This window comes from Podarcis pityusensis, assembly GCF_964106645.2.
Source record: "Podarcis pityusensis genome assembly, chromosome: 7".
NCBI classification, from domain to species: Eukaryota; Metazoa; Chordata; class Lepidosauria; order Squamata; family Lacertidae; genus Podarcis; species Podarcis pityusensis.
The window spans coordinates 72,005,327-72,077,415 of NC_138031.1; the positions used below are offsets into that span (position 1 = coordinate 72,005,327).

The 72,089-nt window shown below is 43.2% G+C and overlaps 1 long non-coding RNA gene and 1 pseudogene across 2 annotated transcripts; both read right to left on the bottom strand.

Annotated features, from left to right (window-relative positions):
- Nucleotides 1-3,000: 3,000 nt before the first annotated feature.
- Nucleotides 3,001-10,328, bottom strand: LOC308481734. Its single transcript, XR_013988846.1, has 3 exons — nt 10,269-10,328; nt 7,768-7,920; nt 3,001-3,465 (listed from the first exon to the last, which is right to left on the bottom strand). It is a non-coding gene; the product is annotated as an uncharacterized lncRNA (long non-coding RNA).
- A 40,029-nt stretch (nt 10,329-50,357) lies between these two features.
- On the bottom strand, nt 50,358-51,181 carry LOC308481735 (COP9 signalosome complex subunit 8 pseudogene; annotated as a pseudogene). The gene has a single exon. The product of its transcript is annotated as a COP9 signalosome complex subunit 8 pseudogene (transcript).
- Between the last annotated feature and the right edge of the window lie 20,908 nt (nt 51,182-72,089).

The window sequence follows — 72,089 nt, forward strand, 5'->3', positions numbered from 1 at the left end:
GAAAAGAACATGCAGAAATGCACTATCCTGAGAAAAGTGCTCTGCAAAAAAATATGTACCGAGGACAAAATTGCTGACAAAAATGTGTTTATTGGGATATATTTGCACTAAAATGCTGGTGAATTCTCACACCTTTTTTTATTAGAAAAAAATAGCACCACATCTCATTTGGTGGGGGTCTCTGAGGAGAAGCCACTAAAGATGTCCTCAGGGTTTTTGGTGGGTATATATAGAGGCCACACCTATATAGGATACACACACACACACACACACACACACACACACATTTCCGAGCACAATTCAAAGTGTTGGTGCTGACCTTTAAAGCTCTAAATGGCCTCAGCCCAGTATACCTGAAAGGGTATCTCCACTCCCATTGTTCTGCCCGGACACTGAGATCCAGCGCCAAGGGCCTTCTGAAGGTTCCCTCATTGCAAGAAGTGAAGCTACAGGGAACCAGACAGAGGGCCTTCTCGGTAGTGGTGCCCACCCTATGGAATTCCCTCCTATCAGATGTCAAGGTGATAAACAACTATCTGACTTTTAGAAGACATCTGAAGGCAGCCCTGTTCAGGGAAGTTTTTAATGTTTGATGTTTCACTGTGTCTTCAATATTCTGTTAGGAGCTACCCAGAGTGGCTGGGGAAACCCAGCCAGATGGGCATGGTATATTAAATTATATTATTATTATTATTATTATTATTATTATTATTATACCTTCCTTGCCATGGGATTGTGATCAATGAAGTTTTCCATGGGGGCAGGAGTGACTTTTTTAGATTTTGCATCATAGCTCATACTTTGCATTCATTAAGGTTCAATTTTCAATGATTAACATCTCAATTTAAAGGTTCTTGGCTAACAAGGCTTTCCTGGAAAAGACCTTTGCATTTGACCATCCTCCACAATCCCAAACCCTAGATGGACTCATGGTCTGTCTCAGTTTAAGGCAGTTTTGTGTGTTTTCTATCCAAACCTCCCATTTATTTATTAATTATTTTTTTAAAAGCATGCTTTTTCTTTGTGAGGTAGCGAAAACACTCACAGTGACTGAACAGCATTTAATTCTTTTTTTTAAAAAAGTGTCTGCTGGCACTTAATGCTGTTATATTTTCACACTCTTATCGCAAGCTGCTATGGCTTATGGAGACAATATTCACATCCCATGGGAGGCCATGCAAAATTCTACATGATATCTAAAGATTTCTTTAGAGTTGCTCATTTCTCTGCAGTAGTAAATTCACCAGCCAAGATATCCAACAGGAAAGAAGATGACATCAAGAGCAAAACAGCTCCGCGAGAGAATTTAATGTCACAATAATTACATGGTACATAGTGGAGGCCACACGACGATTAGGAATCCTAGCACAGCTAATTAAGCAAGTCAAAATTGCTGCTTAAAGTAGTTTAATGTGCAAGATCACATGGCTTCTGGATTGCTAAGTACCATGAGGAATGCCCACTTGCAACAGAATTGGAAAACAAAAAGTGATCTCAGGCACGGTATGCCATTGGGTGGCACATACAGAGCACCTCCTGACACATGCACATCAAAACCTCCCAGCTCTTTGACAACAGTGCTGCCAACATCTGACCTGTAATACCATTAGAAGCCGGTTTTCTGTGCTCTGACCCTGGAAAGGCTTTCTCCGAACTCGCTGCCATTTGGTAAAGAAGAAGCAGCAGCAAAACACTCCTTTAAAATCCCCTGCGCTGCTTCATTTGTTGTGTATAGGCTTCACACAATAAATATCACGAGGCCTGGGGGTAATGTTATTTGGAGACCAAAGAAAAAGAGCTGAATGAACAAATACAACAGGACAGCCCTACAGGTAGTAGCGGCTGACACACATATATTGGCTTGCATCAGAGGCTAAACCACCAGAAAGTTGTCTTGGAAGGATATAGCAACCTCTTGGCTTTAACAAAAGGGCTTCATATATTTGTTGTTCAATTCACCAATTGTTACTATTCTTTATTTACTGAACTTATACACTGTCTTTCTGCCAGGGCACCCAAGGCATTTTGGGTGGCTTACAGTAAGTACCACCCACTCTTCTGTTTTTGGATTATGTAGACCTGGAGCCCGAATTTCATGGCCCATTCTTAGAGAACCCAATATTGGGGGGGGGGGTACTGAATGTGGCCACAGTGGCATACTTGGGAACTACAAGACTCTGTGCAAGGCCAAGATTTGGTGCGCACAAATCCACCCACCATTGTACTGCCTTTGCAGTACATCTACTGCCACGGGGGGAGGAAGCCGATTTCCCGAAGCCTGACACTAAGACACCTAAGCAAGGACCCCAAGAAGCTGTGACTATACCAGGAGATGTCTACACAAGCACAAAAAACATCTCCTTTCATCCAAGCAACAGACATTATCATGGTTCAAGAATATGTTTCAGCTAGGCAAAAGCACTTGAAGAGCACTGGGGCAGGGCGAGTGAGGTGTGCAGCCTGAGAAGGGGGTGTTGCCAAATGAGAAATTTTGGGGGGAGGGGAGGAGAGATAAAGACACTTGGAGGGCTGAGCTTCTTTGATTATTATTTTTAAGGCAAGCCAACCTTCAACCCAAACCTGAAAATTTCTAAGAAATTCACACCCACAATGTTCCTCCACTCACAACAAATCCAGACAAATTTGTGCACAGCACTAGTTCTGCGTGAGATTATAGGAAGCCATTCGTCCATCTCACTTGGTATTGTCTACACAAAGTAACCTCGTTTTCCTGGGCTCTTAGGAAGGAAGTCCTTGCCCCACCCAACCTGGAGACGACAGGGATCAAACCTGGACCTTCTGCAGGCAGAGCAGGTGCTCTGTCACTGAGCTGCGGTCTTCTCCTTTTGCCATTCTCAGATTTCTGCTTCTTGATCTTTGTGTGATCAAACTGCTCGCACATTGGCAAAGCTAAGTAGGGTCTAGTATGGCTTTATATTGGAAGGGGAACTATATGCTGAGATTCCTGCATTGCAGGAGGTTGGATTAGATGACCCTTGGTGTCCCAACTCTACAATTCTATGACGCCAGGACACGTGCTGCCTTTCAGATCCTTGCTCTAATCATTTACTCCACTTCCTATTGACCCACTTCCTACAAACTCCATTCTGGGCTCATGCTTGCCAAGATTCCATGAATACTTTAAAAGTAAATAATGTGTGTGTGTGTGTGTGTGTGTGTGTGTGTGTATTAATGGGGCTTCATGTACCTTCTTTCATATATTGACTTGTGATGGGTGAAAATACATCCAGCAGAGGAGAGCTTTCTGTGTGTGCTTGCATTTGCGAATTCAGATGTGGCCTATAGGCATCTCTCTTCTCTAAATTAGCCGGTGCACTGTATGCCTGTTACTTTCAGGACTGCCAAAACACAGTAAGCCTTCCACCACCAGAAAACTCATTACACTGTATCAGAGAACAATGTAGTCATCCTCAAGCAAGGAGCATTACAATGAGAAGCAAAGAGCTGAAGAGGCAAAAGATAAACACAGAAAAGAAGAATGTAGCAATTTTAATTAACGGAACAGCATGGCTTAGACAACTTGGTAACGATGAGCGAATTAGACTGCTTTGCGCACACAAACACACACACACACACACACACACACACACGGGTTGGTTTAAAATCGAATGCAAAGACGATTTTTGAACCAAAGGGAGCCAAAGGCTGGGAATGAGTCTGAGCAAACTGTAGGAAAGGAAGACAGGGGACATTGACATAAAAATTGCAAGCACATTTTAGCCATTCCTGCTAATTATTGGAAAAGATTACAGCCACTGGGCTACATGAGGGAAGGAATCTGACATAATGTATCACTGTTTGACAGCACTGGCTTAATTGAAATACCCCACTCAGAAAGCCTATGTTTGCATTGGAACAGCTATGGGGAAATGAAGATCAGTAGGGAAAACACCCCATGCAACAGAAAATTGAATTGATTTTTTATTTTATTTTTTGCTTCAAAAGAGATTATGCTTAAATCTATTTAGATAAGTTTAGACATAAGGGAAAACACTCTTAAAGGGGTCTTAAAGTATGCCAGTGGTAAACTCAGGAGCACTTCTTTGGTTCTTCAGCTTTGTTGTTGTTGTTTAGTTGTTTAGTCATGCCTGACTCTTTGTGACCCCATGGACCAAAGCACGCCAGGCACTCCTGTCTTCCACTGCCTCCCACAGTTTGGTCAAACTCATGCTGGTAGCTTCGAGAACACTGTCCAACCATCTCGTCCTCTGTCGTCCCCTTCTTCTTGTGCCCTCCATCTTTCCCAACATCAAGGTCTTTTCCAGGGAGTCTTCTCTTCTCATGAGGTGGCCAAAGTATTGGAGCCTCAGCTTCAGGATCTGTCCTTCCAGTGAGCACTCAGGGCTGATTTTCTTCGGAATGGATAGGTTTGATCTTCTTGCAGTCCATGGGACTCTCAAGAGTCTCCTCCAGCACCATAATTCAAAAGCATCAATTCTTCGGCGATCAGCCTTCTTTATGGTCCAGCTTTCACTTCCATACATCACTACTGGGAAAACCATAGCTTTTACTATACAGACCTTTGTTGGCAAGGTGATGTCTCTACCTTTTAAGATGCTGTCTAGGTTTGTCATTGCTTTTCTCCCAAGAAGCAGGCGTCTTTTAATTCTGTGGCTGCTGTCACCATCCGCAGTGATCATGGAGCCCAAGAATGTAAAATCTCTCACTGCCTCCATTTCTTCCCCTTCTATTTGCCAGGAGGTGATGGGACCAGTGGCCATGATCTTCGTTTTTTTGATGTTCAGTTTCAGACCATATTTTGCACTCTCCTCTTTCACCCTCAATAAAATGTTATTTAATTCTTCCTCACTTTCTGCCATCAAGGTGGTGTCATCTGCATATCTGAGGTTGTTATTTCTTCCAGCAATCTTAATTCCGGCTAGGGATTCAAATTAATTTGCACAAATTTGTGTATTGGTGACACAGTTGTACACATGACTGCTTAAAAGCAAGCCTCATGTGTTCAATGGGACTGACTCTCAAGCCAGTGGGTACAGGCACGAAGCCTGAGAATGTCTACTGAGTCGGGGGAGAGTTTGGTAAAGTGGTCATTGATGCTAACCATGCAATTAGCATAACAGAGCTTGTTGTGATGAAAAACAGCCTCATGTTAAGTTATTTAAGTGATAAATAATAATTAATTTGCTTTTCTTATAGCAATTTGAGAATTTTGGTGGCAATAATGATGGCTAACCTGTTGTTCTTACAATAGTTTTAGAATCCTGGTAGTGGGGTGACAGGAGCCAGTAAAGTTACCAAACAGATTCTCTTTGCTTAGAATACTCTTTACAAACACCTTCGCTTTTACAGTCTTCTTCAGTAGACACTGGCTCAATATTGTGTTCAGCCTCTCCAGATCCAAGTCTTTTCCTTTCTTTTTCTTTGTCTACATAGTTTCTGTCTCTATGACAACCTATAGTTGTTGCCATCTCTTTGTACCTTTTTCTGCAGATTGTCTGATAGAAGACAAAACAGCTGCCCCATCAATTAGCTCCAGGAACGTTTGTTCATTGGCCTAATTGCATACAGAAGGGCCGTTTCTCAGTGGCAGAACACCTGATTTGGCAGGAATAAGGTCTAGGTTCAATCTCTGATCTCTCCAGGTAGGTCCAGGAGAGACCCCTGCTGAAAACCCTTAGAGCTGCTGCCAGCCATCACCTAATTTGGAGTAAGACAGCATCCCACACTTATGTGTTTAAATTGACAGTATTTTTATTTTTTTAAGTCACTCTTGGTTGGTAAATTTATAGCACATCAACAACACGCATAGCTTGAAGTAGCAATTTCTTGGACAAATGGAATCAATCGCCCCACTACCAAGAGCATACAAGGAGTACACAAGGTTTTGCTTCTGCCCCTCACTAAAAACCTCCCAAAATGAGGTGTCAGGCCATAATCAAAAGTGACTTCATGAAATGTGCTGGAGGTAGGGATGGAGGGGTAAGATTATTTTAGTTCGGCATTCTTTTATTATTTTTATTTTTTGGCATTTAGATACATACTCAGATAAAGTTGATCAAAAATACATGTTTAAATATGCATTTTATCTCAGTGGATACATTTTTTAAAAAACATTTCATCCTAAAACATACACTTATATGCGTTTTGATATTATTTTTGAAGCAGGAAAGGTATTATAAAATTTGGAGAAGTGTGAAGTGTGAAAAGTGTGATCACCTCTCCTACTGGGCCGACATCTTTCCACAAGGGCCGACATCAATGCCGAAATCCAGCATCGCCTGAGCTCTGCAAGTACAGCTTTCTCCCAGCTGAAGCGCAGAGTGTTTGAGGACCAGGACATTCACAGGGAAACCAAAATGCTTTTTACAAAGCTATTGTGCTGTCAACTTTACTGTACACTTTCTGCAGATTGGTGCTTGCTCCAAAAACACAGGTTTTCCTGGGGAAAGCACCAGGACAAAAACAAACAAACAAAAACTACCAGACTCTGAGCTTTAAAGTGTGGACCTGTGTCTGAAAAGTGCGGTCTGGATGAGCCCGTAACTCTATCTTGAGGGGAAATGTAGATGTTTCATTTGTGAGTGTTATGAAAAGATTTTGACTATGGGAACCATATTGCCTCTGGATATATATTTAACAATTTGCACTCTGATATTCCCTGATGTCTACAGGGTAGATGAAGATGGTACACTTTTGTGAGACAGTCCGTAAATACACAGGGAAAGGAAATCCTTTCTTCAAAGAAGATGCACTCTGAATTGGAATCACGTAGAAAGGATGGGTTGGGGAACAGAAGGCAGAGTGGCTCAGTTCACAGCAGATCTGAGAATACGTCAAAGCTCAAAGAGAATAGAATGAGTCCCTTGATTATTTCATATGGAGTCCTTGGGTATCAAAGGGAAGGCTCCTGCTTGCTCAACGGTGTGTATTCCATTCATTTAATGATAGGGGCATTTTCAATACAGAGGTCTCATATCTGACTGATGAAGGGGGAGCTCTATCACAAAATCTCTCTCTCTCTCTCTCTTTGTGTGTATGCAAGGGGAAGAAAACAATGTAATTTGAATATTGGCACAGTAATCCTAAAAATATGGGCACACTGAATGATAGATGGCAGCCTTTACATAATGACAGATTGCTTATTGGTACTAATACTAACCTAGCAGCTTTCTGTTTTAACTCCAGCTTACTGGAATTGACATTTCTTATTTTATGTAGGGAAATTATTTCCTCCCTCATCTCTGTAATGCCTCCAATCTTCCTGTTTATCTGTTCAGCCTAATAAGAACTGCCTTAGTGGAACAGGAGAACAATTCATGGATTGCTGATCGAGTCTAAAAGCTATTTCAGACATGCATGTTGTGCATCGCTTGAGTTTTTGACACTGTTATCCTGCAGTTTACAACTTCCAGCTAAGTGTGTGAATGGACTCCCATGGAAAAAAGGAGATGGATCCAGACTAAAACTATGCATCTGCACTATACATTGAAAGCAGTATAATGCTCATTGAAACACTAATGCTCTCCTTGGTTCCCCCTTCTAAAAACGGTCCATTTTAGAGCCAGTTACCTGTTGAATCTCTGGCCAGCCTCACTAAGATTCACTTTTACTGAGCTGCGTTTTCAAGCTATACCATCCACCGTCCTGGATGGACGATGCCATACAAAGGTACAGGGTACCATACAAAGACAGATTCTGTATATGTGGGCAACCACAGTTGGAAGACATATTGCACTATTTACTATTTTGCCCACTATACATTGGACCTAGGAGGCAATTTCTCACCTTACCATCCGTAGAGGAAAGATGTCTACCCCTGACATAGAAGGTCCTATGGCTTCTTAGCAATGTAAACACTTCAATGACTCACAAAGTCACCCTTTTTGCTGTGGTGGCCAAAAAGATCAGAAAGAAGACCCTGGACAATACAACAGTGAACTGTAAGGGAGACATAGAGATGTAAATAGAGACTGTTATTTGTGGTGTGGCACCCCTTTTGCTTGTATTTATTTTTTATTCAGATTTGTCACAGCCAATGGCTAGTACAATAAAGTTATTTGGATGTGCTTAGGGGGAAATCTGTGGTGCTGTGTAGGTGGAACACTATATGGCTGTAGTGTGGCACACTACAAGCAATCTGAGGCATATTTCATCTACGGATGCTTTCCGTATCCACCATCATCCCTTTCGTCCTCACTGTGATGAGCCGTTTTCCTGGTGTTTTGAAAGCAAGCTTAGAAGATTTCACTTTACATTCCCTCCCATATCGATCAATTTGTAAATTTATGAACAATTTCATGCTCCATTATTACAGAACCTTGGGTGGATTAGGAGCACTTTAAAGACCTTAAAAAACCCAAGATGGAATCGTGACAAATGCAACAGCTCATGACCAAAGAGCCTAGAAATGGGCAGGAGAATAATGGAGACCCGCTAGACAGTAGAGATTTAGCAGGGTTGGGGAGCACAGAGGGAGATTAGAAAAGCTTATTTTCAAGCATCCTCATTTCTGGAAAATATTATGTTAGAGCTCTTCTCTTAGTCTGACCCAGCTGTCAGAGAAGATGGGCTTCTGAATTAAAATATTTCTAAATACAAACAAGTATTGGGTGTATTGAGTAGCTTGGAAATGCTTGCTAATTTATTAATCCCCTCCTATTTTTCATAGTCCTCAAGCTTGCTGTTTTCCTATAAAAATACTGAAAATCCTCTCAAATCGTAAACTTGGTCTGTCACAACCACAGTCTCTATGTGAAATAATATACAAATGACTTGATGTTTCTTATTTTTAAAAAAAACACAGACACACACATAAAATGAATAAATTTTCCCCATATGTATTTTATCTGTCACTGCGAAATGAAGGAACCTGTTCCATATGCAAAGTCTAGGATGACAGGAATAACCAATCAGATTTAGACTGCACTTTTCCATTTCTCAACAATGGTCACAGTTAAGGCCTCAGTGAATAGCTTTGATTAATAACATTCTCTATATTGTATCATTTCCTGCACAGTACTTCATCAAAATGAATAACTTCAGAAGGCAGGTCAGAAAGAATTTCAGGTTTTGAAAGAGAGAGAGAGAGAGAGAGAGAGAGAGAGAGAGAGAGAGAGAGAAATCTATCACCAAAGATCAACTTTGATTTATTTTCTTAATGATAGTCATTCAACATGATGCTGACCAAGAGCTGGCAACTATGGACAAAACTAGCAGTCATGTGTCTTCAAAAGGTTAAAAGCAGCTGAGGAGATGCTATCCATTTTGGGGCTGCAGCAGGCGGCCCCTGCAACTATTTCTTGAAAATGTGTTCCTCCCCAAGCAAAAAGAAGATTTGATTGGGAACATGGCGGGTTCAAAGGGTGAAATGGCTCCTTCCTGCTACCCCAGTCCAGCTGCTGTTTGTTACAATTAAACAACCGCTCATTGTGTGGTCATCCTCACATTTAGTTTGGCCCTATAAATAAACCCTTAAAAACTGAAACTATACAGATATACAGATACTGCAAGGCAGGCCAGACACGATCTTGCAACACTTCCAGAAAGATTTAATGATTGCCTGTGATGAGTCTCAGAGGGAAGAGTGTCCCATCAGAGGTGGACTTAGATGTCAGGGACTGGTCAGAAGAGAAATGGTGGAGACCACCTCCCCATCCTGACTCTTCCAGGGAGAAGGAAGAGGAAGACAGTATAGATTTACAACAGAGGTTTGAGGGAGGTAGCAGATCAGAGGCAGATGAGGGGGAAAGTTGGGAAATCATGGGAGAGCATTCCAGACCCACCATCTCCCAGAACCCAGCAAGCCTTAAAAGTAGGAGAGCAAAGAGCTCGAAGACAGAGGGCATTTAGTGACACGCATAGAGGAAGTGATGAGGTTGACGAATGAGGAAGTGGGAGAGACAGGTGGTGGAGATTCACTCAGGACAATGCCATTATCCAAGAGGCTGAGTTCTATAGCTTCTCCCTGTAAAGTTTGAAATAAAAAAGGACTGTATGAAACTTTTCCTTGTCTTTATACTATTCTGGGGAACCAGCCAGGAGCCACTAACAGCACCCTGACAGCAGGGAGCAGAGAGCAATAGCCATTCAAATTACCTCCCTTCCAACCTTTCTTGAGAAAGGAAATGTGGTCGTATGACACATAAAGTTGATTATTTGATGGGTACGGAGTTTGCTAATGTATATCTATTGGTCTCAACTTGGTGGGTTACAAACTGGCAAACCAATCTAAAACTTTTTCCCAATACTAAAAGTTAATATATCCCCCAAATAAAACTATTCATCACCTATTATGAAGATCCATCTTGACAGGGCTGAGATGCAGTCTGACTGTTAACTGTTTCTGGCTTTACCAAGACTTAAAGCAGATCCTCTTTATGACATCGCACATGACATCAGAATGGCATGTTTGCATTCAACCTAGACTATCTCCATGCCAACAGCAATGGCCAGTAAACTTCTGCAACCAAGTAAGCATCAGCCTGACTACCTAGTTGTTTCTGTCTAGACGTTTATTTTTTGCTCTCATAATCAAAACCTGAAGAAGTGCTGTGTATAATCTGAAAACCTGCTTCCACTGTTAAAGAAAACTAATTGTCAGGGACTGGGCAGCCGGAAGCTGCTGACAGCATCCTGACATTAAGGGAGCGTGACCAGTTCACTCACATGGGGCATGGAGCCTCAGGGATGGTGCAGGAGATGCCACAACTATGATTTAAAATGGAGCAGAAGGTGTGTGGGGGGGGGGGAATTTTGGCGTCACACAGGGCACTGATGAAATTTGAGCCCCAAAGTCAGCCACTGGCTCCGTAACTGGCTCAATAACAGCCATGAAGAAAGAATCTCTGCATGCCCTTGTTTCAGGCATGGGTATAATAATCACATGGACTTCAGGTCTGATTCATACCATATAAATGGAAAGGTGCAGCTGCTTCTACAGTTTTCCCATTACAGGGTGAATCAGTGATGCGGTTATCCCACACCAGGGCGCCAACTACTAGGTGACTGCAGACCCTGAAAAATATATTTGATGGGGCAGAGTTACCCCCCACACCCCAGTAGATGAGCAGCTACTGCTGCCACTGCTGTGAGGTATTTCGGGGCTGCTGGTGCCAGCACAAGGCCTACTAGAATGTCAACGGTGCCACAAAGATTGGCAGGCTGCTGGCAGGCCTGCTAGGCTGCTGTCACCATCTGGAAGCCAGTGTGCTGGAGCTGTGCTTCTGGAAGTAGAAGAAGAGTTTGGATTTGATATCCCGCTTTATCACTACTCGAAGGAGTATTAAAGAGGCTAACATTCTCCTTTCCCTTCCTCTCCCACAACAAACACTCTGTGAGGTGAGTGGGGCTGAGAGACTTCAAAGAAGTGTGACTAGCCCAAGGTCACCCAGCAGCTGCATGTGGAGGAGCGGAGACGTGAATCCGGTTCACCAGATTACGAGTCTACCGCTCTTAACCACTTATACCACACTGGCTCTCCAGTCAGCGGCTTCTGGAAGTCTGGCCACAGTGGCTCACAGTGGTCATGCAAGCCAGGAATGCAGCGGCTCCTCCTCCTGCCATGGAGGGGAAGCAGCCCCTAGCCCATGGTGGTGGCAGGAGGAAGTAGAGGAGCTGCCAGCCATGGAAGCTGAATTACTGTTTGACACCTTTATGTCACACGCGACAGTGTCACATGCAGGCCTCGTGTCCGATGTCTGGGCTTTGGGTCCAACGTCCAAGCATGATGTTGTGATGTCACACACAACGTCAGACACCCCCCTCCCCATCTCTTTCTGGAGAGTCCTGGAGTTCCACCATGGATCAAACGAATGAACCAATCCTCAACTATCATAACAGAATACATGTACAGCAATATAACAAGCTCTAAACGTAGGAAGGGCCAATGTAATTTAGTCTTCTAGAGATTATTTTATTTAGGCCATATGGCATTATAAGCTGCTCAGAAATACATTAAAAAATAATAATGACAGAAGCTTAAAAATCTAATCTGATATATATCAGAAGTTCATTTCTTTCTAAGTTCTTATCTTTCTTGGAATAATGGCATTTCAGTGTTTGCACTTTTCTTTCAAGGTGCAAGTGCACAATATTTATTACTTATCAGATCCATAGTTTTAATGTAGGTGCAGCACAACTGGACAACAACAACAACAACAAAAACCAGTTGATAAATATTCAGATGCCTGCACAAAACGACTCAGTGCTACGGATGTCTTCCAAGTAAGCAGGTGTTCTGATAATCAGGTAACAAACAAACATAAACAAACACCTATTGGCACAAACAAAGCTCTTGCCAGCAATTTTAGTAAGGAAAACTAAATTGTCTTGGGCACAGAGACTGAAATATTCCATTTGAGACCCTAGAAGAGGCAGAGCATGGCATCTGTGTGTGAGAGCACACACAATGGGAGATGCACATAAGTGGCAGTTGCTGCAACTGCCATCCATTATTTTGCTTTAAGGCATGCCTTCATATCCATTATTTCACTCAATACACTTCATGGATAACAAAGCAAGCATCATGGAGGATAGGCCAAATGTCCAGAACGCAAGGCAGTCAATATTATATATATATATAGAGAGAGAGAGAGAGAGAGAGAGAGAGAGAGAGAGAGAGTGTTTTCTTATTCAGGTGCAAATGAGAAGGCTAGAATAAAACTCAACCTTATTTATAGCAGGGGTTATTAATGCCATATGACATATTTACAGTTGCCAGTAAATCTCATTTACATCACTTCAAAGCCTGGGCATCGCTGCAGCTTGGTTCCTTCAGTTGTCAGTTAATAGGAGTAGGAACACACAAGGCAAGGCAAGGAATCATAAACCAGCCCAAAGAGTAGGCTATTCGGATTACCTGGCTGGTGTAGCACATAAGAATCTGCCTTACCCGGAGCTAGACGGTTGGCCCATATTCCCTACAATGACCAGCCCCAGTTCTGCAGCGTTTCAGACAGGAGTCTTTCATAGATCTTACATGGAAATGCTGAGGATTGAAGCTGGGACCTTTTGCATGCAAAGCTTATGCCCTTGACTGGAGCATATTTGGCTCCCTCAGCGGAGCTCCAACTCCTGGCTTCTGCTTCCCAACCCAACATCCTATGCAGTGTGCTCCTGCAAACCTTCTCACATCACTGAGGTATAAGCAGAAACAGAAAATCTGGGGGGACTTGGAGGACCAAATCCAAGTTATACTTCTGTTGGAATTGTGATCAATTGGCCATCTAGTCCAACCCCTGGCAATGCAGGAATCTTTTGCCCAACATGGGGCTCAAACCAACAACCCTGAGATTAAGAGTCTCGTGCTTTACTGACTGAGCTATCCGGCACCATTTGCCAACTTGTGTTGGTCAGTTTCGCTTTAAATATAATGTGGCACATATTTTTGATGTCAGGCCATCAATCAATCAATAAGCTTTTTGTTTCGTTTTGGGGTTTTGCTGGATTTTGAGGGGGGAATCTTTGGATGAAACCTTTTAAGTTTTTAAGGATCAGGCCTTTCTCTCTCTCATATATATATATATATATATATATATATATATATATATTGTAAGTAACTCTGACAGTAACTCTGACATGCCTTTCAGAGGAAATGTTTGCTCATCGAAAGAGTAATTTTAAAACTGGTAGTGCATGAGACTGGATGCAGGCTCTGTTTCTATTTGTAGCTTCTTCATAAGAATAATTAGCATGAGAAAGGAAGAAGAACTGTACAGCTATCAAGCTGTTCCTCATAAATGTTTTCATTACTAGGAATAACAGTTCCCTTCTGAATAGGGGTCTTCAATGAGTCTTCATTTAAGCTGAATGCTGCAACTAAGAAAAAGTTTCATTTTCATACAAGAAGGCTGGATTGCAATTTAAACTCCTTCGATATTGATTATTATGTGTTATCAAGGCAGTTGTTCTTAAGAACAGACCAGTATTAAATCCTGCCCACTTGTTTCAATTGTCAGCACTCATATCATTACGCTTTAAATAATGGTTGCTATGCCTTCCTGTACTCCCCCACCCCCATCACTTGGAATGTGCTTATTCTGGATTTATCAGACCATTAAAATAGAAATACACAAACAGGTCCTGCAACGAAATGCTGCAGTATATTCCCAGGGTTGGGTGGGTATTTGCTGAACTTGTGGCTGAGAAGGCTTTTAAAAATAAAAATAAAAACCCAAATATTAGCATCATAGACAGAAGTTCTCCTCTAGCATGTGTTTTACACTTTCTCGATGGTGTGCACAATTTGTATAAACTTCTATCTTGCCATCTAATACTCACCTTTTCTCTAAACCAAGAAGTCCCAAAAGTTGCAACCATCATTCCTTATTGGGTAGTTGTTCCATTCGCTTGATCATCTTGGTTGCCCTTTTCTGAACCTTTTCCAACTCTACCCTCTCATGGCTGGCACAGCCTATGTGAGGGTGGAGAAGGAAAGCTCTGAACCTAACCCTCCACTGCCTTGAAGGATATCTTCAGGAGAAAAAAGGGCTACACAAATCCAGAGTGGAGTCCCTAAGACGGTTGGGTGCTGCCTTGTACTCCTCCTTCCAGCAACTTCTGATGTCAAACCTATTGCTCTGCTTTCCTTTGGACCACATCAGTGAGGCTGAGAGGGGTGTCTTATTGACTGGGCAGCCCAGGACCTCCATACACGCTGGCCACCCAGGCTTGTGGTCCAGGGAGATGATCATGTTGGTGATGCTAACGTAGCAGATTGACTTTGCCCTCAGAGGCGCACTCCATTCTCTCTCAAGACAGATGGATGCCGACAATGTGAGGGCAGTTGAAGTCACCTTTTTTTACAACATATCCTCTTTTGGATGTGTCTTTGATTTCATCCTTCATCTCAAGCACTCACTGAGCACTTTGATCAGGGGAACGATAACACATCCCCACTAATCAATTACTCTTCCGGCCCTGTATCACCACCCACAACAATTCTGTGGAGGAATCTGTCTCTTTGAGGATTTCTAGCTTGCTGCACTCAGTACCCACAAATTTCCCTCCAGTGCGTCCTTCCCTGCCCTTCCTATAAATTTTATAACTGAAGATAAACATGTCCCAATGGGTCTCTCGGTTCCACCAGGTTTTCGTTATCAATGCTATCCTCTAAGACCAAGCACTCCAGTTCACCAATTTGGCCCAGAGGTTTTTAGCATAGCATAAAAACACTTGTACAATTCTTTTTGGGAAATATAGGGACAGAACTACCCAAAGTGTATAGAAATTTATTCATGTATGCCACTACAGCAGAAAGAACTTTACTTGCCCAAAAAATAGAAAGAAGAAGAAGCCCCAGCGAAAGAAGAATGGATACCAAAACCTATGGAATATGCAGTAATGGTGAACCTTGCCAGAAAAATAAGAAATCAAGATAACAAACTTTTTATAAAAGAATGGAAATGGTTTATTGAATGTTTAAAAATAAATTGTAAACAGATAAGAACATTGGCAGGATTATTGTAATAACCTGCAGTTTTATAAGCGTATATATTTAAAGTTGATGAATAAATGAGCAAATCAAGTTAATTTGGATATGCAGGAAAATATTAAAAATAATTTTAAGGAACCGCAGAAAGAGGGGGAAGGAAGAAAAGTTTTGAAATGTTAAAATGATAATAGAATTATTGAATTGTATAAAATTGAAAATCATATTTTTAATATATAAAAAAATCACTTTTATACAATCTCTCTCCTCAAGCGTCTTTGACACTTGCCTTTTGGTCTGTATTGCTTGAGTCTCTCTAAATTGCTACCCAGTGCCCCGGCCTAGTTCTATGCCTCTCCCATTCAAATCTTTATCCCAGGGGGAGGAGATTCATTTTAAATTGGACTCTCCTCAGCTCATGTTGGCTTTCCTCCTGCTACAACCATGGTGTCCCAGGATACCTGTTGGTTAATTCCATGGAGGGTAAAGAATATGGTAGAACCTTCCTAGAGCATGTTCCCCTCATTATATTTCTGTAGCTACTGCTAAATGCTTGCGGGGGGAGGAGGAATTAGTATAACAAAGCAAGGCTTAATGACCAGGATCATTCTCTTGCATTACATTCTGCCACTTCAGAGGCCTAGCAAATGTAGAACGCATTTAAACACTCTTTATTTAGCATGCATTTTCTTCTTGTCAAATCAATACTTTAAAATAATAATAAAAAACCATCCTGTGTTACCTTTGTTAAGCACACTGGCTCTCCCAGGCCAAGTAAATCAGTGCCTAAGTCCTGAGGCCTTAACAGCTGGTGACACGCCAATCCAACGAAGTCTATCAACCATATATGGTATCTGTGCTTGGGATTGCAAAATGGGGGGGGGGGGTCAGGCACCTCCGATACGTGACCAGTGAGCAGCATTTGTCTGAGCAGCTCACTCCCAAGTTGTGCAGCAAAATAGGGCAAGAGGCAGAACTGGCTGGCACTGTCCTCTGTTGTTGGATTCCAACGCCTCTCAGTCCCAGCCAGCCAGGGGCGTACGAAGTGGGGGGAGGAAGGGGTGGTCCGCCCCGGGTGCCACTGAGGTATGTGTGACAAGATGGCCCCTGCCTTTCCCCCAGCAGTAGAGCAGCCGAGGGCACGCGCAGTCAGTATGGGTGCATCTTGCACGGTGTCCGTACGAGCCGCCGCTCTTGTGTGCTGTCCATACGAGCATCCGTACGGGCTGCCTCTTGCACAGCGACTGTACAGGCTGCCGCACTTGCACACTCCGTACGGGATGTCGCACATGCACACAGTCCTTACGGGATGTTACGTGTGCGCAGTCCATACGGACATCGCGTTTGCGCCACTGGGTGGTTCGCCCCACCCCAGGTGCCAGAGAGGGTTCCTCTGCCACTGCAGCCAGCATGTTGAATGGTCTGGGATGAGTGCTGGATGATCCGTAAAATTGCTGGATGATCCATAAAGGACACAGTTCAGCATCACTTTCACTGGGTGCAGTGTGCCAGCATCCCAATCAGCAGAGCATCATCTTAGCACAGCTCCTTCTCACAAAAGAAGCATCTTGGGGTTGTAGTTACACAAAGAAGGCAATAAACACTCATGGACGCAATAAGGATTCAGTCAAGAATAAGGTGCTTGCATAGTCAAAACAATTTCAGCTTTCTGCTGCTTCTTGAATCTTCTCTGTTTCTAGAATGAATGGCTCTTTCACACGCAGAGAGACTACAACAATGAGGAGAGTCAGGGTCAGAACTGAACAACATATGGAGGGCTTCAGGTTCCCCACTCAATATGTAGTTGTGTGTTTGTGTGTAGGAGAGAGAGGTCATGATGGTTTTAAGTGGAGATTTAATTCTGAAGTCCAAGTGAGCAGGGGAAAACCTTTGTCAGCCCCACCCATGACATTCATACACCATTAAGACAGCTTTCTAGAAATCACATTAACACGAGAGTTCTTGTCTGTAAATCATTGGCACAACATGCAGTCAGTTATGTAAATACAAACATGTAAATTGACACAACATGCAGTCAATTATTGGTTAACATTTGTAGCCCTGAAAGTGGAGACCTGCGGGACATTTTGCTGCTTTCTTCTCTGGTTACATCTTGCCAGCACTTTATATATATATATATATATATATACACACACACACACACACACACACACACATATATATATATATATATATACACACACACACACACACACACACACACATATATATATATATATACACAACATTCTTTTGAATTTAAACATTGCATTTCCTTACTTTTCATTTGTCCTATTTATACAAAACTTAGCTTAGTTATTTACGATATACTTACACTTTGTTTCAAGCCTACTCTTTATATTTTCACATTTTTGATCCACTTTCTCTCCAATCCCTCTTCTCACCTGACAACCCTCTTTCCCTTTCCCTTTTCTCTTCCCTGGGGTCTAATCCTAGATGTGTGTGAGTGAGCTGTGTTCCTCCAAGTGGTTTTTAGGACATCATCTCCGGATAAAGCAGCAAGATCATTTCCCATTTAGCTGATAACTTATTTACTATTTTGCATAAAGTTTACTATTTTGCATAAAAACCTTCTTCAGAAAAGTCCAAAGCATTGCTGTAGCCTCTGAACAACCCTGGGAAGTAGGCTAGATTGAAAGATAGCCACATGTCCAAAGCCAACCAAAAAAGCGTCCTAGTCAAAACGCAACACTTTCTCCATTTACCTGATTTGCATAGCATATGAATAAGGCATAAGATTTTGCGGTTTGGAACACATTTGTTGGAGGTATCAATTATTGCTATGCGTTCACTTGCAATAATTAGTTGGGTATACCTTGTAATTATCCCCTTTCACCAATTCGTCCTATGCTTGTTTGCGCCTCTTGAGTTAATTTGGTCAAGAAGGCAGCTATCAATCATCAAGCAAACAGAATGTTGCATCCCTCCACAATCATAGCTTGGTCAAATGCATCTCCATTATAGTTTCCTCCAGAGAAAACTTGTCAGTTTTCACTTTAATTCCAAGACTTTTATGAAAGATCACCTTAATTATAAGATTCTTGGCATAGCATTTATGTTGTCATTCAATATGACTGATGCATATTACCAAGATGTTGTCAATGCCAAAATATATTTTCAGAAGTATATTTAATTAACTGTTTACTTCTTAGACAACCAAAATATGAAATATGCCTACGAGTGAGGCATTTTGGATGTATATTTATCAGAAATAGATACCTATATATCTGTTTGAAGTGGATCATCAGTTCCATCATACTAATAGAACACTATTCACTCTGGAAAAAATACCACAAACTCACCCTCAATTGCAGCAAGTTTTTAATTTTCCTTTAACCATTTCACTTCTGTGACATTCTCAGGCACCATTCCTTAGCAATTGTCCCCTGCCAGACCTGGTTTCTTTTAAGTGGGGTGCAGGGAAATCTGTAATAGGTGCAAGGAAAAAGCAAGAGCGTATGTGGTCTTGAATTTCTCTGGTCTAGCTTTTCCATGCTAATAGGCTGGTCTCTAGCAGTTCCTTTCTTTTGCATAACCTCCAACCTCTCAGAAGGAGAAATCGGGACACCCATTGCGTGTTGAGTCACAGTAGCCCCCCAATAATTCACACTTCACACATCAATTTTTGTTTAAGGTTTTTGGCATAATTTTGGCCACAACTTTATTCAAATACAAAAATGTGAGTGGTTGCTTAGGCATTGGTTATGACTATCTGTCCTTGCCCTCAGGGACAGAGCTGGCCTTCCGGACACCAGCGGAAGCCAGCGTGGGAAACAAGTATTGGGTGAGAAATAAAGCTGGGCACCAGACCATTACTTCTCACCCTCATGTTCCTGTGGGGCTTGCACGGCCCAAGTCCGACTCCGGGGACAAGGACGAAAGAATGGCAAGCCCCTGGATTTCCTTTAACGGAATTCCCATTCGCATCATTTGGAGGGGTAGGCACTTACCCCTCCAAGCACCAATTTAACCAATGCCTAACCGCCAACCTTACAAGTTGTGACGATTTGCTACGCAGTAGGCAAAAACCAAATGGCACCAGCCAATCAGCCAGATGGCAAAATTCCTACCAGGCCCTCGCACCAAGGCGAACGACCCCATGACAGGCATAGCAAGGTCAAGCAATCCTTCAATACCCCCCTTAAACAAGGGAGGGAGGGCGGGTGATCCGATGCAAAACGGCCAAGAGGCCGTGCCAACGTCTGGCCCCTGTATATATAGACTCTGACCCCTCCTCCGAATTGGCAACAATCAAAACACCCCAGCAACCCAGTTTAACCATTTAAATGGTCGGGATTCAACTAAATTTGCCTAGTCACTGGAGGGTGGCCTGTTCCCAACCGCAACACGTGCTCTCTGCTAGGGAGAACACGCTTTGCGTGTTGAGTCACAGTAGCCCCCCAATAATTCACACTTCACACATCAATTTTTGTTTAAGGTTTTTGGCATAATTTTGGCCACAACTTTATTCAAATACAAAAATGTGAGTGGTTGCTTAGGCATTGGTTATGACTATCTGTCCTTGCCCTCAGGGACAGAGCTGGCCTTCCGGACACCAGCGGAAGCCAGCGTGGGAAACAAGTATTGGGTGAGAAATAAAGCTGGGCACCAGACCATTACTTCTCACCCTCATGTTCCTGTGGGGCTTGCACGGCCCAAGTCCGACTCCGGGGACAAGGACGAAAGAATGGCAAGCCCCTGGATTTCCTTTAACGGAATTCCCATTCGCATCATTTGGAGGGGTAGGCACTTACCCCTCCAAGCACCAATTTAACCAATGCCTAACCGCCATGGAGCCCTCAGCTCACCGCCAAACCACTCACAGCCCCAACCAAGACCTCAGCTTGGTCACCACCGCACCAATCCAAGCCTCATTCCCTGAAGCGGAAAGGTGCATGCCATCAGCTCGGAAAAAGGATGGCCTCTCAAAAAGAATCTCGGGGTGGGAAATTGCATCGCCACCCAGCTCCAAAACTTTTTTGACCACAGCAGAATTGATGCGTTTTCTGGCCCTTTCAGTGGCAGCCGGGCAACGACTGCCCTTCCAAACGCAGCGTTGCAAAAGCTTTGACCAAAAATTTTTCGCTGTCGGCACCATTGCACGCAGCGTCTCCAGGTCACCCAAAATTGCAGCACGTAGTGACAAACAGTCCATGGGCACCAGGTCGTTCTCACCAAGCTGCACCACAATAGCAGGTGGCGGCCCCTCCAAGAGCAACTGCCTCCGGATACTTGGCAGGAACTCCGACCAGCGCATCCCACGTCTGGACAGCCAAGACAAGCGAATATGTGGAGGAAAGCCGAAATCTGGACCCAATCCAGATTGCCGTGCTGCGACGCCAGCCCAATGGACGATACTGTGCCCCACAATCCAAACACGGGTCACCGCTAAACCTGATAAATAAGATAAAACAAGCAAAAATTGTAAGACACCAATAATGTTAACGAACATAATCTTTGAATGCATTCGATTTCAACGACCTGTATTTTATTTCCACTGCCTTATTAACATGCTTTCCGGCCTTCTTGGTGGTACGTTTGTCTAGGCATTGGTTCCCGACTAGCTGCACCTGACCTCAGCAGGGCAGCACTGACGACTGGGCCCCACCATATCGTCAGTACCAGCAAACATTGTGGGGGAGCAATGAATCCCAAGGCAATCGCATCCCGCCAGGTGTCGTTCCCCATAAAGATGCACCCCATCTGCCCTAAAGAGGGCAATAGCCTTGAAGAAAATTAGGAGGGTGCAATATTACAGAACCACCTAAAGCAAGGACCTATTTTATTTTATTTGTTATTTTATTTACTTTATTTATTTTATTCTATTATCCACCGCCTTATTAACATGCTTTCAGGCCTGCTCGGTGGTAGTTTGTCTAGGCATTGGTTCCCGACTAGCTGCACCTGACCTCAGCAGGGCAGCACTGACGACTGGGCCCCACCATATCGTCAGTTCCAGTAAACAGCATGGGGGAGCAATGAACCAGGATCAGACTCAAGCTCACCCCAAATGCTCCCAGGGACTCTTGCATGGCCTTACCCCTCAAAAGGGGTCGACAAAAGCATGGCGAATCCTTGGATTCCCTTAATGGAACATCTTTGCGCATTGGCGGGGACAGGTGCTCCAACCCCCCCTCCAGACCACCTTGAACCAATGCCTTAAATTATTTTGAGTCCAGGGAGAGCTGCCATCAACTCAATCCAAGCCCTCTTGCATGCAGGAATGCAAACTTATGCTGGAGGAAGACAGCAAACATTCTCGCCCAGCTGTACCACCACCATTGCGGGAGGACCTGCAGAGGTCACACTCAACCGCACCAAAGGAAGGATCTCCTCCCAAAGCATTCCCCATCTGGACATCCAGTATATGTTCACATGGGCAGGAAGACTGAGATGGCGCCCCAGTCCAAACTCGTCAACATGCTTGCCAGCCTAGTGTACAATGCTGTGGCTCAAATGTGCACAGCTGCTCCTATGAAAAAAGGAAATAACAGACAAGCATCAGCACAGACATCATTGTGACACTTCCTGATATAACCCTTGTCAGCGTCAGACTTCCAATGACCCGTATTCACAATCCTGTCTACTGACAGGCCCCCAGTGTGCAGCCTTTGCAGCAGCACCTAATCGTAAGGAATGAGGAGTGTACAGCGGTAAGCAAGCCGCAGGCTGTAATAACTGGTGCACGACGTAAGCACATTGATGCCGGGCTAACAGGAACCCATTTTCATGCACTGGAGCGGGCCAGCCCCCAGGGAATAAAAAGCCAAATATTCTGTTATCCATAACCGGGCAAGGGCCCTCCTCACCTGTGGCGGGAAGCCTGATTGTGGCACTCCTGCCCACTAAGTCTGTTTTAGAGTTACCAACTCTAATGACAAGCTCCAAAGGATAAGGAAAAGTCCTGAAGCAATAAGCCTCCAGACTTTCAGCCCCGTGCTGGCTCCAACAACCATTTCCCCAACCCTCAGTGCGAAAATGCAATGGACTCCTGAAAGGAGTCTCACCTTGATCTTTAACCCGCAGACAAGTTTTAACTTGTTGCAGATACTGTATAGGTAAAAATTGACCGACTTCCTGCCCACTGTCCTATGAGGTTGGAGCCTATTCCAACCTTCCAAGGCCCTGCGCACTGCAAACTTTATACAAGGGTCTCTGAAAAATAAAGCTTCAATGTAACAGACATTGCAGCGGACTGAATTCGGATAGTTATAACCGCATGCCCAATCTGCAGCAGGTGGACCAAATACTGCAGGATCTGCTCAGAGGATGGGGGCCAATTCTTCTGAATGGCCGAGAACTGCCAGCTTAAGGCTAAGAAATCCATCCAGGCCTTCCCATAAGAGGTAAAAGCAGAAGGGGAAATGGAAGCTGCCGCTCTCTGAAATTACTAATTGTTGTCAAAATGCCACAGGTCTGGAAAAGTCTGGCAATAGCTGAGTCTGGAGCCCAGGATCTGAAGCGCTTCATCTGAAAATCGAATAGTGTCAGCGTAATTTGGAGAGTAGAAAGCACAATATTAAACCTTAAGTGGCGCAGCTCGAAAGCATGAGCGGAGGGGCAGAGACTGTGCTACAGCATGAGGACTGTTTTGCCAAGACGCTCACCACTACCTGGTTATCAGACCAAAAGCAGATCCGATGGTCACTGAACTCCTCGGGCCACGTGAACTGCTACTACAATGGGGAAAACTCAAGAAAAGTTATGTCACATGATTGCCTCACCACACCAGGCTTGAGGCCATAGCTTTGCACACCAGCAGCCCTTGAAATAAAACCAAAGGGCAAAGATCCAGCAGCACCAGCATGAACCTGAAAATCCCTGAGCGGGTTCAAGGTATCCTGCCATGGCGAACTACTATTGCATACATTCAGGAATTGCTACCATCGCCTGATATCTGCCTTCACCACACTTGGTAGGCATACACAAAGGTAAGGGGACCTCTGTCAGCATCGCCCTTGAGCCAGTGCCACCAACTGGACTCATCCACTTCAGCCCCAACTGGGCTAGGCGAGCTGGGTAGCACTTCCAGAGACCACCTTCTGCACAGGAACAGGTCAAAGTGCTGTGGACTCACAGCTTAGAGTTGTGAGCACCGGATTCACTCCCACAAGAAGACAGTCGTCGCACAGCAGAGTACAGCACAGTCTAGCAGAGTATATAAACAACTCGGAGAGCAGCTCTGTAGAATATCTTCTTTATTCTATCTACAACTATACAAACTATATACAGAGCTTAATAGGTCTAAGTATAAATAAATGCTGCACTGCACTGAGTGTCTGCAGCTGCCCTTAGCAGCAACCTTATCTCTACACATGATCTCTAACACTCAGTCTCTCTCCCTCTCCGACACTGACTGACTGACTGACTTGGTGCTGGAGCAGAATAAGTAGAGACCAGAACACGCCTCCTCCTCTCTGGAGAATCAGCAGACTCCTCAGGAGATTCTTGGATATGGGAGGGGTGAAATCTAGGCAGCCTGGCCTAGTGGGAAGATTAGTTAAGTGACCCAGCAAGATCGGATCTGGTGAAGCATCACTTGCTACAGAGGAAGTATTACAAATTAACTTCCTTCAAGGCAGACAGCTTCTCCATAGCCAAGTGGTATGTTTTAGCAACGATATCCAACTGGATCCCTAAAAATGGGAATATGGGCAAAAGGTATTGAGCTATTGCTTGCCAGCTTCCAGCCCCCGCTTGGGCAGGGGGCATCTTGTGCTGCCATCATGATATGTAAATTTACAGGGCCGATGCTGGCCAGAACCCCTAAAGAAGTCCCAACCAAGCTGCCGCCAAGCCAGCTTCCTTTTCAGACACACACTCTGTGCAATGCAAAAAACACTCCGTGCAGTGCACACACTCTCCATGCAATGCAACTACACACTCCGTGCAATGCAAAAAAGCACGCTCTGTGCAATGCAACTACACACTCCGTGCAATGCACACACAAACCCTCCGTGCAATGCAACTACACACCCCGTGCAATGCAAAACACACTCCCTGCAATGCACACACCCTTCGTGCAATGCAACTACACTCCATGCAATGCAACTACACACTCCGTGCACTGCACACCCTCTGTTCAATGCAACTACATATTCCGTGCAATGCACACACACTCCGTGCAATGCAAAAACAAAACAAAACAACACACTCTGTGCAATACAACTACACCCTCCATGCAATGCAGCTACACACTCCCTGCAATGCACACACCCTTCATGCAATGCAACTACACTCCATGCAATGCAACTACACACTCCGTGCACTGCACACCCTCTGTTCAATGCGACAACAAACTCCGTGCAATGCAACTACACCCTCCGTGCAATGCACACACACCCTCCATGCAATGCACACACCCTCCGTGCAATGCAACTGCAAATCTCCTAGCAATGCAATGCAATTGCAGCCCGTGCAGCGCCGTGCTCTGCAACGCACGCAAAGGTGCTTTCTCCCAGTTGCATATTGCAAACATGGCGCCCGTTACATCCCTCGCAGTGAGGTAACCACCAAAAGGACTTAAGTGTCCAGGTAGAGCAATGGGGGAGCATGCAGCTGTCCCATACAGGGACCAATCCTGCAACCTAGGCATTACGGCACTATCCGCTGACCCAGTGAAACCAATGCTTCATGGACCACATGGGGACACTATTGAGGCCGGAAACGCTTCCAGGCCATCGAATTCTAGGGCAAAGCCCTAGGGTCACCTGCTAGGCCAGGCATAAATGTTTCCAGTGAAATAGCAGAGTTGAGGTAGCCCACAGCTTGTCCAGGTATCCCTGCTTGCCCTTTTAGAGGGAAGCACCCCTTCAAGAAACCCAAAGTTCTTTTATCACAAATGGGCCGAACTACCCAGCAACAGAATAGCCCAAAAGGAGCAGTTTGTTTTGTTATAACAATGGTTAAGAGGGGGATATGAACCCTGTCTCCCAGGTCCTAGTCCTACACTTTAGCCACTAAGCCACAATGGCTCATCTCTAAAATGGCAGTCGCCACTATCAGGGCAAAACAAACTTAAAGAAAATAAACTTGTTCAGAAACAGCATAGTTCAAGAGCATATACAGAGTGCTCATAGTCCTTGGAGGCACAGGGAGCCATAAAGCCAACCTTCGGGGATACTATAAACGAAAGTGATACCAGCTAAGCTGGGAACAGCCCTGACTAGCCCCACAATTTCAACAAGAGAAATGGGGGAAACCTTTTTGCGAAAGAAAGCCCCTAACGGGGGCTCTCTCCCTATTGGGAAAGGCAAGCCACAGATACAGGGAGAATCTTCCTACAGGGTAGGGTAAGGGGTGGGGTGGGAAATTGAACAGGAAAAGGGGGGAATTAAATTATTTAAGGGAGTAGAGAGGATTAAAAAGAAGGGGAAAATAAAGAAATAAAGAAATGTAACCAGACAATGAGAAGATTGTCCAAGTGCTCCATGTGATCCGATGCAAAACGGCCAAGAGGCCGTGCCAACGTCTGGCCCCTGTATATATAGACTCTGACCCCTCCTCCGAATTGGCAACAATCAAAACACCCCAGCAACCCAGTTTAACCATTTAAATGGTCGGGATTCAACTAAATTTGCCTAGTCACTGGAGGGTGGCCTGTTCCCAACCGCAACACGTGCTCTCTGCTAGGGAGAACACGCTTTCTGCACCATCCTACTGCCACACACCTCCCTCCCCCGCCCCCCTGCTCACTACCACAGTGTACTTCTGGATGCTCTGTTCTGTACTTCCGGAAGTGTGGCACAGGCGTTTGGAAATACAGTGGTACCTTGGGTTACATACGCTTCAGGTTACAGACTCCGCTAACCCAGAAATAGTACCTCGGGTTAAGAATTTTGCTTCAGGATGAGAACAGAAATTATGCTCCGGCGGCACGGCGGCAGCAGGAGGCCCCATTAGCTAAAGTGCTGCTTCAGGTTAAGAACGGACCTTTGGAATGAATTAAGTACTGAACCTGAGGTACCACTGTAATAGAGAAATGCATTAAATGTGTGGATGATGTATAACCTGTCCTTAAGCAAACCAGGATGAATGCTCATAGCTGCATTACCTCCCTGCAATAAAATCAAGAACAATCTAGCCTCCATGTAAGCTTTGTCCAAGCATGTCAGGGTGAATGCTCAATAAATAGGTCATCCAGAGGAGTCTTAAAATTTCACGTTGAACAAAGAGCAGTGATTCTGCATTTTATTTCATTTTAAAAAATCATTTAAATCTGTTTATTTTGAATTGGAAAAAATGCAACACAGAGAGAGATGGCATTAGGATTACATATATTCTGTATGCTTTGGGAGTGAGCAGAGTACCTAATCTCTTGCCTGTGCCTTTCATAATCAGGATGAACCATTACACTCTAGTTGCCACTGAACAGGTCCCTAGACAAATCCAATATAGTGCATTTGAGAGTATATTAGTGTGGAAAGAGGAGTTACCCACATCTCTTTCCTTTAAACTCTTCCCTAGGTGCTTTCCTTTAAACGCTTCTATAGATCAAATAATACCAGCTAGCTCACCCATAACATCAAAGAGGAGGCCAATTGTTAGGAAATGGAAGGTAATGGAAGCCCGCCCAGCAGTAGAAGTTCAATTACCTACAGTCTGTACTTTGATATAGCTCAGATCTGGATTGGGGAAAATTCCCTGCTTGTGTGCGTATGTCTGCAGATAATTTTGGAAGTTTAGAAGGTTATTGAATATGGGTCAGATCGGAAGACAGCTAGTTTTAGGGCAGCCAAGTATGATTCCCATCTCCCACTCACACAGTGGGAAGTCCACGAAACTTTCATCCATAGGCCCAAGCTACATGGTCTGTTGAGACATATGGTTCCTACTAAACTGCATCATCAGCGCATATAAGTGGGACCTGTGCATGATTTGAGTCTACCACTTATTAAAACATATACCAGGAAGGCCTGAAACCACTGCTTGGCAATATTCTTCTTTTTACTCCCTTCTCTGTCTAATCCTTCTCTTAGCATAATCTTTTAAACTTAAAACAGACTAATAAGTGAATTCTTTTGTTTTATATTCTCATTCTAATACGGCAACAATAACCATTTCCTCATGAGATTTGTGTTGTTACCGAGTGATCTGTTTGTGTCCTTTATTATTCAATTTGTCACATTCATATCCAAGATATCTGAAAGATTTTTTATGGAGAGCATAAAATGAACTTGTGAGTTTGTGGTTGCTATTACTTAGGAGAATACTCAACGGATTTCATAATACAGCCTAGAGGTTTGTTCAGCCACAATGGCAGGTGCTGTTTTATGAGTACTGTAAAAACTCATTGAGAGAGACCTAACAGGGGGGGAAAGAATGCTGTATTATTGAGCATAGGCAGAAGGCAGGTAAAATGTAAAACTGTGGGACTCACCATGCATTTATGGTGTTCCAAGCTAGGAATTGAGATACAAAATGACCTGATCATGACCTCCTTGACTTGAGTACAGGTCAGAACTCAGTTATCCCCTGATTGTCATATTTCCCAGTTCCTCAAGGCAATCTTTAAAAAATGTGTATTTTATGAGGAAAATGTGTGAAATACAACAGTGTTTGCCTGCAGCCTTCTATAATAGCATGGTTACAATGGTGGTTCTGTCATACATTTCATACCTCTGGCTAATGTGTGATTTTGTGTGTCTTCCTCAATATAAAATGCCTTTATTCATTTCCAAAAGAAGGCTTACACAACTAACCAAACTGATTTTAGTCCATCAACATAAGAAGAACCCTTTTTCAGAACCACCTCTGATACTTTCTTCAGATTCTTTATACAGTGGTACCTTGGGTTAAGAACTTAATTCGTTCTGGAGGTCCATTCTAAACCTGAAACTGTTCTTAACCTGAGGTATCAGTTTAGCTAATGGGGCCTCCCACTGCCGCCGTGCCGCCACTGCGCGATTTCCGTTCTCATCCTGAAACAAAGTTCTTAACCCAAAGTACTATTTCTGGGTTAGCGGAGTCTCTAACCTGAAGCATCTGTAACCTGAAGTGTCTGTAACCCAAGGTACCACTGTATTTTATTTATTTTTCACTTAAGAAACTACCCAGTCAGCAGACAAAATGTAAATTGTATGTGGCATCTTACAATTCTAAATAGTGTTCTATTTCTTATTAATAATCCTGCCCCCCCCTTTTCCATCAAGTTTCTCATTTTCACTTTCAAGTTTGCTTGATCAGTGTGTTGCACTAGAACCTTCTCCAAATTTAATTAACAAAAAACCTGTTTGGTTTAAGGTGTTGTTTCAAGGGTTTTCCATGTTCATCCTGGCACCAAAATTGCTGGAAAATTGCCACTCTTAAGAAGCACACCCTTAACAGATACATTATTTTGACAATATGGATATGATATGGTATCCTATGTCATGGTTAGTTCAGCCTTCACAACCACCTTGGGTGGCTGTCAGTGGGAGATGGGTGGACCTAAATCCCAGATTTGTCTCTTGACTGGAACAGACAGAGTTTCTGCAACAATCACGCAGCTGAAGCAACCATTCCATGTTACTTGTACCCAACTATCAACCAATTCCATTCACAAAGAATGTGTCATGAATGAGCCAGTTCCCAGGGAAGATTTGCAGCCAGCTCCCAGGGAAGGTTGACAGCAAACTGAAGAAAGCCGCCAGGAACAGAGAGGGTTAACTGCCATGCAGCATGAGCATCAGCTAGTGCCAACTCCTCCACCCCTTGGAATGCCGGCTGAAAAGTTTCTGCCCTGTTTTTGAGTTTCTTTGAAACCTAAACAGCTTATCTCATATTCCTTTGTAAGTTTTTCTTAAAACCCTTTTGTAAAGGCAATACTGAAGTTTTTACAACTGAGTCCTCAATTTCTTTTTACTACTGCTTGGTTCTCTTAAATAGGGCTATGTATAAAACTTGTCATTGAGGTATTCATACCTTTTTTTGTAAACTCAGGGAAGCGTTTCAGCTCTGCTCTTGAGTTTGTTTGATATCACTTAAAATCATTTAAGGTTTATAATTTCTTTATTTCCTTCTGAGGAAACTGATTAGTTCAGTGAAACGAGTTTTGTAGCCGGCATCTCGTTAAGTCTTTGTTTAATTCTAGGTTAATTTTTCCTTAAACTTTTTGATTTTTTGTTATTTAATTTAACTCTATAGTCGATTACTTCTCGTTTCAGGGATTTTCACGGCAATTCTTTTGTTTTGTGTAATTTCTTGGCTGAAAAGGGAATGGCATAGAGCCAGCCGGACCCCAGCCAATGCTCTCAGGATGTGCCAATTGGTGCAAACAGAGAAGGAAGCAGTTTCTCAGAATTGGAAAAGATTGGAGCTGAGCCAATCCCTCCTAAGAGTAGGCTAAGGGGAGGGCTGTTAGACTGGAAACAAAGCAAGAGGCACAAAGTGAGAAAGTTCAATATCTTCTGTAACCGGAAGAAGTCCTCAGAAGGGTCATCTTGATTGATGATGGTGGAGGCTGTGTTAAGCCGCCCGGAGCTATCTGTTTGTTTTGACAATAAACCATTCTTTTTAATTAACTACGCTCACTGTGTTATCAAGCCGGGGACTGGACTCCTGACAGAATGACATAGGTGCTGATCCAGTGCATCCCTGTGCTGCAGACAAAGCAATTTAAAGTATCTTTCCTTCTGGCCAATTAAGTGAGAGAATGAACAGGACTCAGGTAGTCATGACTGATTCCAGTACTCAGTATCCTTCAACGGTTGCCAGGACACCTAGTAGGGCCAGTTGGCTTCCACCTCTCCTCCACTAGGAGGAGGAGCAAGTGGCTGATTTGACGGAGTGCTCATTCTGAATATTCAACCATGCCCTGGAGAGACGCTACAGCGGGTGCTCTGAAGCAATGCAAGGCATTTAAAGTCGGGACCCACCAAAAAATACAGGATCCATTTTACAAAGACCCTCTCAGACCTGGAGCCTGACTTCCCTGCACTCCATGAATACATGCTCATACCATCCAACATTTCTGTGATGAAAACAGAGACATCCCATTCAATAATAATAATAATCAGGGCTTTTTTCAGCTAGAACACACCAGAACTCAGTTCCTGTACCTCTAAGGGCACCATTGCTATTATAAGAGAATAAGGGAGGTACTCACAGTGAGTTCCGGCATCTCTTTTTCAATAATAATAATAATAATAATAATAATTGTACTATTTATGCCCCACCCATCCGACTGGGTTGCCCCAGCCACTCTGGGAGGCTTCCAACATAATTAAAAACATAATAAAGCATTAAACATTCAATGACTTTCTTATACAGCCTTTAGATGGCTTGGAGGTCAGACAGCTCCATACCCTCCAACAATATGGGGACATCTTAAGTGGGACATTCTGGGATCAAATCAAAAACCAGGATGGCTTCTGTAAATCCAGGACTGTGTCTGGAAAATCGGGGCACTTGGAATATCTGCCTGCTTGGGTAGAGCTTGTGTGTGAATGGATGTCTGTGTCCAGGTGTTGGATCACACCACACATCCTGCGTGTAGTGGTGGTGTGTATCTGGGATTTTATCCATGCTTCTGTGAGAAATAGAGCAGGTACTTGCTGTGACAGAAAATGAGGAGACTCATGTAAACAGTGAGTAACCAAGGGAAAGCATCGGTTTAGAATGGGTAATAAGGCTCTCGGAACAAGTGTTTCTTATTCCACAGTATGAGAATGTTTGGGCCCCAAAGGCAGGAGCAACAACTCTCCTAAATGTAATTGAGTTTTTAAAGGTTTCCCTAAAGTTCAGTGTGGATTTAAGATGAAGAATTTCAAGCCCGCATGGCTATAAATAAAATATGTTCTTTAATGTTTGAAGCAAGCATATTTTTTCTTGTCAGCAAAAAAAAGAAAAGATCATCATTCAAAGAAAATGAAATATGACTGATAAGTTCAAACTAGTTTTCATCCAAGTTATGCTGTTTTATCATGTCAAAGCCATTATTATATTTCTGAGGCTTCTAGCTTTTATTTGAGGTTATCTAGCACAGATTAAGCTATTTCAATTAGATGCTCTGTTTTGGCATGAGTGTCGAAGCTTAAGTTTCCTTTCAATCATTGTAATTTCCCTGCTTTGCAATCCCAGGCATTATAGGAAAGAAATGTCATTTTTTTTAAAAAAAGACACACACATATAACAGTATAAAAACATTTGAAATGAAACAAACAAGGTCTAATTATTTTTTTAAAACAAAAAAACCTGTTTAGCACATTCCTATGAACAAAGAGTTTGCAAAATAACATATGGGCAATAATAGGTTGATCCAGGTAATCCCTTTAATGGGAATTTCAGTGTGATGGCATATTATTACAGTTACATATCTCCAGTGCTTTTTTTCTGGGGAGACACAGGGGGACGCATACCCCTAAACATTTTGTGAATCTAAGTTTGGCCTCATTGAGGGGCAGTATTTCAATATGAGTAGGAAAATGAAAGTACCCCTAATTTATTTATTTTTTTGGGGGGGGAAGGACTGCATATCTCAGCATATGAGAGCCCCTCTATGTGGGTCTTTTAATGTGCATTCAGGATAATTTGTGTTCTTTGCAGTACCAGGATGGTCATTTGTGCACCTTACATTCAGGATGATTTGTGCCCCCAAACTTTCTGGTTGCTTAGATGACATCTGTAGCAATCAGTGTGTGGTCCATAGCTTTTTTCTGCAGAAACCCATAGCTTTTTATTCCACAGATGTTCCGTGTGTGTGTGTGTGTGTGTGTGTGTGTGTGTGCATGCCTTGGCAACGTGCTGAATTTAATTCGCTTCTCTGGTTCTCTTCATTCATAAGCCTGTTCCATCCTGTTTCCACATCCTTCTGTATTTAAATATTGGACCCCATTAATTCATTAACAAAAGATTTTGTTGATCAACGTACTAATTGAATCGCTAAAGACTGCACTCTTGTAGACAGTTATCTTAGAGTATTCAACACTCATACAACACTCTTCACTTCTGAGAAGAATGCATAGGCTCACTTATGTGTTCTTTGTGGTCTCAACTTTCAGTGGTGCTCTGTATGATGGCAAAATTTGGCACACACATCCTTGCTCCATTCTAAATCATAAATGTGGCATCTCCTAGGGCACCCCCAAGGCTCTGTGCCCAGTGCGACCAAACCTGTCACATTCCCCTAAATCAGTGATAGCCAAACTTGGCCCTCCAGCTGTTTTGGAACTACAACTCCTATCATCCCTAGCTAACAGGACCAGTGTTCAGGGATGATGGGAATTGTAGTCCCATAACAGCTGGAGGGCCAAGTTTGGCCATCACTGCCCTAAATTCATCTCTTATAAGATTTTATTGTCATGACTACGTCAAAAATACACAATGTGCATTCTTTAGGTATGGAAGCAGCTTTTTCATGACCTGCAGATTCAGCAAACCTCTAATGTCAATAGATCAGTGCAACAGTGTTTGTTATATAAATGCCATACTTAAAGGGGGGGGGGAACCCTAACACAGCAGATAATGGCATGGATAACTTAGCTGCTGGAGAGGGTAACAAGCAAAATGAGACCTATGTGGAATAAAATTTGCATTCAAGCCAATGCTCGAAGTGCATAATCAAGTACTGTATGCAGCTAAATGACTCTGTTGTCTCGCAGTAATGAATATCTACATCCATCCTAAGAGTTAATGAGGAATAAATGACTTATTATCAATGAATGGCAGTTATCTAAATAGCTGTGCAACAAAAACAGAATATTAAAGTGTGGAGCTAAAATAGATCTTAAATGATAATGAACTTACTCAGATTATTAATTATTTTAAAAGCATCTAGCAAGGTTTACTGCTCTGGGATGAAGTCAGCACTCTGTTCGTTTGAGCACTCTTGCCCATTTGCAGGGTGAGTTAGCAAATAGCTTTATAAAAATTCATTCCACCAGTTCCTAAAGGAAGTGCTCTAACCTAACACAACATTAACACACAGCAATGGCCAAAATGTATTCAAGCCCCAAAGCTGTCTTCCAAGCAGCAAGAATGGCGAGCGCAGCCTTTGGGTTTCTTCTATTTTTAGGGGCAACGGATCAGTGAGAGAACACGTCTTTTACATGCAGAAGGTCCCCAGTTTCAGTCCTTGGCATCTCCAGTTTAAAAGATGTTGTATACCCAGGTAGAAAAGGCCTAGCCTGGGATCCTGGACTGCCACAGCCAGACAAGATACACAGTAACAAGCCAGGGGAAGCACAAAATATTTCACATATTGTATATGGAGATATGAATGGGCAGATTGGGAAAGTGGAATTCCACCTGTTGGCTCCACCCAGCCCACACATATTTTCATCCAAACCTGTGAAGAGAGCCTACATATGTAGAAAATCGCCTGTTGCTTTGGATAGATGTATTTAAGTTATTCTTTGTTTTTATGTTCACACTTGTAATCATAATCCCCACACAATAAGGGCAGCCATTTCAATTAATATATAAAATAAACAGCCATATATTAGCATCATTGTCAGGGACTGGCTTGATGAGGAAGAGTGTTGGGAGCTGCTCATCCAAGAGCCCCCCAGGGTGGACACAGAAGATGACGACGTAGATCCCAGCTAGTGGGGCTGGGAGACAGAATAGTAGTCTGGGGAAGGGAAGAGCTGGGAGGGGCTAAAAGCAGTGGGGTTTGGAGTTCAAGAGAAGGAGTCAGGTAAAGGAGGGCCTTCCAGGACAGGGTCAGAAACTGAGAGTCACAGCATGAGCGCAGAATCAGACAGAGAGGGGTCATAGGCTGTCTTTGCAACCCAGCAGCAGGCCAGTCCCGGTCTTGCTGGCTCTCCTCCCCCTCATGAGGAGAGTCCTGCATGTTGCTGAGCATTGGGCCAGACAGGCCCAGAGGAGATGCTCACCCCCTTGATTCAGTCTTCGTCTTCTTGGGAGGGATCCAGAGTGAGAGGCTGGAAGGGGAAGGGTTGGACTAGTGGTCAGTTTCAGCAACGTCTCAGCTGGATTGAGACAAACCAGAGGACTCTGCTGTGTTGTTATTTTCTGTTGTGTGTTCAGACCTTTAAACCTCCCCCTTAAATAAATTCAGACAACTCAAATTTTGGTTTGGTTTTTGGCAAAATTTAGGCCACAACTTTATTGATTGTGAGTGAGTGGTTGCATAGGCTCTGGTTCAACTAGCTCCCTGCACCGTTGCAGACAGCGCTGACCCAGGGTACCAGCATAGGTCAGCCTAGGGTGAACACCTGGATAAGCAGAAAGCCATGAACAGGCTATGTCCACCACCCAGATGTTCCCCTGAACTCAGGCATGGGCACAACCCCCTCTCAGGGGTTGACCAAACCATCGAGTCCCTGGATTCCTTTAACGGAATACCCTTCACATAGGGATGGTGAGGCCGTTCTCCCATCCCTATCACCTGAACCAGAGCCTATCCACAACCTTACAAGTTGTGACAATTTGCTACGCGGCAGGCGAAATCCAAATGGCACCAGCCAATTAGCCAAGTGGGGGAAATTCCTGCTGTGCCCCTGTCCCAACGACAGACAACACAAGACGGCATAGCAAGGTCAAGCTCACAAGCCCTAAAAGTAGGGAGAGGTGGATGGGTGTTCTGATGCACGCACCAAAAGAGGAAGCTCTGGGTCACGTGCATAGGTATATATAGGTCCCTTGATCCGTTTAGCCTGCGTCCCATTGCCTGATTCAAGCCTGCATCAAGGGACCTACCAATCGGGTGTTGTGGCTATCCAATCTTACCCACCCACAATACAGGGTGTCGGTTTTCCAGGTCTTACCGCAACACGTGCCCTCTTTAAGGGAGGACCTGATTTAATAAAAAGCTAATTGCATTCCATGCCTCCTGTACCTCCCTGCCTTGTGGTTGACCTGGGCTTGCTTAACAGCTCCTTGACAATTATATAGGCAAGGCAGGGAGGCCCATGGGGCTTTCATAATCTGATGGCATGTGATTTTACCAATTTCTTTAATTATATGTTCCCAGAATGTTGACATTTTGAGGCATGATCACCACGTATGGCCATAACTGCCCCTATCATTGCTGCCTTGCCAACATATTTTTTTTTTTGTGAATTTATGAAAGTTTAACTGGAGTAAGATACCATTTTTTGCATTATTTTTGACACTATCTCTTTAATACCAGGTGAGGCAGATGTCTATGGGGATTTCTCCCAAATCCTAATCCATTGCTCTTTTTCAATTTGAACAGAAAGTCATGGAAGCAGGGCAGAACTGACCTATGATGGAATGCCAACAAGACCTAAATGGGATGAACTTTGCTTTTCAGACCAGCTCAAATATTCAAAATGTGACACTGTTTTTTGCAGAAGACAGAGCCATGCTTAAAGCTGAAACACTACTATGTCTGGTTCACTTTTGAATTAAAAATACGTTTCTTGGTTTTCCTATAACGGAACAGGAGACTGTATTTTTTTATTCCTTAGAGAAATTGAGGGGGATGGGGAGAAAGAGATGGAGCAAAAATGTTGGACAGTTTTGTGAAGGAGAGAAATTTACAACAGGGCTTCTATTACTTTTTTTTGTGTGGCCTTTGAAGTACCACATCAAGCTGCAGTGCATATCTGAGTGCTATTGTGTGAATGTTTACTTTGGAAAAATACTGAATCCACTTTAATGTAGCTTGAGTCATATTTTCTGTTCTGTAAATGCTCTCTGCACTGATGTTCATTAGAATGAAAGGGTGCCTTATTGTGCTAGTTAGAGAAAATGTCCCGGTCAAAGCAATCTGCAAACACAGCAGCACTTTGACTCTAACCTGAAAGTAATTTTCAATGGATGCGTTGTAGTATCTCTCATAAAAATTGATTTAAGTGTAAAGGCATGCTTGCTTTTAGATCCCTTTAAGTGACTGCAGGAATATTCAGAGCTGGTATTATGTGTAAAATTGGCTGCAGCAGTGGTTCCCAAGCCTCCTATCTTAGAGGAACCCTGCCCACAAAGATTTGTGGCTGATGAACTCCTGCGCATTGCAAAAATGTTTTGGGGTATGCTCAGGGGCAAAGTCAGGTGTTGAAGTGAACCAAGTGGCAAGATCTGCAAATATGTTATTTTCATCCCATGAACAGCACCCTTCCACATTTTTTTGCAGTAGGAATATATTTGCTGGGGATGGAGGGGATTTCCAGGAAATGTATACAGTATGTCAGACATTGCCAAACTTGGCCCGCCAGATGTTTTGGGACTACAACTCCCATCATCCCTAGCTAACAGGACCAGTGGTCAGGGATGATGGGAACTGTAGTCCCAAAACATCTGGAGAGCCAAGTTTGGCCATGAGTGTGTCTTTCGGGTGAAGTCAAACGGTAGGAGAGTTACAGCACCTGCTGTAGCTGTAGAGACCAATATGCGAGAGACTTTTTTGTTATAGCTGGGGGAGATGAAAGCTTCCCGTTATGCTGGCGCAAGTGTACTATGCTGTTTCTTCTTTCTGTGCTTCTCCCAGTGGTCATCCCTCCTCTAGTCATAGCTGCAGATACACGACCTGATTGTCTCCAGATGCTGCAAGGAATTCCCACATGTTTATGTTGCCAGCCTTCATGTCATGTTTGCAGACATATTTGGAACACAGAGTTGGTTTGCCAAAAGGCCTAGTTCCTGAAGCCTGCTCCCTGTAGAGCAAATTCTTGGAGATCCTACCATTTTGCATTCTGTGGACACGACCAAGCCATCGATAACATCACTGAGACAGGGGTGTGAACATGCTGGGAATATGGGCTTGGGAGAGCGCATCTCGGTTTGAGACTCTGTCTTGCCTGGGAAGAGCAAAATATTCCTGATGAAGCACATGTGGAAGACATTAAAGCAGGGGTCAGCAAACTTTTTCAGCAGGGGGCTGGTCCACTGTCCTTCAGAGCTTGTGGGGGGGCCAGACTATATTTTGGGGAAAAATAATAATGAACGAATTCCTATGCCCCACAAATAACCCAGAGATGCATTTTAAATAAAAGGACGCATTCTACTCATGTAAAAACCATCTGTAGGCTGGACATAGAAGGCGATTGGGCCACATCCGGCCCCCGGGCCTTAGTTTGCCTACCCATGCATTAAAGCATCTTTCTTGGTAGGTATAAGTTGCCCACAAGTCACTACCAAAAAGCAGCTTGCTCAACATGCAAGCCTGGTAGATCTTTATTTTGGTATTGGTTGTTAGTATCACATTCTCTCATACCCCTTTGGAGAGGCAAGCCATTGTCATAGCTGCCTTTCCAATATGGTTGTTCAGCTCAGGGTCGATGGAGAGGTTGCTGAATGCGGTGGAGCCCAGGCAGACAAAATTGTCTACCACGTCAAGTGGAGTGCTGGCGATGTCCTGACCCAGGATGTTGGCCTTCGTCAGGCTGATGGGAAGGTCAAACTTCTGCATGCTTGGAAAAAATGGTGGATGAGTCTCTACAGAGCTTTGTCAAAGTGCACTGTCAAGGCTGCATCATCTGCAAACAACATCTCTTGCATAAGAACCCACCACACTTTTGTCTTGTCATGGAGACATGCCAGTTTGAACAGACCCCTATTTCTCTTTGATGCTTTCTTCAGTCACGCTGAAGGCATATGAGAGCAACAGGGAGAAGAATGTGCCAAAGAGAATTGGGGCAAGAACACAGCCCTGTCTATACATACATACATACATACATACATATTCAATTATGTTTCAGCATACAGCAACAGGGCTTAAAAAGTATTGTAATTCAGATTAGCACACCACAATGAGCAACTATTCTTTTTAAAGGTCTTTTAATGTTCATTAGCACACAACAATGAGCTTTTAATTTCACAACTGTTTTTAAAGCCAGGCATTTAAATGCATCTTTGCAAACTTCATGCCAGGAGTCTGATAATGTGCATTCTTAACATGTGCATGATGAAAAGAAGTACCTTATCTTGTCCAGCGTAACCTCTGGCATTTGAAAATAGAGCTGCTGCTGCTGCTGCTTCTTCTTCTTCTTCTTCTTCTTCTTCTTCTTCTTCTTCTTCTTCTTCTTCTTCGTCTGTGTGTTGTAGTAGTTAGGAGCGATAGACTCATAATCTGGTGAGCCGGGTTCGCGTCTCCGCTCCTCCACATGCAGCTGCTGGGTGACCTTGGGCTAGTCACACTTCTCTGAAGTCTCTCAGCCCCACTCACCTCACAGAGTGTTTGTTGTGGGGGAGGAAGGGAAAGGAGAATGTTAGCCGCTTTGAGACTCCTTCGGGTAGTGATAAAACTGGATATCAAATCCAAACTCTTCTTCTTCTTCTTCTTCTTCTTCTTCTTCTTCTTCTTCTTCTTCTATCACTTGTAGCCAAGTAAGATTGTCTTCCATGAACATGGTTTTAACAATGACTGTGGAGGCCAATTCTGGATCCACATGTCCTTCCACAGTGGGGACATAGGTTTCCGGGTGGGAGTTGATCATGTTGAGGGTTTGCCAAGCGTGCCTTCCTCTTAGCATATTTCTCCCTTTCATCCTGAGTTGAAGGATGGGTGGGTGGGTGGGATGGATAGTTGGTTGGGGATTAATTTTAGTATAATTGTTCTGTTCCTTTTTGTTGTTGTTGTTTTATTGGTTCTGTATAGTTTGTGTTTTGTTTTTAAGGGGCGGGATCAGGGCTGCCTGAGAGTGGCTCCCCAGCCAACACGATGGCTGGGACAAGTTCCACCAGGGGGGGGGGGAGCACTGGGACATCCGATCTCGCTGATCATGGGCAGGAGGCAGAGTTATGCTAAGACCAGACCATGTCATTACCGAGGAGGCAGGTTTAGTCGTTGTTTGAAGACTATCCCTGCCTCCGGGTCTGGCCTTGACCGGATGGATACTGGAATCAACAGGGGAAACCCACATGACCTGAAAGTGTTGCTGTGCAATGCCAGGTCAATGATGAATAAAACCACTGCCATCCACGACTTGATTGTGGATGGAGGATTTGACCTGGCATGTGTGACAGAGACCTGGTTGGAGGAAGCAGATGGGCCTGTCCTTGCCGCTGCTTGCCCACCAGGTTTCTCTTACGCACAGCAACCCAGGTCATGTGGGCGGGGAAGGGGGGTTGCAGTGATTTTTAGGAAGTCACTAGCTTGCACCGGGTGTCCTACTGGGAAGATCCAGTTCTCTGAGTGCATGTTCTGGAAGTTGGGCAATAGGGGCAGTACAGGATTCCTTTTGGTGTACCAACCTCCCCGCTGCACCAAGGATTCCCTGTCCGAGCTGCTTCAGGTCGTGGCGGATTTTCTCCTGGAGACACCTAGTTTGGTTGTCCTAGGGGATTTTAACATCCATGCCGACACGACCTTACAAGGGGCCGCTCGGGACTTCGTGGAAAGCATGGCCTCCATGGGGCTGTCCCTGAATAAGTTTGGCCCAACTCATAATCATGGACATGCCTTAGACCTGGTGTTCACCTCTAGTGACGTGGGTGATCTGACACTAAGTAAAAGTGAAACAAAAGAAGTGCCATGGTCAGATCACTTCCTGGTGCAACTGGACTTCTCCGCGACCCTTCCCCTCTGCAGGGAGGTGGGGCCAATTTGGATGGTCCGCCCCCGCCACTTAATGGATCCAAATGGTTTCCAGAGAGTGGTAGGGGATGCTTTAGCCCATGTTGATGGCCTTTCAGCTGATTCCCTGGTGGCCCGCTGGAATGCGGAGTTAACCAGGGCTATCGACTGTCTGGCTCCGAAACGCCCTCTCCAATTGCATGGAGCCCGGACAGCCCCGTGGTTTTCTTCGGAGGTGAGGGCGATGAAACAATCGCTGAGACGGCTAGAGCGTCGGTGGCAGAAAACTCACTCCGAATCTGACCGGACACAGGTTAGAGCTCAACGTCGAGCCTACCAAGTGGCGATAGCGACGGCGAAGAAGACTTTCTTCACTGCCTCTATTGCATCTGCAGAAAATAGTAGCAGGAGACTCTTTCAGGTGGTTCGCAATTTAATGGAACCACCTTTATCACCGGGGCCTTGTAAAGACCCCAAGATCTCCTGCAACGATTTTGCAAAGTTTTTTGCAGATAAAATCACTCATATTCGGAAGGAGCTAGACAGACACCACCGTGGGAGCAGGGCTGGGGCAGGAGAGTGCTAGAGCTCTGTCTAGTCAAGTTGCATGGAATCAATTTCAATCCGTTACCCCCGAGGATGTGGACAGGCTGCTTGGACGCGTGAAACCAACCACCTGTCTCTTTGATCCTTGCCCATCCTGGCTAATAAAAGCAAGCCGGGAAGGGCTGGGCGATGGGCTCTGCGGGGTGGTGAATGCTTCCCTCTGTGAGGGAACATTCCCAGATCCGCTGAAAGAGGCGGTCATTAAACCGCTTCTTAAAAAACCATCTTTAGACCCGGCCAGTATGGCCAACTATTGCCCAGTCTCAAATCTTCCATTCTTGGGCAAGGTGATTGAGCGCGTGGTTGCTGAACAACTCCAGGCACGCCTGGAGGATGCGGACCATTTGGATCCCTTCCAATCGGGATTCAGGCCTCACCATGGGACTGAAACTGCCTTGATCGCACTGGTTGATGATCTCCGGCGAGCTAGGGACAAAGGTGGGAGTTGTTTCCTGGTTCTGCTGGATCTCTCAGCGGCCTTTGATACAATCGACCATAACATCCTTCTGGACCGTCTAGAGGGGCTGGGAGCTGGGGGCACTGTTATACAGTGGTTTCGCTCCTTCCTCCTGGGCCGTGTTCAGAAAGTGGCGGTGGGGGATGAGTGTTCAGACCCCTGGGCCCTCACTTGTGGGGTGCCTCAGGGTTCCGTCCTCTCCCCCATGCTTTTTAACATATATATGAAGCCGCTGGGAGAGATCATCAGGGGATTTGGACTGGGTGTCCATCAATATGCAGATGATACCCAGCTCTACCTCTCTTTCAAATCAGAACCAGTGAAGGCGGTGAAGGTCCTGTGTGAGTGCCTGGAGGCGGTTGGAGGATGGATGGCGGCTAATGGATTGAAGTTGAATCCTGACAAGACAGAAGTATTGTTTTTGGGGGACAGGGGGCGGGCTGGTGTGGAGGACTCCCTGGTCCTGAATAGGGTAACTGTGCCCCTGAAGGACCAGGTGCGCAGCCTGGGAGTCATTTTGGACTCACACCTGTCCATGGAGGCGCAGGTCAATTCTGTATCCAGGGCAGCTGTCTACCAACTCCACCTGGTACGCAGGCTGAGACCCTACCTGCCTGCGGACTGTCTCGCCAGAGTGGTGCATGCTCTAGTTATCTCCCGCTTGGACTACTGCAATGCGCTCTACGTGGGGCTACCTTTGAAGGTGACTCGGAAACTACAACTAATCCAGAATGCGGCAGCTAGACTGGTGACTGGGGGCGGCCGCCGAGACCACATAACACCGGTCTTGAAAGACCTACATTGGCTCCCAGTACGTTTCCGAGCACAATTCAAAGTGCTGGTGTTGACCTTTAAAGCCCTAAACGGCCTTGGCCCAGTATACCTGAAGGAGCGTCTCCACCCCCATCGTTCTGCCCGGACGCTGAGGTCCAGCGCCGAGGGCCTTCTGGCGGTTCCCTCATTGCGAGAAGCAAAGCTACAGGGAACCAGGCAGAGGGCCTTCTCAGTAGTGGCGCCCACCCTGTGGAATGCCCTCCCATCAGATGTCAAAGCGATAAATAACTACCTGACATTTAGAAGACATCTTAAGGCAGCCCTGTTCAGGGAAGTTTTTAATCTGTGATATTTTACTGTATTTTTGGTTTCTATGGAAGCCGCCCAGAGTGGCTGGGGAAACCCAGTCAGATGGACGGGGTACAAATAATAAATTATTATTATTATTATATAGTTCAAGTGTCTTCAAATCCCATGACACCTTTGGTAAAGGCTATTCTCCAATTGGAGCGCTCGTAGGCCAGTGTTTCCCAGTTGTCGGTGTTTATACTACATTTTAAAAGATTTGCCTTGAGAGAGTCTTTAAACCTCTTTTGAAAATAGAGCAGGTTACCACCGGCAGTCAATGTAAACCAGTGTCCTTCAACCTTGGGTCCCCAGATGAGGTTAGAATACAATTCCCATCTTCCCTGACCATTGGCTAAACTGTCTGGGGATGCACCTCTGTGCAACTAACATTTTTTCTATGGCTTTACATTGCAATGAAGAAGAGATAGTGCTGGACCAGCAGTCTTTCAGAGAATCCAGTCCATCACTGCTATTGTTCTTCTCACTGAAAACCCCCAGAGTTGAATCTAATGACTCTAGATTGCCCACTAGAAGATGCCCAAGCTTGCAAAGTACCAGATTTATTTATCAGTGTAAGGAATACTTTAAAGAGGACAAGACTCTGCCATGAACAGGTTACAGTCCAAGAAAGTAATGTGCTGTTGTCTCACCAGGTTTAATTACATGGAACTTGGGAATTAGAAGGCTGAGCCAAAGGCTATAGGTACTGCACGCATTTTGATACTCGGCTGACGTCATTTTGCTCTCTTTTTTCAAGTCACAGGCTGTAATTGTTGCTTTGTTCAACGTGATGCAAAATTAATCAACGTATTTTATTCATGATTTATTGCAAGGGTTAGGGACAGCGGCTGGCTGGCTTCACCAAGGACATGGATCTCGAGACATGGCTATTACAGTGAATCAATTTAAGTTTCCTTTTAGTACCTGGCTGTCAGTTACTATCAATCAGCGAAGCCTTTTAAAAGCAAGGCCTGTTAAAGAATTCACATGCACCCTTTATTTTGTAACTCTTCCAAGGAACCATATGAGAAGTGTGAATGTGTTCAATGAACCACAAAATGTGGCATGAAGGAAGCCATGCTTTTTAACTGCAGGACTCTTCCCTGTTTATAATCATGGTGGTATTTTATACTGTCACTGTTCATACATAACACAGAATATATTTCAAGTGCACAGGCATAAAAAGGAGGAGCAGAGGGGCATATGCCTCAACTTTCGCATTCTGGTATATTCTTAAATCTTTTCAAAAGGAGCAAATCCTTATCGGTGGTCACTTCCTTAGTAACGGAATATGAATTAGTACATGTTGTTGTTGTTTTAAATCACCCAGTCATCTCACCTACTGTTGTGTAAAGAAGGCCTGAAAAACTAGTGACTCACCATGATGAGAATTACCCATCAGTTTTATCTTGGCCTACCCAGGACTTGATATAATTAGGATTATTTTGCTGTCTAGGAGTGGGGATGGAGAATTTTCAATATGCATTTCACTGGGAATCAACCTAATGTAACCTGCACTTTCTGAAACAATACATGCACTTTCTGAAACAAAACACAGCTGTTTTTCGAAATTCACACATGTCCAAATTTTGTCCAAATTTTGTGCCCCTGCCCCCCCCCCCAAAAAGCACAAAGGTTATTCTGGTCTCTGACATCTTATATGCAAGTTTCCAGGATCCACTATATTCCAGTGACCGCAATTTGCTTTAACTGTTTTTAAGACTGAATTTTTCATGGCACCCAGGGGTGGTGTGTCCCATTTCACATGAGGCAAAATGGGAACTGCCCATTTTGGTGAGATCTTATGTGACACCATTTTGACCAAGATAGGCATTGATACTGGTGCTACTTTTACTTCTGGTGGAGGCAACAGGGCAGGCATGATACCTGTGGGATCGCTGCCTTGGGGACTTTTGCCATCTGAAGCAGCCACCTCAGTCTGCCTAATGACTGAGCTGGCCCTGCTGGGACTTGCTGGTAAAAAGCAGGTGATAAATGTAGCATCATCATCATATTCTTCTTCATCAACAACAAAAATGGTAGTAGTAATTGAATACAAAATGTCATACAAAAATAAGTTATGTTAGGAAATTTGTATGCAAATGTATGTGTGTGTGTGTGAGAGAGAGAGAGAGAGAGAGAGAAAGAGAGAGAAATGTGTATTGCATTTAAGACTGGGAGAAAGAAAGAGAAGTCAAAGTTAATATATTTATTCATCCACACCTACAGATGGTGATGTGGATATCTTCTGACTATTGGGTTCAACCCTAGTTCACACACACAATCTAGTCAGAGGATTTAAATTCCATATGTTCTAGCTGCAATTGCCTTTACACATTCCATCTCATTATTTTACCTTTCCCTGTATAAAATTTTGAGCTATGGCATACCAAAGATGCCTTATCAAAATAAATTGATTGGAATTTTGCATAACAGAGTGGAAAGAAAAGAAGAAGTTACCTCTCAGCTGTCTCGGATTTTTGATTAAAAAGTTATCATAGAAGCTCTTCAATCCAGTGATGCTTGTCTGTATTGTCTGAGAAAGAGGAATAGGAAACGGTGTCAGATTAAAGATAAATAGTTCACATTTCATTTAGAGGGAGTGTTTTCCTCCCTCCTCTGTTGCAGCAGCCTCTGTACAGAGAACATCAAGCATTCAAGCTACCCTTTTCAAAGGATCTTTAAGTAGAAAACAACAATTTTCTTAAATCAATTAGTAGCTAACCAAAGCATAGCATTTAAAATAAATAGAATGCCATTATTCCAACATTGTACCTATTGTACAAATATTAAATTCCTTACAAATCAGCAGGATCTTTTTTCTGTTTCTATTTTGCAGCTCTATTCTTTGCTGGAAAATGGCTTACTAAGTTTAAGAGGTCTCCGTAGTATCTTGGGCTTGCTTTCTTTCTTTCTTTCCCAACTAGGCGTTAATTGTGAGGAAAAAGCCTGTGCCTTGGTCATTACTGCTTAAGGTATTACTAGGGATTTCAATGAAATTATAGAATGTTATCCCCCACCCACTGTGTATAATTTTAGGCATAAGGATAATAGGGTTGGCAGATCAGTAGCAATCAATATACACAAATAAAATTAGCTCCCCACCCCACCCTCACACACTGTTATATCCTCTATTAAACAGGAAATATGCTCACCTGGAGCAAAATATTACAGGAATAAAATGTGGAACACATGGGAATCATTGAATTCTGTATGTCCGGAGTAAAGAGAATATAGGATGCAAATAGCAATGCAAATAAGATTGTAATAATAATAATAATAATAATAATAATAATAATAATAATACCCCACCCATCTGGCTGGGTTTCCCCAGCCACTCTGGGTGGCTTCCAGCAGAATATTATACAGTGATTCATCAAATATTGAAAGCTTCCCCAAACAGGGCTGCCTTTAGATGTCTTCTAAAAGTCTGATAGTTGTTTATTTCTTTTACATCTGATGGGAGGGTGTTCCACAGGGCAGGCGCCACTACTGAGAAGGCCCTCTGCCTGGTTCCCTGTAACTTTGCTTCTCGCAGTGAGGGAACCACCAGAAGGCCCTCAGTGCTGGATCTCAGTGTCTGGGCAGAATGATGGGGGTGGAGACGCTCCTTCAGGTATACTGGGCCGAAGCTGTTTAGGGCTTTAAAGGTCAGCACCAACACTTTGAATTGTACCCAGAAACATACTGGGAGCCAATGTAGGTCTTTAAGGACCAGTGTAATATGGTCTCGGCGGCCACTCCCAGTCACCAGTCTTAGTTGTAGTTTCTGGGTCAACTTCAAAGGTAGTCCCATGTAGAGTGCATTGCAGTAGTCCAAGCAGGAGATAACCAGAGCATGCACCACTCTAGCGAGACAATCTGCAGGCAGGTAGGGTCTCAGCCTGCGTACCAGATGGAGCTGGTAGACAGCTCCCCTGGACACAGAATTGACTTGCACCACCATGGACAGCTGTTAATAGATTGTGGGGCATCCCAGGGACACTGGCGGAGGAAGAGGGGGGTGGGGGAAGCGCACCGCCCCCGGCGCCATGATCCCGGTGGGATGCCATCATAGCTGCCCCACCCATGCTGGGCACCATGCCTCCGCAGGCGGCGCACTACGCCCCCAGGACATGTGTCATGCCCCTGGGACATGACCAAGCCCCCAGGACACATGCCAGTGATGCCCCCACCTGCTCTCCACACACACACCCCGGTACCAGACTCTTTGCATGAAAAGCTTGTGCCACACCACTGAGCTCTGGCCCTTCCCCATGAAAGGCAATCTTCACTAAGAAAGGTAGGATTTTCAGGGGTGCCCAAACTTTTTCCAAAGAGGGCCAGATTTGATGAAGTGAGGGCCGATCGAGGTTTGGGATTTTTTTAGGATTGAAGTTGTTAGGATTTAAGTGAGCTTTTTTTTTTTTTACAATTATTTCACCCCAGAGTCACTGAGCTTTTCTTAGGATTTTACCCCAGGAGACATATACTGTCACGGGGGCCGAATTAGGCCCCCAAAATGGACTTTGGACATGCCTGGATATTTCAGAGAAGGTTGTCTGCTATTACTGATCTTCTTACTGAGCTATTCCTGATTTTCTGCAAGCCACCCTAGGGTGCATCAGAACACAAGTGGAAAAAAATATTGGACTGGACATTAGCAGTGGACTGGCTCCAATTAACCTTGCTTGTTTTCTTATAATAATAAAAAACAACAACGGGGGTCAAGTGGCACCCATGAGAGATGCATAAGTAAACAATATTTGTGGTCCCAGTGAAAATACATGTCAAAAGATAGCATACGGTATGGCCCTGTCAAATTGATAGCAGCTGTAACCAAAACAAAAATAAAAATAGAGAGAGAAGCAAAGAGAATGTCATCCTCTCCACAGACATTTAGCGTTGTCACCACCTCCAGCACTGATGAAATTTCCTTAAGCAATGTGACAGCTATTTCTCACTCCTTGCTACATGACATCTGCTCCTAAATTTTCAGAGCAATGCACAGGGATTAAGCTTTGCAACGCTTGTTAGAGTCAAAGCAACAAGGCTCCTGTACGCATGCGTGTGAGAGCATGCAAACATACCTGCACAGGCAATGCAGAACACTCTGGAAATCTTGGAAGTGACATGCAATGGCATGAAAATGTAAGAGGGCAACAACAGTGCTCCATTGCAATCTGGTAATAAAACAATAATCACCCCAAGAGTCCCCTTTTGTGTGAATTTTAAATATGCCAGTGAATTTGGCGAGAGTCCACCTCTACAAATACTAGTCATACTGATGGAGCACTTGTGCAAGGATGAAAGAAGAACATATTAACCTAGATTTTAATGTTAAATATGAATGTCACAACAAAAATTGTTGCTGGCTGCTTGTTTTGTTAGAGATGGGCAAAACTCGCTGGAAAGATGGGGATCTATTTCTCTATCTAAGCATTTACAGACACACACGGAGAGAGAATTTGTTATTTGAATGCCTGCTCTTATGTAGTCAAAGCAGCATGAACCATATATATGCAGGAGATATCAACAGGCTTAAGGTAGGTATCAAGGGGACATTTGATTCATTACTCATGTAAAGCCAAATCTATCAAATCAGCACTTTCGAAAACAGTATACAAACTATTCTTTGAAATTCGCACTTATCTGAATTTTGTGATGCAGTTTTCCAACCCAAGTTAATTTTAAAAGGCACATGGTAGGGGAAAGTGTACGTAAAAATGAAGGTATTGGTGAAAATCACATACCTTAGGGGAAACTGTGTAAAAATCTGTACAGCCAAAACAGCATATAAAATTAGGAGAATTTTTACACTAAAATGCCTACCGGTTTCATGAGGATTTATTTTTTTAATCTTAATTTGCTGCAAAATTTGGAGAACTGAATTTCCATCATCCATCAGTCCATCCATCAATTTATTTGTATGCTGCCTTTCTGTAGAAAACCATGATGAAGACGGCTTACAACATGAAATAAATTACATAATTAGAAAACATAATAAGCGTAGCCATAATCAATAAATAAAACATCAAAAAGCACACATACAAATTAAACAATTTCTACATATATCATAATAAGATCTAAAATAAAGATACAAAAATTGATAGCATTAACAGCAACAACCCCTCCCCCCAAAAACCCCCAAACCCTGCTAAATAACATCCCAGCCCAAGAATGGGTATAGTAGTGTCAGCTTTTGTAGCTGGAGTCAGTCAGGGCCCTGCCCTCTCAGGAAAAAGGCCTGCAAGGCTGGAAGCTGTTCTTCCAAGATGCAGATTTGTGGAGCACAAATGACAATAAATGCCTACAGTATGCTTGTAGCATTTACATAGCAGCTCCTGCTCCAACAATTCCGGTGACTATTTAGCACAGTGAATATGTTATTTGAGACAAAAACTCTCCCAAGATTTAATTGCTCAATACTGTATACTTTTCATTCCCTTTCTTGACATGAGTCTCTTTAACATAAGAAGCTGAGAGAATGAGAATTCATAGATCCATCCACTCCTAGCTTGAGGGAACCCAAGACTGGCAATGGTGTGTGTGTGTGTGTGTGTGTGTGTGTGTGTGTAAAAAGCAACAGTCTGTAATAACTCCAGGTTTGCATAATAATATATCTAACCAGGGCAAAGATGGTGAAATGGCTGCTGAGTAATACTGATGACTGTGACTTATATGGTGGTTCTCTATGTCCTGGCAGCTAGGAAGATTAGGAAGAAAGAACTGGATGGGCTAGCGGTCAATTGCAAAAGGTTTCTAACCTGCACATTTTATTTGAGAATTACTTTTTATTCTGTGTAATATGAAATTTTGGAGGATTTGACCATGGTTTTACCACATATGTTGTTGTTGTTGTTGTTGTTGTTGTTGTTGTTGTTGTTAGATTTTATAAACAAGAATAATGTTATACAAATAAGTATACCAAGTTTTCTCATACGTAGCAACTGCTGCTTTTTTTGTTTTTTCTTCCTTCTTTGGACGTTACCATGGCGTTTGGCTAATGCAATAAAATATTTTTAAAATCATTACATAATACAGTCAAACCTCGGTTTTCCAATATCTCAGCTGCTGAATGTTTTGGAACCTGAACACTGAAAACCCAGAAGTGAATGCTTCCGTTTTCTAACACGCCTCAGAAGTCGAACAGCTTCTGAGGCACGTTTCTCAATTTTCCCCATTGAACTTGCTGACAGCCCTCTGATCTTCGGTTTTTGAATGTTTCGGAAGTCAAATGGACTTCCAGAATGGATTACGTTCAAAAACCGAGGTTCCACTGTTTGAGATCAATGGTTACACTCACAAAGAGCCTCTTAAAGTAACTGTATACATACTGGGACCTTCTTGCACCCAAAAACATCCAAAACACCGTCAGAATGTACAGTAATAGTGCATTGGGAGAACAAAAGGACAGACACTACCCATTTCAGAGACAAGCTATGAAATGATGGTGACCAACACCTGAAGAGGGGAACAAATGAAAAGAGAAAAAAGAATGAGACCCTAGAGGAGGGCTGCATTTTAAATGGAAGCATTACAGACAAGGCCATCGCAAGAGCAAGCTGCTTCCTTCCAGGCAGTACTGAAGATGGCAGTCAATATGATCAGGATTCCAATTCAGAAATGTTCATCCAAAGTTGCAGCATAATTTCATCCATTTACATCAACCACAGAACTATTTTTTCAGTGATGGCAAACATGCTCCAGAATTGCTGGCTTAAATACAAGCCACATATGTCTGAAAGAACCTAAACACCAATAAGACTATCATCAAGCTAACTGAAGCCAGATGAAGCTATCTGAAAACTACACCCCAATATTTTTCCATCTTCCCCCAGAAGACCTAATGGCTGCTCAAATATGCTTTTAAAATGGTCACTTAGTTTCCTTTTAAAGAGAAAAGGACACATTGCATACAGCAGGCAAAAACTGCCTCGAGTAAGGAGACTTCAGGTAATTAAAAACAGAAAAAGCAACTTCAGAATCTCATTATAAAGGAACAAGAGTGTAATCTTTAGCGTGTAGTATCAGACTCCACTTTCTATGGAAGGACACTGCAAAGACTGACCCCCTCAGGTATAGACTTACACCTTGTTCCCTGATCTGGGTACAATCCTTCCATGTCCTTTCAGAGTTCAGTTTCTGTTCCACCCATGGCAACGGATGACACTCTTCTCCACTGCTGCATTTACAAGACATCAGCGTTGGAGAGAATCTGCCTTCCTCACAATAAAGCACAAGAGTTTAAAACTGAATATATAATACTGCTGTGCAGCTGATTGATAATCAGGGGGAATCAAGTGAATTAAACCCTTGCTCCAGCAAAATACACACAAAGATGAAATGCAAAACTATGTTTTACCAGCATATTCCATAATAGTGCATATATTGCAACATTCAACAGGACAAACATAGTGTTGAAAGGTCTAGAAGTACACAGGATGCAATGGATGAGTGACTGGAGTTATCAGTTTTCCATGAAAGCCACATAGTCAGTTAACCGAGCCAGCTGCTGTTCATTGGGAATTGGTGGGACTGAAGCAGGTTCTGATAATGGGTGAAATCTGTTGAATGAAGGCTCTTGGGGACCTGGCTTTTTAGGCATAACCATGCGAGTGGATGAATCCGCTTGCCATCCCTGATCAAGAACACCTTTCACTGCTTCTTCTATAGGAAGCCCAACAAAGGCTGCAAAGTCATCTGCACTTATTGAGGTATATGCTTGAGAGACCAGTCCAAATGCTCGCCGCCTAGTTGCATCTCTAAGTGCTTCCATGATTGGCTGAATAGATTCAGACCACTGATGTGCACCAATTGTTGTATAAATTCCAGGGAAATCTCTTTGCCAGATTCTCTGCCCCACTGACCAAATTGCACCAAGTTCAGGGTTTGCAGACTTAATTGCAGGAGGGATTCTTTTCCACAAATACCGTGCATTGTTCATGTCATTATGCAAAAGGTACAAAGCTAGGAGTTGCGCATAAACGGGTGGTGTTGCTATTCCTCCAGGGGCCTCCAGCTCCTGCGTCTCGCACTGCTCCAGCAGCTTCCGGTAGCCGAGGGCGCCGCTCGCCGCCGCCATCACCGCCACTGGCATCTTCGCGCCCGGCGCCAGCTCCAGCCCAGGCGGAGGGACGGGTCCTCCAAGGCGCGCAGGCCGGCGCTCTCGCCGCGCTCCCTCGGCTTCCAGAGGTTCCACTGTAATATAGAGCATTTGCTGAGGTGTGAACCGTGTGAACAGAGTGAACAGAGAACAAAGAGTGACAACAAGATATTGCACTCAAACCACACATCCACAAATGCATGCAGTTCTTTCACTTCCTAGTTTACACCCAAAGGAATCATTTTAAACTCTGGTATTATGAACCTGTCTAGGTTTGTCATTGCTTTTTTCCCAAGAAGCAGGCGTCTTTTAATTCCGTGGCTGCTGTCACCATCTGCAGTGATCATGGAGCCCAAGAAAGTAAAATCTCTCACTGCCTCCATTTCTTCCCCTTCTATTTGCCAGGAGGTGATGGGACCAGTGGCCATGATCTTTGTTTTTTTGATGTTGAGCTTCAGACCATATTTTGCGCTCTCCTCTTTCACCCTCAATAAAAGGTTCTTTAATTCCTTCTCACTTTCTGCCATCAAGGTTGTGTCATCTGCATATCTGAGGTTGTTGATATTTCTTCCGGCAACCTTAATTCCGGCTAGGGATTCATCCAGCCCAGCCTTTTGCATGATGAATTCTGCATATAAGTTAAATAAGCAGGGAGACAATATACAGCCTTGTCATACTCCTTTCCCAATTTTGAACCAATCAGTTGTTCCCTATCCAGTTCTAACTGTAGCTTCTTGTCCCATGTAGAGATTTCTCAGGAGACAGATGAGGTGATCAGGCACTCCCGTTTCTTTAAGAACTTGCCATAGTTTGCTGTGGTCGACAGAGGCAAAGGCTTTTGCATAGTCAATGAAGCAGAAGTAGATGTCTTTCTGGAACTCTCTAGCTTTCTCCATAATCCAACGCATGTTTGCAATTTGGTCTCTGGTTCCTCTGCCTGTTCTAAATCCAGCTTGCACTTCTGGGAGTTCTCGGTCCACATACTGCTTGAGCCTTCCTTGTAGAATTTTAAGCATAACCTTACTAGCGTGTGAAATGAGTGCAATTGTGCGGTAGTTGGAGCATTCTTTGGCACTGCCATTCTTTGGGATTGGGAACCTAGACAGCATCTTAAAAAGTAGAGACATCACCTTGCCAACAAAGGTCCGTATAGTAAAAGCTATGGTTTTCCAGTAGTGATGTATGGAAGTGAGAGCTGGACCATAAAGAAGGCTGATCGCCAAATAATTGATGCTTTTGAATTATGGTGCTGGAGGAGACTCTTGAGAGTCCCATGGACTACAAGAAGATCAAACCGATCCATTCTTAAGGAAATCAGCCCTGAGTGCTCACTGGAAGGACAGATCCTGAAGCTGAGGCTCCAATACTTTGGCCACTTCATGAGAAGAGAAGACTCCCTGGAAAAGACCCTGATGTTGGGCAAGATGGAAGGCACAAGGAGAAGGGGACGACAGAGGACGAGATGGTTGGATAGTGTTCTCGAAGCTACCAGCATGAGTTTGACCAAACTGCGGGAGGCAGTGGAAAACAGAAGTGCCTGGCGTGTTCTGGTCCATGGGGTCACGAAGAGTCGGACACGACTAAACGACTAAACAACAACAATTATGAACCTTGTGGAAGAAAACAAAAGTCTTTGTGAGGTCATTCCCACCCCCCTGTTAGGATTCTTGCTCCGTGTTTGCAGTCATGAGATTGTTGTCTATCACATGACGGTGTATGTTTTCATTCCACAACGTGGGAAGTGAAAGAGACAGTATGTTTTGGTATTACTGTGTTCCGTGAAGTGGGACTATTGTCCTTTGTTCTTTCTCTTTTTGCTGTCTGATGAGAAAGAGGAGGGTGCTAAAGCAGAATGCTCTGAGTGTATTATATGTAAATAAATGTAGATTAGCCAAAATGCTGTGCTACTGAGTTCTGTTATGCAAACTGCGGATCCCTAAGGGTGCTGATGCTTCTTGGTATCAGCTGCTGTGATGTTCGGGCTGAAGAAAGCTTTTGAAGCTCCCGAAAGATCGACCAGGAGGGAGAGAACATGCCAGTCGGGCACGTGTCTCTGCCAGGGTCCTACATGAGAGTAGGACGATCCTAACACCCCCAATTGATGCTTTTATCAATTAATATCAAATGACTTCCCACCACCATTTCCTGCCCTGAACTTCTATACAGTGGTACCTTGGTTTACAAACTTAATACATTCCGGAAGTCCATTCTTAAACCAAAGCGTGCTTTCCCATAGCAGTGGCGGACTCAAATTACAAAAGGAACACACTCAACAGGAAATGGAACATGTTCTGCTTCCAAGGCAATGTTCACAAACCAAAACACCTACTTCCGGGTTTGAAGCGTTCTTAATCCAAGTTGTTCATAAACTAAGCTCTTCTTAAACCAAGGTACCACTGTATTTTTTCTTGGTTTGGCAGTCATCCTGCAGGATCTGAACAACTGTGTTAATAGGAAAGGGGGCAAACGGTTAAAATAAATTTATTATGGTTTCGAAGGTTCAAGCTCCAGACCTGAAGTGAACTTCAGAGTTTCATATTAGGTTACACTTGAATTATTTGGCACTAGGTCATGTCTGTTCTGATGTAATTTGATCTGATCACAATACCACGCGTTAATCAGACTTTGGCATATTCATTTGCTAGCCTGATATATATGCTACAGTTTAGGGCTTGCATATTAGGAGAAAAGACATCAAAGAGACTTGGAAAGAACTTTGAGAAATATGAATACAGATAGGCAGGTCACTTCTAAAATATTTATCGGGTTATTTGCATCCTCTTTTTTTCTTGTTCTCTTTATTCTTCACATTATATTTCTGTATAGAGCCTTCAGCAGGAATCCCAAAACACAATAAGTTGTTGTCTATCACTTGTGTCAGTTTGAAAAATCAACAGATATAAAGTAGGGTCAGTGTGGAATATTCTTATTTTTTTTAGTTGAGAGAGAATGGAAATATTTTGTTTAAATAAGTACTGGCCTGGAATTTGTTTAGAATAGGCTTCTATTGCTCCGGAGTGCATTAGTACATTCTTGGAAGATGTCAAAAGAAATTTTATGCAGAATATATGAATATATACACACACACAGAGAGAGAGAGAGAGAGAGAGAGAGAGAGAGAGAGAATATTACTGAAAGATTTGGGACTTTGCTGAGATGAACAATACAGTTTCTTGAGAAACTGGAATGGTTGTCTAGCATGAGGATATCTGATATGAAATTCCAACTCTACAATTCTATGCTTCTATGACATGTGAACTCACTCATAACTATTGAAATAGACTTCTTGGGGATCCAACAAACTATGGATAGATACCCACAGTTGTAAAGGATTTCAGTCATTCATAGGGTGTAAGTTGGTGCCAATTTTGTACTGGCGACTGACAGAAAGGCCATTTTATAATTTGTTATATAAAACAAAACCACACACAACAGATAATGATGACATAATGGCATATACCTAAAAGGCCCCCCTCCAGCTGTATGGCATTATGAAATGACACGACTCTACATCTGGTTACCAGCACTGCCCTCCAATGCCACCCTGTGGGGCCCCAAAAGTGAAATGATTAGGAAGTGAAAGTGTGAGAATTGATGGAGATGGATGGGAATATGATGATGATGATGATGATGATGATGAGCAATGGGCCAGACCCAGAGGGGAAGTCCTCCCCCTCACCACAGTTTACAGCTGCTTGGGAGGAGTTGAGATTGAGAAGGCTAAAGAGGAAAGGATGGACCAGACACCAGTTCCATCAACATCTTCAACTAAGTGAGATGGTGTCAGGCTTCAGAGAATCCGACCCTCCTCCCTCATGGCTGGCAGCCAGAAATGGGAAAACAAGATGTTCTTACCATGATTCTTTATTCAATATTCACTGAGAGAGACGGATGGTGCTGCCTCTCAGATAATGGCGTTGCTACAAGTAAAGTCTCACCCTCCTATGTCTCCCCTATTCTGTGTCACCCTTGTGATGGCTAATCTGAATTTTTGCCTCTGATTTTTCTGTTCTGCTACCCTCAATGCTCACCTGGTCCTGGGAGAGGGGGTTCAGGAATGCTCTCCAAAGACACTGTCTGTCAGCTATCTCTCCCCTGGTGCGTCTTCTTCCCAGCTTCTCCCCTCTGCAGCCTCTGAACTATGACCTTCTGCAAACCACTGTTCTAAATCTATACTGTCCTCCTCTTCTCAGGAAGGTTCAGGAAGAGGGGTGGGGGTCCCCACCATTCCTCTTCAGTCTAGTCCCTGACAGACTGGGACAGAGGAACTCTGTCATGTTTTTACTTTTTTGCGGCAAAAGTTCTTTCCTGACCTGTGGGTGGCCTGCATTCCGCTGACAGCCCCTTGACATGTGCGGGCAGAATTGTGGAGTGCATGGATGCTGGAGAACTTACTGTGGCTGACACGCATCACCAGCATCCCCGTTAAAAATGGATCATTGCTGTGCTGAGACTGACACTGGGAGGAGAAGGCTGGGCGAAGTGACTGCGGTGGCTGCCATCCCGTTGTACTTCTGTCAGATGGCTCCATCCTCAAAAAGCTTTATTCTCCAGCTCTAGAGGCTGCAGACTTTGTTGTGCATAGGTACACAGACCACCTATGGGATTGCACATCAACCATGAAGAAGAGTGGTTTACATTTTACAGTGCATCTCTACCGTGTATTGTCTCTAGATCGGTGCCCTCCATCTTTGGATCCCCAGTTGTCATTGGACTACAACTCCCATAATCCCTGACCATTGGCTAACCTTGCTGGAGATGATGGTAGTTGTAGTTCACCTATATTTAAGGGCCCAAAGGTTGAAGAATACTGTCCTAGGTAATATGCTCCCTGCATTTTGTATTGTCTCAGTTCAGCGTGGCAAAAAAAAGAAAGTATCTACTGAATACATGTTGTAAACTTTGGGGAATTAAGGATCTGGATGGAAACTTTGAAATGACATTTGGTTAATCCCAGGAATTAGAGAGGCTTTCTTATAAAATTTAGTAACTCCAGCATTCACTTTTGACCTGAACTGCTGTCTGAATTCAGACAGATGAAAAAAGCAATAGCTGCCATGAGCATCAACTTATTATGATCACATTTTTTATGTCTTCCTATGCTGTGCCTTTGCAATGTCACATTGCAGCAACTGCACGGTAACAATTGTAAAATGAATATGTAAATATTCCAAATATGCTTTAAGCTTCACTCTGGCATGTTGATCCAACAGGAAGTTATTGCATGCTCTGAAAACCGAGCTTTAAGCTGCCTGAATTTACTAACATTAATCCAAACCATGGCAAATACAGCAGCTTGAAAGATTTTCAATTAAAAACCGTTCCGTCTGATATAAATTACTATTATTACATAGTGGAAAGAATGCTGGAAATACATGCTAGCTTCTTAGATGTGTGGCTGCCCTTATTTTCACCTCAACTGCCTAACAGTGATTTCAGAAAATTGCCTTTAGTTATTTAAAATGCTATCATGAGGTGGTTTAAGAAAAACAAGGAAGAGCTGAGTAAACGCATAATCTCTTAAATAAATAAATAAAAACCTTAACACTGTAGGTTACTAGATAATACCACTTGCAGTATCTGTAGTCTGGGTATGTATTATAGTTTTAAGAGTTGGGCAATCCTATATTCATTCTGTTTTATAAAAGTGTAGCAATAACCATTTAATAGAGAGCAAATTTAGAAATTCAAAGACTGTGGATTCTCCAGCTGTGGGGGCAGTATCCAATGAAGACTCTCAACAGTGCAAGGATTTCCACTTGCAAAACTGAATTTTGCAGGAAGGGAATCCAGAACAGAGTTTAGCGGCATGTGGGAGGAGATGAGAGGGAGGAGGAGTTCTTTTGCACAGCCCAAAGTCCCTGTGCTAGTGGAACGACTTCAATGGGTAGTGTAAAAAAAATAAAATGCATAATGTGTGTGGGGGGGTATTGGTTTGTTGTTTTTTAATTTGATTATATACTTTGTGGTTTTATATTTAGATTTTGTTCTGTACCCTGAGACCTCCAGGTATAGGGTGGTATATAAATTCAATGAATAATAATCATCATAATAATAATTTATGTTGCGAACCACTGTGAGATCAACAGATGGTGATGTATAATTTTAACAAATAAAAATAAACAAATTATATGAGGAAAGTTGCTTTGCAAAAAAAAACAAGTGCATATTAGGAGAAATTCACAATAAATGCTACTTAGGAGGAAAGCCTCTTAACACTACTGTCTTCTTGAGGTTATGGAAAAGAAATTTGATTCAGCAGCTTTCTCCTACCTGTACAACAGATTTAAAAAATAAAGTGGATTTTCATGATAACCTTCAAAAAAAGAAAGAAAGAATGCTGGTGTGGGGATGTGGAAAACTGAAATTGGGGGTGGGATGAGAAACTGAAACTGAAATGGTTAGATTCATCTGTCTCTTCTCACAAGAGATAAAATAATTAAAATGTTACAGGTAGGTAGCCGTGTTGGTCTGCCGTAGTCGAAACAAAAAAACAACAACAAAATTCCTTCCAGTAGCACCTTAGAGACCAACTAAGTTTGTTATTGGTATGAGTTTTCTGAAGAAGTGTGCATGAAAGCTCATGCCAGTAACAAACTTAGTTTGTCTGGCGCTGTGGGTTAAACCACAGAGCCTAGGACTTGCTGATCAGAAGGTCGGCGGTTCGAATCCCCGCCACAGGGTGAGCTCCCGTTGCTCGGTCCCAGCTCCTGCCCACCTAGCAGTTCGAAAGCACGTCAAAGTGCAAGTAGATAAATAGGTACGGCTCTGGCAGGAAGGTAAACAGCGTTTCCATGTGCTGTTCTGGTTCGCCAGAAGCGGCTTAGTCATGCTGGCCACATGACCCGGAAGCTGTCTGCGGAGAAATACTGGCTCCCTCGGCCTATAGAGCGAGATGAGCGCTGCAACCCCAGAGTCGGTCACGACTGGACCTAATGGTCTGGGGTCCCTTTACCTTAAGGTGCTACTGGAAGGAATTTTTTTTATATAATTAAAATGGTTTTTGCTTGGATGGATTTCCTTGTTTTGCTCCCCTGTTCCCTTCATTACTGTGACCAGCTCATTCCCCTGCCTTGGAGAGAGTGTACCAAGCCAAGTGTCTTTTTTGGCCCTTATATATCTTTCCACTTGGCCTTGAATGTTGCCAATAGTGAAGCTGGCATGGTGATGTACAGCCCGTGCCCCACAACCATGGAACCTTTGGGGCAGCGGCTGAAGTTTGGGACAAGACCCTGATTTACAGCTTCTATTTCCACATTTTTGTACCGAATGTTCACTACGTGGGGGCAGTTTGTCGCACATTTGTTTCTTTAGATCATTTGTGTCTCCCCCCACCTCCCAACTAGTAAAATTCCACATCGCCAATCATATATCTCAAAGGTAGGAAGCTAGATGGGAAAAGAGGAACAGGCCTTCTATTCCCTGTAACTGCCTGGCTCCATAACTGTGGATGCCAGGCAGAGAACAGAATAAAACCAAATCCCAACAATTGCAAGGGTTTTGTGGCAACAAGCTGCCCCTGAAAAAAAAAAAAAAAAGATTTTTGCTTCAAATTTTCAAGTCTCTTCTCACTGGCGGGGATGGATTTTTTCCCGACCAGTAAGTGGTCTAAGACCACATCTGCAAGACAACCTTGAGTTCCTCACTGTGATATAGATTTTGATTCTAGCAGTTTTCTGAGAACTAATGGCTTTCATTTTATAAAGGATGGCAGGATAAAATCTGATTATATGATGTATTTGATGGTAGTTGGAAGGGCTAAGATTAATACACACTCTTGGTATCTTTTTAAAAGTTAGATTGAATATAAGAAAGAGTAATGTGTAAGAACCTTTAACCACTGATGAATGATTTGGAAAAGATTTTTCCATTAATGTAAAAAATATACTTCTCTGCTTGATTTCCAGTAGATATTTTTCAGGACTTTTTTTGTTCTAATAAAAGACTCCAAATCAACCAGTCCCTCAAATTATTCATCTTTTTTATATAAAAAAGTTGAATATACAAGTTTGATTTGCATGTTCAAAGAAAAATTATAGAGAAGCTGGCTCTTCTCTCATTTCCCAGAGATGCTGGAGGCTAGACTGTGTCACAAAACAATATGCCTTAAATCTAAGAATTTGGGGATTTCATTCATTAAACTGGCCATTAGGGATATTTGATGTAATTTATTTTCTGTTCCTGTCTCTGGTGATAATATGATCCTTGCAGATGGCTAAACACCCTTGAATTAATTACAATATAAATTATCACATTAATAGAACCAGTATTTCTATTAGGGAGGAAAATGTGTAAATACAGTGTTATTTTTCCTCTTGCACAAGCCTTAATTTTTATCACTCTAAGTCACTCAGTGCTCTGAAATAATATATGCAGTTTGTTAGCAGCTTGGATCTGACCAAACACATCAAGGTGACAGACCTCCATTAGGCAAATATATGCAGTAAAGCCATTTATAATCCAGAAAAAAAGAGGATATACAAATTGCAGTATTAAAATCTACATTAATATTATTTACAATGCAGTGATTGTGTTACAGGAACATATTTCAACTGATGCTGAGCCTAATGACCCAATCTTTGTTGCTGCCTTGTTCAAAAGGAGTGAGCATCTGTTTCGGATAAAGTCATAATACTGAACCCACCATCCAAAGAGGGTTCCAGAGCCATTTAATTTTCTATGCACAACCCTAGTGTTTAGACAAGGTATAACCAAATGTGAGCATGAGGGTACTGAATAGAATAATGAGGTGGTGGGGGGAATCTGCATAAGAGTTATGCTATACCTAGAATATGACATAGATAAACAGCCTTGGCCCAGTATATCTGAAGGAGTGTCTCCGTCGTTCACCCCCAGGTTCTTCTGCGATTTCCTCACTGTGAGATGCGAAGTTACAGGGAACCAGGCAGAGGGCCTTCTCGGTAGTGGCACCTGCCCTGTGGAACGCCCTCCCATCAGATATCAAGGAAATAAACAACTATCTGACTTTTACAAGACATCTGAAGGCAACCCTGCTTAGGGAATTTTTTAATGTCTGGTGTTTTATTGTATTTTTATATTATGTTATTTTGTATTTGTATTGTTTTCTGTTTTATTGTATTTGTATTTTATTATTGTACTTTGTTGGAAGCTGCCCAGAGTGGCTGGGAAACCCAGCCAGATGGGTGGGGTATAAATATTATTATTATTATTATTATTATTATTATTATTATTAAGTATAATGTTTTAATTCACACAGAAATAAAAAAGTATATGTATTAATGATGGTTTTAAATGGAAAACGGATACATGTGTAATGCCAACCCTGGAGTTTTTCCACAAGAGTTTTTCTAAAGGACTCTGAGCTCCTTGCAGAGTTAGTGACTAACTAACTGTTGTTCTCTGGTAGCTAACATGTGAAGATTGTAAACCTGGGATCATGTTATGGGTAATGGGTTGCAATCTCAATTTTGAAAGGAGTTTCCTTTGAATCTTTGCCTCCCAAACCTCACTGGAGTGAAGATGCAAATGCAAACGGCAGCAGCAAGAGTTTTGATCGCAGCAAAATGGAAGAGTAATGAAATCCCCTCTATACAAGATTGGATCCAAAAGCTGACAGAATATGCCGAATTAGATGGTTTATCAGAAAAAAATTAAGAATAAATCAAAACAGGAATTTGTTTCTAAATGGGAGGTTTTCAAAGAATATCTGAAAAATAAATATAGTAGTTTAAATTCTGTTGCAGCATTCGAGGAACTTCAGTGATAGTTGCTAGGTAGATAGAAGAAATTAAATTTATTGAGAATAAGTTTAATTATGAAAAAAATGTTTATTGGCAATACGTAATATGAATTTGAAATATGGAATAGACGGGAAGTTGGGTCTTTAGTGTTAAGACCAATAGATGTTTTATTGTTTGCCAAGAAAATTATGTGTCTATGGTTATTTTTGTAATTTGTGTGTAATTTGGTATTTGTGTTTTTTTGTGTGTTTTTTCTTGTTGTATAAATAAATAAATAAATAAATAAAGAGAGACCAAAAAAAAGCAAATGGAGGCATCTCTCTGGATGTTACAGGAAGAACAATGCAAGTAAATGACTCTCCTGAAGGAAGAGCAAACAGCCTGGAGGCTGGAAAGCAGGCTAGAGAGAGAGACCTTTGCTTATAGGTCTGTTTAAATTATTTCATACTTTCTAAGGTGCACAAGACAGCACAAGACATTGTGTGGATATTTTTGATGTTTTAATTCTGTTTTGAAGAAAGGTCTGCTGGTAAAAGCTTTAATGGTAGTTCCATGGACCTGGACAATGTTTCATTTCCAAAGGAGTCAGTTCTTATGCTTCCAGTTGCTTCAAACTGCACGGTATTTAATATCTGCAACAATAGACACTCAATTAGAGGCCAGAACTTAAGATGATGTAATATAGATAGATAGATAGATAGATAGATAGATAGATAGATAGATGATAGATAGATAGATAGAATATAAGAAAAGTCCCGTTGACCAAAGGGCCGGCTAGTCCAGCATCTTGTTCCCACCAGATGCCTATTAGAAACCCACAAGCAGAACTTTTCTTCAGCAGGAGTGCACATCTTGGTACATTTCCCCAAATTCCAAATGTAAGGCAGCTCACCCTATTGTTAAACTCACACTGTTTGGAGAGGGGGGAGGAAATAAAAATATTGCCTGCATGTTAGTATTTGCCACCTCCAACTCCTCGAAAGATTCCATCAACGGTGTCTCTGAAAAAAATTACACATCACTTGGGAAGACAGGCAAACTAATGCCAGGGTACTGGAAGAAGCAAAGATCACCAGTGTTGAAGCAATGATTCTTCAACATCAACTTTGTTGGACTGGTCATGTTGTTTGGATGCCTGGTTATCGTCTTCCAAAGCAACTACTCTATTCCGAACTTAAAAATGGAAAGTGCAATGCTGGTGGTCAACAAAAGAGGTTTAAAGACTGTCTCAAGGCAAATCTAAAAAAATGTAGTATAAACACCAACAACTGGGAAACACTGGCCTGCGAGCGCTCCAGTTGGAGAACAGTCTTCACCAAAGGTGTCATGGGCTTTGAAGATGCTCAAACTCAGGACGAAAGGGGAAAACATGCTAAGAGGAAGGCACGCTTGGGAAACCTCACCGTGATAAACTCCCACCAGGAAACCTATGTCCCCACTGTGGAAGGATGTGTGGATTCAGAATTGGCCTCTGCAGTCACTTACGGACACACCACTAAGACCATATTCATGGAAGACAATCTTACTCAGCTACAAGTGATCACCAAAGAAGAATAATAAATAACTTTTTTCCTTATGCTTTTCTGTAACTCCAGAAGAGATTGAGAGGCGGTCATAGCAAGGTGTAGGGTATCTGTGGCCCTCCAAAGATTGCTTGTCTCCAACTCCCATCATTCCTGGCCATTGGTTGTGGTTGCTAGGGCTGATGGGAATTGGATTCAAACAACATATGGAGGGCCATAGTTTCCCCACTCCAGCTGTAGACTAAGAACCACTCAGTCATAGTTCATTTTTTAAGATAATAATCTCAACTTAATCTGAAAACAGGACTACAAAGAAGCTAGAAAAATAAAGATGCAAGCAAAGCAGAAGACTGAATCAAATTAGCACATTGCAAATAGACGCTTAGCAGCAAAACAACACGTCCCTAGAAATTGTGACACATCCATTTCTAAATCACTCTTAAATAAGGAAAACACTACCCACATGTCTCACCTGACTTCAGTTTGAGCAATGTAAATCCACCACAGACAAAATCGAACGAGTTACACCAATGCAAGTGAAGCCAATGTAAGTGAAGCTTTATATTTATAGATGTCAATTGCAAGATGTGCTCTGTCGCCATCCTATTGTTCTCAGAGTCTGGTATTGACTCCTTATATCCTGGCACAGATCCCATCTCCATTATGGCTTGCCTTGTTGAGACGAGCAAAAGTCTAGTATCTGGCATGAATTCAAACATCTCATTAGCTTTGATTAGTTGTATCCTGCTCCTAATAAAATCTATACTTTGCTATATGGCAATCACGGCATTTTATGAGATATGTTTCCTTCACAACCTGTTCCTATGCTGAAGTTCCTGTAAATGCTTAGTGTATGGGATCATGTTCTATCAGTAAAAAAAATAAAATGGTTTGCTGATCTATCAATACTACTTAGATTGTGTTTTCATCCCAGGCTGCATTGCTGGTCTGCGCCTTGTTGATGTAATAAATTTGCATTGACTTCTACAGCTCTACAGGAGTTCTGCAACAGAAGATATCTATTATGTTCCAGATTCCAACTGCAGCACATTAAAAGGGACTAATCCTCCATTTTATTCATTAATGATGTTTCCTTTTTTGTACCTCCAGATTTTAAAAATAAATACCTGCTAAAACAATCATACATTGATAATATGTTGTTAATACCAGGGTGTCATTATTTTTTGAGTAATGTTCCCACATCCCAAAATAAAGAAGGGAAATGACATTCTGGGCCTACTAGTAGGGGCAAGAGATGAAGTTTTAAGAAATTAGAACTTCATCATTGGCTGGGAAATTAGCCAACATAATACCAATTTTTAAAAAGAGATCATTGAGGGGTGAGATTTTGGAAATTTTGGGCCAGCTGGCTGAACTTCTGTCCTGGGAAAATAGGCGGAAAGTATTTAATTATGTGCTAACCACTCCCATACCCACTTGAGATAATAGACCTCTGCCAGAATTTATGCTAGACACTTAAGGGCTAAAGTGAGTTGGAGACTTTAGTATAAAGTTCTGAAAGGAGCTTGTGAATGTATATAAAGCCCTGCCAGAAACTGGATTAAATTAAGTGGCAACTCTGTACGTTTTGTTCTAACTAGCACACTTTCCCATAATATCCCTGAAAATTGCCTTGCTTCATGGTGCTAGCCTAAAATAGCCCCATTCATGGGCAAACTTTATGGAACAAAAAGCAAATTTCAAGGGGGTCAGGGACATTTCTCCTTGCTCCTTTGGCTGGTGACTGCCAGCAGCGCCGAGTATATTGGGTGGAAGGGGCCCCCTCAATAATTTGGGGCAAGGGGCTCAGCCCTCCCCCAATATTGAGGGGGCTGTCAGCCCCATCATTGGGTCCCATTCCCCCACCCCACCACCAGGCGAGTGCTCGGCAGTCGGGTGGGACCTGTGAGCATGAACTTCACCCTCCATGCACCACATCCCTCGTGCACCACAGCCTCTCTCTGCCCCTTGAATCAGGCTTGACCTGTGGACAGAGCTGCCATGGTTGGCAGCCTCTTTCTGCAGCAGAGGAGCTGCACATGGTGCAGGCCAGTTGAAGAGAGGGACAGCAGCTCTCTGCTGCCAGCTCTCCATTCTGAGGAAGTTCCCTTGGCAGTTCCTTCATATGCCGGAGCCAGGCTCCGATGGGAGCCTGTTGGTGAGGTCCCTGGTCACCCCCTCCAGAAAATGCACCCGGTAGATGGTGGGCTCAGTGAGTCTGGCTGAGTTGGAGGGGGGTGTCCTGCATGTGGCATCATGCACATGTGATGTGCCCCCCCCCCAATGTTAGGCGCAACTCGGCGCACCTGGTGGCTGCCATTTTGCTTTCCTCAGAATGTTCCAAACGATGCAATACCAAGACATAGCATCACTTTGAGGAGCATTCTGATGGAGGGGGATTGTGGCCCACACTGGTGACGCCCATTGAAAATTAGCTTCCTTTACTCCCCCTCCAATTCAGTCAAAAGTAGGAGAGGGGTTGAGAACTTTCTACTCATCTTTAGTGAGAATGTACTGTGTTGGACTATGGAGGACCCACAGTCCCATTCCATCTCACTTTGGAAGCTTCTCTGGCCCATAGCTGTCAACGTTTCCCTTTTTTAAAGGGAAATTCCCTTATTCTGAATAGGATTCCTCGCAAGGAAAGGGAAACATTGACAGCTATGCTCTGGCCGCCCCTCGTGTACCATTTTCTCTCTCTCCACCCCTGCCTTGCCATATCTCTGAAGATATGTTTCCATCCAAGATATTATGGTTCCCCTAAAACAATACCCAAATGACTTTTACAGCCTTTTAAATGTTTCTACATCAGTACGAGTAAAAAATACATCTCAGTTAATTCTCAGCCCCTTAAGGCTCCTGAAGCAAGATCAATGCAAAAAGCATAACGCTGCTAAGTAATGCAGATAATTGAATTATCTTTGACATACATATTGTGTGTCTTTAAAATTCACCCGTCTCGTCTTAGATTGGGCTTCATCATTATGCTTCACTCAAACATTACTTTGCCATCTCTTACATCATCACATGGGGGCAGGTATCTCCAAAGAGCTGCATCTCTCTTTATACATTAATAAAGGGTATATCTTACCCATTGTTACATGGATATCCCCAGTGAAATTCTTTGACAGGCAAAGTAAATGAAGAATAATAAAAGTTAAATTACTTATTTGTAATGCTAGCTAACTAATGCGTACAAAACCCACAAAGGGGGTGGGGGGAAATGTGCACTTTTTTCGGTCCCTCTTCCCCACCCATTGATTCATTATTTAAAGTGTCTATTTATTTAGCTGTGCCTGTTTGACTGCTTAACGTGTCACTGAAAAGGAGAAGAGTTTCTATGTATTGGATTCAGCAATGGGCCAAGGGCTATCCTTTGAAATATTCTGTTTTTTCCATGCCCATGAAACCACGAATATCTTAAAAACCATACCAATAGAAGTAGTAAAGGTTCGTATCTCCTGCAGGCAGCATTTAAAAGTGCAGGATGATACCCAAGCAGCTATTGCAGGGTTGTTCAAGAGAAATATGCAATAAAGAGATGAGAATACTGCATCCATGTCTTCTCCCCGCCTATAGGAATATAGGAGACTAAGTAAATGGTAAAGGACCCCTGGGCAGTTAAGTCCAGTCAAAGGTGATGATGGGGTGTGGTGCTCATCTCGCTTTCAGGCCAAGGGAACTGGTGTTTATCCACAACAGCTTTCTGGGTCATGTGGACAGCATGACTAAACTGCTACTGGAACACGGAGGACCATGATGGAAGTCACAGCACATGGAAACACCGTTTACCTTCCCACTGCAGTGGTACCTATTCATCTACTTGTGCTGGTGTGCTTTTGAACTACTAGGTTGGTAGAAGCTGGGACAGAGCAATGGGAGCTCACCCCATCACGTGGATTCGAACCACCAACCTTCTGATCAGCAAGCCCAAGAGGCTCAGTGGTTTAGACCACAGCGCCACCCGCTCCCTTATAGGAGACTACCTTATACTGAGTCAATCTATTGGTCCATCTTGCCCAGTAGTATCTGCACTGACTTGCAGAGGTTCTCCAGGTTTCAGACAGGGAAACTTGCACTGTCCTACCTGAAGACATTGAGGATGCACTTGGGACCTTCCGCATGCATGTGGACTGGGAGACAAATGATGGAGTCAGGGCTATTTTTCAGCTGGAACTTGCCAGAACTTAGTTCCAGCACCTCTCATGTGGGCACTGTTGCCCTTATAAGAGTACAAGGGTGGTGTTCATGATGAGTTCCAACACCTTTTTTTCTAGGGGGAAAAAAGGAGTACTGGGTGGAGATAAGATTAAGCCAATAAACTTTCATAACCTGCTCTACTCCTGTGGGTAATGTTGTCTATTCTGCTTGGCATTAAGATTATCATTTTTGTGGCTGTTGAGGGCAAGTTTCCACTGGAACATTTTAGCCAGGGACTTGTGCTACTGGACACTGCCTTCTGTGGTTGAAAATATGAACAAAAAGAACCTGACTTTTGATAAATCAAAGCATAGGTTTATTCAACCTTATACTCTGACAATGGCTGTTCAATAGATTGATATCTTTCCCAGTCCCATTATCTGATATCCTTTTGCATACCCTCCAACATTTCTCCAATAAAAATAGGGATGTCTTTTTTACTACTACTACAGTGGTACCTCGGGTTAAGTACTTAATTCATTCCAGAGGTCCGTTCTTAACCTGAAACTGTTCTTAACCTGAAGCACCGCTTTAGCTAATGGGGCCTCCCGCTGCCGCCGCACCACTGGAGCACGATTTCTGTTCTCATCCTGAAGCAAAGTTCTTAACCCGAGGTAATATTTCTGGGTTAGCGGAGTCTGTAACCTGAAGCATATGTAACCCGAGGTACCACTGTACTACTACTACTAATAATAATAATAATAAATACCCCACCATTCTGATTGGGTTGCCCCAGCCACTCTGGCTGGCTACACACACACACACACACACACACACACACACACACACACACATTAAACATAAAAACCTTCCCTATACAGGGCTGCCTTCAGATGTCTTCTAAAGGTTGTATAGTTCCATATATGATTGGCGGGGGGGGGGGAGGTCGCATAACTGCATACTCTCCAGCATTTCTCCAATGAAAATAGGAACATCCTAAGGAAAAGTGGAGCATTCCTGGATTAAATCATAAACCGAGACAGCTTCTTTAAATCCAGGACTGTTGCTGGAAAATATGGCCTCTTGGGGGGTTTGCTTTTGACAGAACATGCCTGGAACTGAACTTAAGACTTTCTATGTGTCTAGCATATGTTCCGTTATGAGCTATGCCCCCTCTTTCTGCCCAGGTTATAATAGGAGTAGAATTTAGGAGTAATGGTGTGAAAAACGGGTTTGTCACCGCTCTAGCAGTAGAGCCCTTGCAGATGGAGAGGGTGAGAGGTAAGGGGCAGGTAGCTGTAAAAACCATCCTACTGGAATAAATAGGGCACTGTGGTGCTTATCCTGTTTAGGAAAGGTTAAATCATCTCTTATAAATTCCTTTTCTCTGCCTGCTGTGGGGCAGTGACAGTTGATCAGTGCATCCCTTTTCACATTTCTCCAGGGGACTGCAATACTGGAGGCAGAAGAGTGGGCAAATTTAAGACACACAGTCTTCATTTGCGTTGTTCATGGAAACAGTAAGTAACACACTCTATGCCGTTTAGAACACATGCATCTCCCCAAATCTGTCCTTTATAAAATATCGACCCCATAATATCTGAATAACGCAATTAAGAAATGTTGCCTTCTTATCAGCATGGTTTCTCCTGTAGCTACTTAAAGCCATTAAAATTGATTAAGATTAAGAGATGGGGAGTGTGAGTTGTGTTACCTTTGGTACAAATAATTTAGTTCCTTAGATTTGATCAAATTAAATGGAGAATCAAGTTAAGCGCCAGTGGAGGAAATGAGCTGGAAGCTGCTGGCTTTGAAGTTTCTTTCCTCATTATTTGTTCCATTTGTTTAGAACAAGATGCTTCCTGACTTATTAACCTGATAGATTTACTTAAAGGGTAAAACTCAACTGACACTAAACAAGAACTAAGTCTTATCAACAAATGAGCATTGCCAGTTAGCTGTCTACATAATGTGCGGAGATTTCTGAGGACTTGGTGATATCTGGGGGTGAGGTAGGGGGGAAATGATCGCTCTGTTAGTCCTTGAAGCTATCATGAAAGAGCACCCCAAGTTCAACCCAAAACCTTTATGGATTCTGTTTCCCCTTTGCTCTGGAAATGGACCCCAAATCCCAAGAGCATATTATAATAGGACTGAAGGACTCTGAGATCCCTGCATAGTTATTTCAATTCTACATTTGCCATCTTATCCAGTACTTACCCTTATTCAGTATATACAGTACTAATAGCAAACTCTGGGGAGAGGGTGGCACTGTGGTCTAAACCACTGAGACTCTTGGGCTTGCTGATTGGGAGGTCGGCAGTTCAAATCCCTGTGATGGGGTGAGCTCCCGTTGCTCTGTCCCAGCTCCTGCCAACCTGGCAGTTCAAAAGCACACCAGTGCAAGTAGATAAATAAGTACCACTGTAGTGGGAAGGTAAATGGCGTTTCCATGCGCTCTGGTGTCCGCAGTGGTGTTCTGTTGCTCCAAAAGTGGTTTAGTCATGCTAAACGCAGCTCCTTCAGCTTGAAGCAAGGTGAGCACTGTAACCCCATAGTCGCCTTTGACTAGACGTAACCATCCAGGGGTCCTTTACCTTAAAAAAACCAACAATAATAGCAAACTCACTATTTGAGTGTGGATACTCTAGTCTATAAACAGCACCATTCACAGAGGAAGGATACATCAGCAGACTTGGGGGGATCCAAAGCTTTGCAGAAATACTTAAAAACAAAACAAAACCCAGAAGTGGGAATAAAACCCCTAAGAGGTGGAACATGGAACTGCACACTCTGGCCTGAGCATAGCTTGCTGACTGGCATTTGTGGGGAGGAGGTTGATGTCAAACCAGGGAGGGTCAGAGGAGGAATGGCATGGAGTTTCCTCGAATAGATTATGGCTGTCACTTGTGAATAGGAGCATTCCATGTACAACAATTTGCAGGCCACACTTGCATATTAGTATCCATATTTTTCTTATGCCTCTGTGGCATCAGCCTTACCCTATAATTAGGGCTGTCATGTGATTAAAGAGACCTTTGTTAATAAGTCATGTGGGTTTTAGTTGATTAATCAGTTAAATCTGCATTCCATGCCGACTCAACATGCTCAGTCCTCCTTGGCCAGTCCCCTACTTTTTAAGGGATTCTTGCTCTCTGGATTATCTGCCACAAGTCTTAAAAGGTCTTAGGTCAATTCCTCTCCCCCTTCCCCTCCCCAGTGTGGTGTAGTGGTTAAGAACGGTAGACTCGTAATCTGGTGAACTGGGTTCGATTCCCCGCTCCTCCACATGCAGCTGCTTGGTGACCTTGGGCTAGTCACGCTTCTTTGAAGTCTCTCAGCCCCACTCACCTCACAGAGTGTTTGTTGTGGGGGAGGAAGGGAAAGGAGAATGTTAGCCGCTTTGAGACTCCTTTGGGTAGTGATAACGCGGGATATCAAATCCAAACTCTTCTTCTTCTTCTCCCCCCAAAAAATCTTGACTGCATTAACCTTCTGGAGATCAATTTGTATCTCACTGGAGGTATTATCAATTAATAAGCTTCAAAAGTTTTTCCCAACCCAAGCCATGTTAATCGGTCTTGTTCTGCATAAGTAGTGCAGGAGTCAAACTTTTTATGGATGTGGGAAGCGGGAGATGGCGAGAGTGAGAGAATGTCACACAGAAAAGTCTTTTGTCAGCCAGGAAAAAGCTCCAAGCTCTTCTGTGAGCACAGATGTTCATTTGGGAGAGAGGGTTTTCTTCCTACTTTAATGATTCTAAAAATATTAGCCAATGATAAATTATTCACAAAGGATTATTATATACATGAGCAATCATTCATCATCAAGCCTGAATTTTTTTTTCATTGTCATCACTCAATTTGCATGAAATCCATCCAATGCTGTTTGCCTACATTAATATATAAGTCAGGTCATTATGTGCTTTTTTGGACAATGGGTGATAAAAGATACATTTCTCCCACACAAGAAGCAATTCTTTACCGAGAGAAAAATTACTACCCAAACCAAATACAGCCCTACTCATTATTTCTTCTTCCTCCTCTAAATAGTAACTTGGTCTGTCAGCATGGATGAAAGCTAAAGCCTGTGATTTTTCTAAAACATACTCTAATATGGCTGTTGATCACTGTGAGGGTGCTGATGGTCATCTCTGCAAAAAGCCAAAGGATATTTCCAGATCGCACCAGGGACCACATGATAGGCCATAATAAGAATCAGAATCAGAAGAAGAAGAAGAAGAAGAAGAAGAAGAAGAAGAAGAAGATACTGCTTAATGGAAAAAAAAATAGGCTTCTAAACAGTTTACAAGTAATCAAGATCGTGTTGGGGTGCTTGACATTGTGTGGTTCAGGGCAGTCTGTGCAGCAACTGCTTCTCAGACTTTGAATTTGTTTGGGATTTGAGCATCATATATCTAAATTCTGTCGACATGCAGAGGGCCGGGAGGCCAGCTGGCTAGCCCCATCTGAGCCATTCCCTTCCAGCCATCCTGCTGCGAAGACCATCGGCCTCTGCCCAATGTAAATCAGCGACCCGGGCTTCAAAGCCAGGGCACACTATCAGCAGAGCGAACTGCACCCACAGAATAGGCGTGAGGCTTGTGGAAGCATACCACAACTACAGATTTATTAATCATAAATCAGGACAAAGAAACATGTCGTCTCTCTCTTTCATCATCTAGAGAGAAAAGCAAAAGCAAAAGCTATACACAACGGAAGTTCCCAGCAAGCTGTGCTGGAATGTAAACAGACATGTGACATGCAACAGTTCCACACGTCTGCTCCTTAAGGTGGATTGGAAATCTCAATTGGGGCTTGTTGGTGCTGGTTTTGCTGGGGATGCCATTCCCTTCCTCCTCCCCCTGCTCCCACGACACAGATGTCCATCACTGGAGACCCATTTTCAAACCAAGTTGAACAATTATCCCTACTCAAAGGGGTGGTATGGTACATTTATGATACCCAATGGCCTGTCTGGGAGCAGTGGTGTATACTCTAATGAAATATCACAGTGCTGGTGCACCGTTAGCCAACTCAGTGCCCTCCTGACTGCAGTTCCCATAATCTGAGACCATTGGCCATGCTGCCTAGGTTGGATGAGAGTTGTAGCCCAACAGTGTGTCATTTACTCTGGATTTGTGTATACTGAAAATCAGTTAAAATGTCCAGGGAAACCTGGGTGTATGGCAGCCCATATCAGAAACAACTTCTTCATCTTTTGATATATTTTTTTTTTGGGGGGGGGGGGGTTTCAGCAATTTTCATGCCCAGATTTTCACTTTTTGAAATATGGCAACCCTATTGTAATTCCAAAAGCAGAAACATCTGGTGGGCCACAATACAATGAAAATGAATGTTTATAACACTGAGGATAGACAGCATAGCATATATTGGACGAGCCATTGATCTAATCCAGCAGGACTCTTCTTATGCTGGAGGATTGAATTTAGCTTGGTTGAGTTACACATTGTGCAGGCCTTTTTTGGAAAAGAAAAAAAAACTACACAGTATAGGTATTTTATCCCAATGAAGACACATGTCTTCTTTTCATACATTGGCCAGAAGCATGGAATGTGTACAT